The 72,089-nt window shown below is 38.2% G+C and overlaps 2 protein-coding genes and 1 pseudogene across 3 annotated transcripts; 2 read left to right on the forward strand and 1 right to left on the reverse strand.

The window, feature by feature from the left end:
- The first annotated feature begins 5,346 nt into the window (after positions 1-5,346).
- On the forward strand, positions 5,347-46,284 carry LOC103702624 (annotated as a pseudogene).
- A 1,919-nt stretch (positions 46,285-48,203) lies between these two features.
- On the reverse strand, positions 48,204-52,630 carry LOC103702626. 2 transcript variants are annotated; one of them, XM_008785131.4, is made up of 3 exons: positions 52,061-52,628; positions 49,094-49,371; positions 48,204-48,956 (listed from the first exon to the last, which is right to left on the reverse strand). In XM_008785131.4, exons 1-2 carry the CDS (start codon positions 52,532-52,534, stop codon positions 49,096-49,098), a joined length of 750 nt encoding a protein of 249 aa, XP_008783353.1. In that variant the 5' UTR covers positions 52,535-52,628; the 3' UTR covers positions 48,204-48,956; positions 49,094-49,095. The 2 variants fall into 2 exon arrangements, with proteins under 2 accessions (XP_008783353.1, XP_026658636.1); XM_026802835.1 differs by having other exon boundaries at positions 48,204-49,371; positions 52,061-52,630.
- A 6,808-nt stretch (positions 52,631-59,438) lies between these two features.
- Positions 59,439-66,749, forward strand: LOC103702628 (ubiquitin-like domain-containing CTD phosphatase). The gene is made up of 6 exons (XM_008785133.4): positions 59,439-59,823; positions 63,772-63,916; positions 65,579-65,693; positions 65,769-65,832; positions 65,965-66,130; positions 66,219-66,749. The coding sequence occupies exons 1-6, from the start codon at positions 59,531-59,533 to the stop codon at positions 66,462-66,464; spliced, it is 1,029 nt and encodes a 342-aa protein (XP_008783355.1). The 5' UTR covers positions 59,439-59,530; the 3' UTR covers positions 66,465-66,749.
- Positions 66,750-72,089: the final 5,340 nt, after the last annotated feature.

A 72,089-nucleotide genomic window follows, 5' to 3' on the forward strand; every position in this document is an offset into this window, starting at 1 on the left:
GTTGCTTTTGTATACTTAAATTCTGAGGGGGAAGAAAGCTATACTTGGGCATTAGAGAGATTGCGCAGTGTCATAGCTGATGATGTTTTGCCTGAGTTGATTGTTACAGATAGAGACTTGGCTTTGATGAATGCAATTCATAGAGTATTTCCTACTGCTAGACATTTATTATGTAGATGGCATATTAGTAGGAATGTTTTGGCCAAGTGCAAAAAATTTTTCGAATTGAAGGTGAAATGGGATAAATTTATTATGAGTTGGAATGTACTAGTGCTGTCCTCCACGGAAGACGAGTATAATGATCGCTGGAGTGCACTGCAGAGAGAGTTCGGTACCTATCCAGATGCACTACAGTATGTGTCAGATACTTGGCTGAGCAAATACAAGGAAAGATTTGTTGCGGCGTGGACTGATACATGCAGGCACTACGGAAATGTGACGACAAATAGGTATCACAAATAAAGACTCATTTAATTTTAATTTGCCTCAATTCTTATATCTAACTTTCATTTGTTTACTAGGGTCGAGAGTGCACATGCAAAGCTCAAAAAGCAGCTTGGATCAAGCCAAGGAAGTTTCGAGTCATCTTGGACTAGAATACATGGATTGATTGAGTTGCAGCACAGCTCCGTTAAAGCCTCATTGGAGAAGAGTTTATTGGTAGTGCAGCACAACTTCAAGCCAGCTGAATTCAAAGAGTTGCGAGGTTTCATATCTATAAGTGCGTTAAATCATGTCCTCGCCCAATCGAAACGAGCCAATTCAGTTGGATTTGATGATTCAAATTGTGGGTGCGCTATTCGACGCACACATGGTATACCATGTGCTCACCAGATTGCGCGGTACAGGGTGGAAGGTCGGCCCATTCCTCTTGACTGCATAGATCCTCATTGGAGGAAACTTGATATTCTGCCTACCCCCCCCCCCGTGCAGCCAATTCAGTTGAGTTGTGATGCAGAGTTAGATTTGATTGCGCTACGATTCAAGAAGTTAGATGGGGCTTCTCAATTGCAGATGATCAAGAAGTTACGAGAGATTGCAAGTCCAGATAGTACACCTCTTTTAGAGCCTGCAAAACGGAAGACCGGTTCACGTGGGCGCGCTTCACTGAAGGTTGATACGTCTACTCGACGTGACCCGTCTGCGTTTGAGTTGGTTCTATCTGGACAGGATAGTTATTCACCTGGTGTTGAGAAAGTTACCATCCGCAATCCATCTACTCAGATTCAAAAGAGACGGCCCAAGCAAAAGGTAAGTACCAAATATTTATTTCCTTACAATAGGTATCACAACGTCTACGGGACGGTCCGTGCCGTGCCGGTATGTCATGTGCCGATACGGGACATGTCGGGACGTGCCGTGCCGAGATGTGCCGATACGGGACATGTCGGGACGTGCCGTGCCGAGATGTGCCGATACGGGATGTGCCGTGCCGAGATGTGCCGATACGGGATGTGCCGTGCCGAGATGTGCCGATACGGGACATGTTCTGCCATTGTTACATATTTTCTATCATTTGATATTATTTGCAGGTTTTTCGTACTAGAGCCCAGTCACATACGCCCATTATCTATATTGATGCTATTCCTTCTGCCTTGAGACCATACATCCAGCATATCAAGGATGTAAAAGCTGATGGGAATTGCGGATTTAGGGCAATAGCTGACTTACTGGGATTTGGAGAAGATGACTGGGTGCGTGTTAGGAAGGATTTATTGCAAGAGTTGCAATGTCATTCGGACCACTATCGCACATTATATGGTGTGGAAGGGACGATTGCTGAGATCACTCATGCATTATCATATTATGATGATTGTCCACCATATGACAGATGGATGACTATGCCGGACATGGGTCATCTTATAGCATCCTGCTATAATGTTGTCCTATACCATCTCTCGTTGCAACAATGTCTGACCTTCCTACCTCTCCGTTCTGTGCCAGTACCTCTTCTATCCCGCAAAGATATCGCTATCGGATTCGTAAATGGAAATCATTTTGTTGAGGTACTACGTTCACAACACTTGCGAATATTTAATTTTGCTTATTTAATTTTGCTTATTTATAATTTTGTAGCTATTAATATTTTCTTATTTCTAATTTTGAAGGTGTTCTTGTTGCCGGGACATCCCGTTCCGCCAGTAGCGACCAACTGGCGAAAATATCATCTTCCTTGTGCTACCGGATGGGAAAATTCATATGAAGCACGGATTCAACAGTTCAAAGAGAGCATCTCACCTAATGTTATAATTAGCGAGACAGTAGAGTTAGATTGATTATTTATATATGTACAATTTTTGAAAGTTGTAAATTTTTTTGGCCTCTTAGAGTCATGTACTGTGAAACTCCATCATCAATATAAATCAAAAAATATCTGTCTTCGCATTGTTAGATTGATTGTTATGTGCACTGTTATATTTGTGTAAAATAGAACGGGCCAGGCTTTACAAAGATTACACGTAAATGTACCAAAAATATATATTTTTCATTAATATCAAAGGCTTTACAAAGATTACAAAGGCTCCATCATCAATCCCTATGATGCCATCGTCGACGCGTGTACTGCTGTACGTCCGAATGAGAGGGTCCTGGATCCGAATGAGAGGGTGCTGTACTCGGGCCAGGCTCATCACCCAGAAGTACCTGATGCATCTGAGAAATAGCATCATATAGGTGCCCGGCACCTAGTGACGTAGCCTCTGAGGGACCCATCCGTACAATGTCGGTACTGATACCGAGTGCAGCTGCATTACGCCGCCGGTGCATGTCAGCATCATCATGACCTCCCCTAGCTCCAGAATGAGTACTCGAGCGCAGATGAGGAGGCTGAACTGCAACGTGCGTGATACGGAGATACCACTCCATGTATCCCGGTACGCTGTCTGATGGCCGGGTAACTGGGTGGCTCCTGCTCGCCTGGCTCAGCACGTGGTCCTCCCACCGCTCCCAAAGCTGATCCATATAGGAGTAATGTATCCGGTACGAGCCTGCTGTGGAACCTCTGTTGGCTCGCGTAGGGGCTAGTGGCGCTCGAGGGATGGTCTGAATACGACCAAACTGTCTAAGAACCCTTTCTGGATGATAGGGTTCTACGATATCAAGGCACTTGATGGAGCCACTAAAAAATGCGACGGGTATATATGGGCGATCTCCCCGAAGCCGATGATGGGGATCCCAAATAACCTGTAAAACAAAAGGTCCATTTCAGTTTAATACTATATCGCATATTAAAAGTACTGACAAACACAAGCAAATGGTAATATGATACGTACCTCATCGATGCTCAAAAGGTCCAATGACTCACGTAGAACCACTAAATGGTCCATCGTGGTACGGGATGGAGTACCGGGCATCCAGCGGTGCACGCGGGGACTGGCATCAGTATACTCGAGCGACGGGTGAGGACTGAGTGCTGGAAAATGCTCATAAATCCATGCCTGCAGAAGCGTCATATAACCACTGATCTGTCTCACTGATGACCTCGACGCAATCCCCAACTGCCGATACAAATATGCTAAGGCAGCTGTACCCCAGGCATATGTGCTCACCCTATCCAGATCCCGCAGTAAACACAGATACGCTATAGGCACCCTGGTCCCACTCTTATCAGCAAAGAGTGTGCAGCCTAACAAAAATAACAAATAGGCTCGTGCTGCACACTCTATCCTCTGCTGCCTGTCTCTATCAGATACAGAGTGAAACTGAGTCCTCAGCCACTCCATCCTCACAGACTGACCGCGCGATGACAGTACCTCCTGACGCGCGTCTCCAGCTGACACCCCCAACAACTCCACAAGTAGCTCCTCAGCATCCCGATCACTCATCCTCTCAGGAGAAACTGATACTGAGGAACCTGCGACAGGAATCCCTAAAATGGCGGATACATCATCCAACGTGATAGTGATCTCGCCAAATGGTATATGGAAGGTGTTCGTCTCGGGCTGCCATCTCTCTACGAAGCCCGAAATCAGAATCTTATCGATGAATCGATAAGAGCACTGTACTAACTCTACGAGGCCCGACTGCCTCAATAGTGCTCTGAACCTGGTATTTGGTTGGTTTGAAGACCACCACTTCCATTCACCAACCTTGGCAGTATGGTTCATGCACTTTAGTGGAGCTCGTTCCTGTAATATAAATGTATAATTACTACTACTTTATAAAACATCAATAAACAAAATATAATGCTATAACAAATAAACAATACCTGTTGCCTCCAGATGGAAGCTGCTATATGCGTCCTGAAACTGATCAGGACGGACTCATCCTCTGGACCTCCTGGACATGGTCCAACGGACTCATCGTCTTCGCCCCTAGCGGGCATATCATCATGCTCTGACTCAGGAGAGTCCGATGGCATATGAGCAGGCTCGGGAGAAGCAATCCTAGCACGACGTCTCCTAGCTGACGCCGTAGGTCTAACTCTGGCGGGACGGGGATCCATGTCTGAAAATATAGAAATTCAATGTTAGGCTATATCAAAGAAAATAATTCAATTGCATACATAAATGTTCGGCACAAAATTCAGCACGGCACGCGATTTGGCACCAGAAGCCTTCTGTTCGGCTGCACAGTGCCGAACAGAAGGCTTCTGTTCGGCTGCACAGAGCCGAACAGAAGGCTTCTGTTCGGCTGCTCAGAGCCGGACAGAACCATTCTGTTCGGCACCGTGCAGCCGAACAGAAGGCTTCTGTTCGGCACCGTGCAGCCGAACAGAAGGCTTCTGTTCGGCACCGTGCAGCCGAACAGAAGGCTTCTGTTCGGTTGAGTGTTGCCGAACAGAGGGCTTCTGTTCGGCACTGTTCAGCCGAACAGAAGGGTTCTGTTCGGCGATCCAGTGCCGAACGGAGCACTGGAGGCGGGGGGGCGGGGAGCTACCTCGACGTGGTCGTGGAGGCGCCGGCGAGGTGCTCGTTGCTCGGGAGATGGCCGGGGAGGTGGTTCCGGGAGAATGCCGGCGACGAGAGGGAGAAGGGGAGAATGCCGGCGACGAGAGGGAGAAGGGGGAACGGGGGGTTTTGGGCGAGGGAGAAGGGGGAGACGGAGGGGGTTTGGCCGCCGGCGAGGTGCTTGAGGTGCTTGAGGCGAAGTTTTTTGGGCGGAAGGGAGAAGCCGGCTGGAGTGGAGTTTTGGAGGGGAAGAGCGGGGTTTGGGGGGGGGGGGTTGGGGGGTGTAGAGAGCAATTTAGGTGAGGGGGTGGGGAGGGTGAAGGGTAATTTAGGATTTTTTAATTTTTTAGGGGTGTCCTTAGCAAATGGGGGGGTGTAGAGAGTATTTAATTTTTTTTTAATTTTTGGGGGGTGTCCTGAGCAATCGGGGGGGTGTATTTAGAACTACCCGAATCCCACCTATCCTGTCTCGTGACCCAACTCCAGGAGCTACTCCTCTCCCACACTGTCCTCGTCGTTCTTTAGTCTTCTCCTCTTCCTCCTTCCTAAATTCCTCTGCCTGCCACCGAAACCACCATGTAGTTCTCTCTCTCTCTCCTTCTACCCTTGTCTCGATGCAATGTTCCAATAAAACGCTAGATTTCTCTCTCCACTTTCAATTCTTGAATTGTTGTTTCCTTCGGGAGCCCGAGCGGTAGAGAACGGATCTCGTCTCCCGTTTTTCTTGATTTGATTTCAATTATAATTTCGTCTTTACATGTAAGTAAAACTCTCCAGTTCTTTTACTTTGATGCTGTTCTTTCTTTCGTTTTCTCTTGAATTTCTGATCGAATTTTTTGGTCTTTCAATTCTAGAATTGTTGTGTTCCTTCGGGAGACCGAGCGGTAGAGGGCGGATCTCGTCTCCCCGTTTTTCTTGATTTGATTTCAATTATAATTTCCTCTTCACACGTAAGTAAAAATCTCCAGTTCTTTTACTTTGATGCTGTTCTTTCTTTCGTTTTCTCTTGAATTTCTGATCGAATTGTTTGGTCTTCGATACGTTTAATTAAAAGAGGGGTCGGTTTCTGGAAATGAGGTCGGCGATCTTCTTGGATTTCTTCGGTTTCTTGAATTTCTTGCATTTCTTTGATTTCTTGAACTCGTGTGAGGAAATGAGGTTGGTAGGTGGCATGGTTTAATGTGGCGTTTATTACAAGCAAGAAGGTGGTTGGGGACTGATACCTCTGAGAGTTTTCTTAAGATTCATCACATGGCGTGTATTACAACCAAGAAGGTGGTTGGGGACTGATACCTCTGAGATTTTTTTAAGATTCATCTTGGTAGGGTAACTATCTGACTGATACATCCGTATGAAATGTATCCCTTTGATTCCTACTCAGAATCTAGTAATCTAGACAGAAAAACTGTTTCACGGTCTTCATTTGTCGCTGGAGTATGTAACTGTGCAAGTATATTTTGCAATTTTGAATAGTTCCTTAGTTCTATATAAGTCCCAAGATTTTTTCGGCGAATAACTGATGTGGAACTAAACACACACTTGTATGGGTCCTCACATACTCCCCCCGTTTGTTTAAGATTCAGCATCCTTGTCAGGCTAAGGATCTAAATCTATCCAAATCTAATCACAAACACCACGATCGGCCCATGGTCAACCTCATTGAGCCCATGCTGTGGCGTCTTCTAGTCCACATGGGCCATAGGCTGGGTCTGCTCTGATACCATTTGCAACAACCTAGGACTTCACCCAAAATGGCTAGCCGAAATGTATTTTTTGAGTTCCTCAGTCTTGTATAAGTATCCAAGATCTTTCAAGCAAATAATCGATTTGGGACTAAACACACGTTCGCATGGGTCCTCACAATATCCATGCGCAATTGTTTTTAGCTTATCTTTTTTTGTTGCCTTGCCACTTGTCTGCATCAATATAGTTATCCTTCCTATGCTTTTATTACATTTCTGAACCCTCCTCATGAACCCTTGGGGTGGTGTTGGTGCTAAATTTTCATGTCTATGTTTTTCAAAAACTATGTCATGAAATTTCCTTCTTGCAGATCTGTTCGTATCTTACATTATTAACAGTTGTGGGCTACCATGTTCTTATCAGATGATACTAAACATAAGACTAGATTTCTTCTGGGAAAGAGGCAAACACCTGTTAACTTGGCAGAAGGACATTTAATTTAAATACCTTTATGGATCAAAGCTTGAGATATAGTGTTGTCATAAATCAGAAATAGACTTTAAGTAAAGAAAGACAGAGGGAATAAGGAGTAACACTAAGTAAAGGAGCTGCAGTTGTTGTCAGCAGGGTATGTGGCACTCCACAAGTTGAGTAGTGCTGAGCCATATGGAGATGTTTTAAGTAATACGATTCTGGGATCAGGTTCTGATCCTCTGACCCACAGATCTTGCACAAATTAAAAATGATATGTGAAGAAGACTGTCAATTGTGTATGAATTTGTGTAGAACATGTGAAGTATCATAAACAATCAGTGGGCGATCAGGATAGAATGATGCGCAAGAATCTAGACTAAAAAGAAAGCATGAGATATTCATCGGTTATGTGGATTTGTACAGAGGATGGTAGATGACAAGTTCTTAGGATAAAAACGTCTATGATTTATGATGGGTTGCTCTAGAGTCTAGGCTCTAGAGTTCAGTGTTCACAGCAAAATGTAATAACAAAGGCTATGGATATGATGAAGGCAGAAGCATTGGACATATTAAGGAGATTCTAAAGAATGTTTTGTGAAGCTGCTATTGGTATTTTCTACAACTGTATTGCTAGCTTAGTAATGGTAGAAATGCATCTTAATGTTGCTAGACGGGCTTTATGTCATTGAACAGCATGTTGATAAAGGCCATTTTTTTTTCTATTAGTTATTTTTTAAAATACTTAAATTGAACAGAGTAAACAAGATGTTAAACACATTATGAGATAAGCAACAAAGATTTTCTTTAAGTGTTAAAGAAGCATAATCTTAGTTAAGAATTCTAATTAGACCTTGGTACTCAGAGTCTTCCACTTGCGATAGTGCACCGACTTCCATATTTGGCCAAAAGCACAAGGGATAAGTAAAGCTGCAACAACAAAAAACACATGCTATAAATGAGTATGACACATGCATGTGTATGCAATTCAAATCTTTAAACAGGAAAAATGTAAGAGATATTGTAATAGATATCTGATATGAACTCCAAATCTGCCCCTAATTTGCCATTGGATCTGGTTATGACAACGTTGATGGGCCAAATTCTGAAGGGAAAAACTTACTAGAATACTGACTAATGTGGGTAATAGAATGATTATGGTTTCTTTTTGAAAAGAAATGTCTAGACAGGACAAGGCTTTTTTGGCCCCCATTTAGATGTGTGAAGGGCTTCCTAGACCAAGGTTAAAAATATGAGCACTACTACTGATCATGTGTCAATGATGACCGCTCAGTTCACTCAGGATGAGGCTATTTGGGATTGGTGCCAAACACAGTGGGGTCGGTGGTGTCGTTGGGGGGCCCACTTGTGCATAGCCAATAATCGGCTTCCATATCCCCTATTGAACTGAGTGGTGATCAACAGTGGGTTATCTATTTGGTAATGCTTCCTATATCGATTAAATGCTGCTCCCTTGCGGTATTGGGTACTGTATGATAGTGATTAAGTTATATTAGTTGGTGCTGGCATGGCAGCCAACACATTCTTTTTCTCTCTTTTGTACCACTGCAAAGGATGTCCAAAGTACACTTCTTCACCGATCCATTTTAGTATGGTTGGTATAGGCTGGTACAAACTGGTACCTATATCGTTGCCCTAAACCCATGAACGTTCTAAATTAAAATAATGATGAAAGAAGTTCCTTGGAGAAGGGTGCTCAGTTACATCGCTTCACTCCCTGATAATGAAAGGGCTGGTACATGCAGCTTCAACTAAATCTTGCCATTCAAATGGAAATCTCTACACTCTCTGTCTTAGGCAAGTTCCCTTTCTCTAGTCTTTTTCTTAGTTTAACTATCTTGAACTAAAATCAATGAGGGATATAGCCACAGATCAGTGGGATACAACCATAGATCAGAGCAGGTTTTCATCATGCACACAAGGTTGCATCTATATACACATCCTTTTTGCTTAAAATGTGGGCGTACATGTATTCTGGTTTAATCAACAGGTTGATGCATGTTCATGTGGATTTGAATAGCCATGTGTATCAGGAGAAGCTTATCAAATATTGGTTAACTTGAGTAATATATGATTTATCTTATGGAAGCTTGGAGATAATGCCATATTTAGCGGGTGATACTTTATCATTTAGCCTCAGTATCATAAAGTGTGATAAACATGTTAGATTAGAGTAGACCATTTTGGATTAGCCCATTTTGGAGGAGCCCATAATTTAGAGGCCTAGACAAATAGTATTTATTTGCAATTAATAATTAGTGGTTGTTAAGATGTAATTATATGTTCATAAATGTGGAATATATCTTTTAGAGTTTCTAGGCATATTGATTACGGTTCATGCATGTGTCTCTTATTTGTGAAAATAATTACTGTTTGTCTTTTAGAAAGTTATGACGTATTAGTTACAGAATAGAAAGTGTCATGTGTTATTTATATAAAGTAATGTCGTAAAGAATGAAGAATTGGATTGTTTGAGTTATTTCTATTTGAATTTAGTGTCAGATTCCCGTTGATATCTCTACTTGCTTCTCCTCTATCCTAATCTCTTCCCCCTCTTTTGTTTAACCCCCTAATATTTCCGGTGTCATAGTGATTCTGATATTATGTATTAATATTATTTTCTTCATTTTTTTCTTGATATACCCTTTGCTAAATTATATTATGTTTTGTGATTTGTTAGGAGTGATCTACATGACCATAGGGATATATATCTCATTTTTCTGTTTTTTTTTTCCATCTCTGCTGCTGTAGGGCCAAACATGGGTGTGGCTCTTTGGTGGTCTCTTTCTTCTTCATATTTGCAGCAGTTGGATGCTAGGAGCAAATTTCATCACTAATTGATTTTATCGTTAGGGTTGTTTCATTTTCAAATTATGCCTTCGCTACAATTGTTGCAGTTAACCGAGCATGGCCGCAAACTTTTGGCTGCAAGGAGGTACATGAAATGGCTCTGTTCTGTTTTTGCTTGTTTTGTACCTCCATGTATAGATGCTTAATGCTACTATGTTAAATCAGTACAATGGACTGTAGGATTACAGATATGGTTCAACACATGACTATAAGCTTTAGTTAACTTATTTCTATTGATTAGAATTTAAAATGCTAAGACCTCTCTTTGTGTTTGGCTACGACTGGCACATACTTGACAAGTGGGCTTGATTTTAATGCAACTGTACTTATATATTCTTGCTACAAGAGTTAGCATGCTGACTCTGGGATTTTGGATCATAATAACCTGTGTTAGTTTAAAACCGTTAATGTGTTACTAAAAGTTCCCTCGATGGGTTAGTGAAGTACGAAGCTATTTATACTCCAATCTACTTGGTCTCCACTCTCCAGTGTTTGTTAGAAACTATTGCCTGTGATTGCCCATTAATTTATGCATCAGTTGAACTAGCAAAGACTGGAAGGACCAACCTTCTCCCATCGTTTTTATTGTGAACTACAAACATAGGATTTTCTCCAACAAATCCGCTGTGCATCTCAAAATTCATTGACAAATTCATGATCCAATTCAAAGTTCTTAAGGTCTGGTGTTAAGGCAGGTCCATGGGACTTGGTGATGAAATTTTTTACAGAGGTTCATTCAATCTTTCTCCTTGATTTTTGATCTCATTTCCTCACCATTTTCAAATACTATCACTCTGCACTTATTGGACAATCAAGTGGCTATGATCAATATTATGCTAACAAATGCAATGGTATGATGTCATGAAGACAGTGGAAGAGAAAATAAATAGAAGGAAAATTTTAGTTTTTACCATGATGAAGTTATAACTGAGTTTACTCAAACCCATTATGTTTGAGCCCAGCTAAATTAAATCTTTTTGAGACTGACCTATCTGCTCTAGTCTGACCATATGTAACCAAGCTAAATTAATTAAACCCATTTTAGCTTGGACCTTGACATGAGCTGGTAATAAGTTTAGGTTTGTTTCTGTAGCTGATTTGGGTAAACCAGTGACTAGCCTTATTTTGTTTCACGCAACAAGTGCAACAGGACTCGGCTACTGCGCACACACACACATATATTGATAGCTGATTTACATTCTGACTTATTTGGCCTTATGTACATAGTTTTCTGTACATGTTGATGTATGCTTAAATGAATTATATTTTAAACATGCGAAAACAATGAATTTAGGGCATCTAGGGCATGCATTAATTTTATCTATATTATTGTGCTGTTTTGGTTGAAATAAATGCTTTGTAAGTTCTTCAAGACCATGGCTATAAAGACCACTATTAAGTTCTTCATCTATGGTGATGAGACAAAGCATCCCATGCATTAGAGTGTTCACAAGATCAAAATCATGCCTCCTAACCTTGTGCTGACGAGCCAAAGGTAATCATGTAGTTAATACATTAGGGAGTTCAATTCAAAGAAGGTTGAATTATTTTCTCTCTTTATGGTGTCTAATTTTCTGCCACTGGTTATTAGTTGTGCGTGTCCCCAAAGGGAAGTTATCATGATAAAGAAAATGTACGATGGGGCGGAAGGATGGATTTGCTGTATGATAAGGAACTTGATCCTTGCCAATCAACGGCCATGGGTCTTCTTAAAATCATGAACCACTCATTGGTTTCATTGAAAAGTTTTACTTGCTAATGTGGAGGCTTTGTTACATTTTGGGTTGCTCTTGGTTATAGTTCTGCTTTATAGCAATAAAGATTATGTAATGTATAGTTGTTATTATGTCTTGCATCTATGCTCCTCGGTGTCATGTTAGAGACTACATCTTGTATCCCTAACTTAAATAGTTCTAATTTATTAATATGGAAAGATAAATTTATCTTCACACAGGATGCATGGCTTTAGATTTGGTGCTTTGTGAGGTCAAACCAGCTGTTCCCACAGATTCATATATGTTAGAGTGAAGGCTAAGTATGAGCGATGGAAACAATCTCTTCAATTAAGCATACTACTCATACAAATCCACATTTCTTGGAATATTAAGAATTTTATCCCTGATAACCCAACTACCAGGGTTTTCCTAAACATTGGAAGAACTCTTTGTCAACTTGGATAAAGCTTTAGCCAACAACCTGATGTTGGGCTCTCATTGATGAAATATTATGGAAGTAGTGGTGTGGTTGAGCACGTCATTAAGATGAAAGATGTAACTTGCCCAACTCAAGTCTCTTGAGATTGACTTGTCAGAAGCAGTTTTTGTCCAATTTGTTCTCAATTATTTGCTAAAAGAGTATGGACCTTCCAAGATTCATTGCAACACACAAAAGGAAAAAGTACTCAATGGACCAACTCTTGACGTTGCATGTTTAGGAGGAGAGGTTAACATGTGAGAATCTAGAAAGCATCCACCTAGTATCTCATAAAACAAATAAACTGCCAATCAAGGTCATCAATCTCGATACCTAGTACCGTATCAGAATCTCACCAATCTCGGTACCGATGCGTACCGGCCCGTACCGACCGGTACCGACCCATACCGACTTGGTACCGGCCCGTACCGAACCGGTACCGGCCCGAACCTACCAGTCCGTACTGGCTCCAATTTTTTTTGGTTTTTAGCCCAATGGGTACAGTACCGGTTCGGCTCGGTTTGGTTCGGCACCGTACCAGTACCGATGCCCACCGGTACGTCGGTACAGTCGGTACTGCGTACCTTGGGCACACCCATACCGAAACAATCCTTTAATAATTTTTCTTACTTTTTATTTCGATACGCCTTAGTATAGGTCGGTATGCCTTGGTACAGGACAGTATAGCTCGGTATGGGACGGTATGGGGCTTGTACTGACCCAAATTTGGATTTCGTATCGGCTTCCATCCGGTACACCAATGTCCTTGGACTCGGCGCTTATTATAAACTACTGTATGTGATTATGCATTCACACTTGAGATGAACTAGTCTCCTCTTCTTGCATTTATTGTCAACTGTGAATGTAGGATTTTCTTCACCAAATATTCTGTGTATCTCAAAATTTTCTTATGAATTCCCAACCTAAAATTCTTAAAAAGAAAGGATCAATAACTTAAATTGTTGTTAGAATATGTGTCACCGATCTCCATTTTTAAGCAAATGTCACAACTCACGGCACTTGTTATTCGATATTGTGAATTTATATTCTACTCCATTTTGTGTCATGGAAAGCTTGGTAGATTGGTAAGGAGATTAGTAATATGTCATAATCTTACATATTGTTAGAATTTAGCTATCTGTCTAATCTAATCTGGGTGTGTACATATCTCTGTTTGTCTGCCTGTCTCCCTGTCTATCTGTTTGTGCATATCTTTTTTTCTCTCTTTGTCAATGTATACATTAACAGCTATAATTCTATATATATCTTCATATGTTTCAAAGCACCTGAGAGGATGATTTGATGGCCCCTACATCCTTTTAATACACTCAATATTGTTAACAGCAAGCAGTTTGACTATGTTTTGATCTTTTTGTTGCAAAGAAAATTATTGAGACTAAGATATGGTATTTTGCCAACAGGAGAACACTTGCAGTTGTCACTGGTGTCCTCATGGCTGGTGGAACTGTTGCGTATGTACAACTACGTCTGAGGAGCAGGTCCATGAGGTCAGATTCCTCTGTTAGTAACCCAGCATCTGGTGATAGTAAAGAGAACTTAATTCAAGATGGTGTAAATGTGAATTCAATTAAGAGAGCAACATTGAAAAGAGGGGGACTAAGGTCTCTACATGTTCTATCTGCAATCCTGCTCTCACAAATGGGTCCAATGGGCATGCGGAATCTTCTAGCTTTAGTAGTTACAGCGGTAAGCCTCTTTTTTCTCTTCTTACCTTTCCTCTTTTACATACATGATTCATCTTTTTTTAAAAATTTTCTTGGAAATGTTCACTTGGCCATACTTCTTTTGGCATATGGCTTAATTAATTTCACATGCTTGTAGTGATGGTTATAAACTTATAATTATGTTATGCTAGTAATATGAAAAAAATAGTATGTAGAACCATATCTGTAGTTATAAAAGAAGGCATTCTAATCTGGTTTTTATCCAAAATGTATCTTAGGGACTGTTGACTTGCTTCCGTTATCTTTGGAGAGTGGCAAGTAGCTAGGGATGGTTTTAAGGAATTTGTGCACATGGTGTGAAGTTGGTGTGCATGCACCATTGGATGAAACAACAAGAATGTGGAACTTGTTTATTTTGTTTTCCTCCTAAATATGGTCTGCTTTCTTATCAAGAGGTGGGTAGGGAATTAGGGACTTACATGTTACCAAGAAATTCTTTTATTTAGGTTATTATTTTTGCCAGTAATATCCATTGAATGTAACAATGCTAGTGTTGCTAATCATCTTCTTGTTCACTGTAGAGTTTTCTATTTTTGATTTGGAGCTAGGTTCGTCAGTCCACTATCGGAGATTGTATCGGCCGGCTACCGGTTTAGTACGGTATTGAAAGTACCATACTGAGCCGAGGTGTACTAGAGATGAAGGATTGAGAGAAGAGGAGGGGAGAGAGGGAGAAAACCCTAACCCTAACCCTAGAAGGAGGAGAACCAAGAATGGGAAGAGAAGACGGAGGGGAGAAAGAGGGAGAGGGAGAGGGAGAGGGAAAGAGGGAAAGGGGAGAGAGGGAGAAGGAGAGGGAGGGAGAATGAGAGAGGCATACAGGGCATTGGCATTGATTGATGGCAATGATGTTAGCATGGGGTACTGGTGGAGCCTCCGATGACGGCTTGGAGGGGCTTTGGAGCTCCGGTTCATAGCGGAAGGAGGGGGGGGGGGGGGAGAATGAAGCCACGAAGGGGTCGAGGCACCTTGGGGGTTTTGAAGGCCGAACCGTCCCAACTAGCCGAGCTATCTTGGTTCTTGGCCAGTTCAGTATGGTCCAAACCATCCAGTTCGGGACGCTTTGGGGAACCCTGATTTGGAGCCACTTAAATTTGTTGAATCTGTTGGGGTTTATCCAAAAAATCAAGGGTTCTTAGTAGCGAACCAGTTGTTCTTGTAAGATTCTCTAGATCATCTATACTTTGGAAGTAACTTTAATAAATTGAAGAGAAACAAAAAGTAGGCATTGTATGATGTTATTGCCATTTTGCCAGGATCTGTTGTATTACCATCTGTGCGCTTAATTCTCTTGGGTGACTTAACTTGAATGTGGATATTCTTACTTCTGTATTTATGCAACACCTAGATTACCGTAAGCTGGATGTTACAATCAAATATAATATTTATTGCAGGTTTTGCGAACTGCCTTAAGCAACAGATTGGCAAAAGTGCAGGGTTTCTTATTTCGAGCTGCTTTTCTTCGGCGCCTACCATCTTTTTTTCGCCTGATATTTGAAAATCTGCTCTTATGTTTTCTCCAGTCCGGTTTGTTTTCTACTTCAAAGTACCTAACAGGTGTTTTAGGCCTGCAGTTTAGAGAAATCCTAACAGACCTCATACATGCTGATTATTTTGAGGTAAATGCCGCTGAAATACACAGCTTGCTTGTTCTTATTTGATCACTAAGGTTGATGCAATTCTTGTTTTTTTCTTTAATTTAAGCACTTGTTTTTTTCTAGTTTGATTTAGAATTATCAAATCCAATATATCTTGAGTTCCTTAGATTCATGGATAAGATTTCATTTAGAAGTTTCTGCTGAATAATTTCTTTTACCATATAACTACATCTAGTTGCGAGTATTTGGCAGTCAGATGGACAGCAAATATTCCTGATCTGTCTTATAAAGTTGGAACCCACAATTTGTACAAGGGAACAGATTATGAAAATCATAAATTAAAGCAGCACATGAGTTGAGGGCTAAGACCTGAAAAGCAATTCTAAATGTTGGTGTCTGATGAGTTCCACCCATTGACTGGAAATGATGGTGAAGAGGGAACGATATTAGTTGCACAGAGACTGACTGGAATTCCAACAGGACTCAGTGGAGGGTACAATATTTTTTTATGGTACCCTTGGATCCAAGTGGCAGGAGTGAAACTGCAGAATGGACTAGTTTCAATGTCATAATCAAGGAATCTTGCTTCTTGGAGACTATAGATGCTGCAAGATTTGTCTAAAATGGCAAGTTTATGATCATGCTGCTTCTTGACGTCTCAATGAACATAACTGGATACATGTGGTGCTTACAAATAGTATATCTTAGTTTGCACTGAGATGTGTTGTATTACAAATTGTCAAACATTTAACCAAAAAGAGTACACAATCAACTAACTATTGATGATTTCTGAGTTTATGGTTAATTCTTAAAATTGGGCCAAGGAGATCCTTGGTACAGTTAGTTAGAGAAACTGGGCTTTACTTACACAATTACAAAAAGTAGGCTTTTGGGTGTAGCAAAATGGGTGGAAAGAAAATATAAGGGAAAAGTGGAAAAATTGAAAGAAAAATATGATGTATCATATTGTTCAAAGCAGGGTCCGTTGTACCGACCGTACCGGTGGGTGCTTCCGAACCGGTACCACTGGTTCGGCTTGGTTTACACATCCAAAAGTCCCAAAAAATTTGAAACCGGTACGGGCCGGTATGGTCGGCCGATACCGACCGATACGGGCCGGTACTGACCAGTACCGATTTTTAACGCCGAACCGGATTGGTCAGAGCCCGTACCGAAACCAGTACCGATTTTTAACACCGAACTGGACTGGTCAGAGCCGGTATCGGTTCGGTACGGGCTGAATCGGCCGGTACGGGCCGATTTAGCATTCTTTGGTTCAAATTTCAAAGTAAGGTATGTTGTCTCGGTACTGGGCCTGTACTGGTGCTACACTATCACTTTGTCAGCATGGTATGGTTTGGGACCGGTTCGGTGTCTGAGTGTCGGTATGCCTCTCGTACCATATACGGGTACCGAACTAGTACGGTATGGTATACCCCGTACTGTCCAGTTCGGTATGGTACGGTGAACTTAGGATCAAAGGAATTTATTGGGTGCAAAGTTTAAGAATAGAGAAAATTTAAGAAATATCAAGGGGTTTCCATTCTCATTGTTGAGGAACAACGCCAAGAAAAGAAAAGGCAGAAGCTATTACAAAAAAAGTATATATGAAACATAAATCCTTATCAGCTTTAAATCATTACATGCATTCCAGAATTTGATCCGATAATTTCAGGGGAAAAATTTAAATATAACTCTTTTGTCAAATGTATATATATATGTACATTTGTCCTGAAGATTATGCATCACTGCTGCTGGATTTGTTTTTCTCTATGCAGTCAAATGATAAACTCAGTAAAACTGTTCATCACTATACGTAAAATCTTTCTTCATTTGCATTCATGATCGCCCAAAAATTATTTTTGCTGTTGAATATGCTAACTATTTCCTCTTTTTAAGATCTTATAGGTTTATTTACTATCAAATTGACCCAAATATTTTCAGTAATAGATAGGTCTCTAAGGTCAGTAAACAAAGAGTACCTGTACTTTGTGAATAAGTTCATTATATGGTCTAATGTTGTGTCTTCTTGAAGGCATGCCAAATTGAATAGAGTCAAACTTGTTTCACACATGTACCAGAAGATTTTCCATGAACCATGGCTTCAGATGAAATCCATTTGCATTTTGCCCAAAAGTTCCACAAATAGATGTAGCCACTGTACATATACTACCAGCAAAGAATTCTTCGGTTTTGCTTATTTATGATTTCCATATGCTGCCTGTTTTATGATATCCTGATTTTAGCTTCCTTCTATTAAGATATATTCGATTGTTTTCCACCAGTTGGTGTTTGCTTCCTTAATTGGGTTGAAACATGATATAATGCTGAAGTTTAGATCTTATTCATCTTGACAATGTTGGTTCTTCCAGCTGCTGTACAGAATCAAATCTACAATGTGCTTTCACACCCATGAACTGGCACATGGTCACCGCTGTTTTTTTGATGGTTGAGATTTGAGAATAGCCATTTCTATCTTTTGAACACTACTTGAAGTGATGCAGCAATGAATTTCTGCTCAGTCTTATATACAGCTTACAAAATCCAAGCACAAGGAAATTGACTTTCCTATATTTGCTTGAGTTTATAGTTATGCCTTTTAGCTAACTACTGGATCCCAAAAGCTTAAGCTGTCGGGGAAAGGGTCAACAATGTATATGAAGCCTTAACCTCCTGCCTGCACTCCCCTTCCCCTCCGCCTGAGTTTCTCTTGGGGGTGTTCTTCCAGCTTGTCTCATGTGTGGCATGGGCCTAAGCATAAAGGAGTTAAGAATGATTCAGGATAACAACTGGAGTCAAGTCAATACATGGTTAAAGATGACATACTTGTGAATTTAAAAAAAAAAAAACTGACTTGGAGAGCCAATAACCTCCAGCGCTGATACCATTTTAACCGATCATTGAACCCCAAAAGCTTAAGCTGTCAAGGAGGAGGTCAACAATCAGAGCTAACAATGGCTATCCTACAATGTGTATCATGGACCTTAAATGTCTTATATCAAGAAACACACTTCAACAAAAAAACAAGAATGATACAGATAATGAGACCTCATATTATAAATTTGTGGATATTGAATTCAAAGCGAGGGTCATTCTAAATTTCACGCCTTATTATTACCATGGATTTAAGAGAACTCTGTGCCAATATGTGCTGTACTAACATGGAACTAGAATCCTGCACTCACGAGCAATGGTACCTTTTTTATGTTGTTAAAATTGACAAGGCACGAGATTCATGTGTCAGCATTATCATGCCACATCACATGCTGTGCTGGCTCATGGGTACAGATACCATTTCTGTATTCTTGTTTATTATTGGCTGGTTGTTCTTCTTTAGTTTCCATAGCTTTGTGAACTCTAAACAATGAAAAGAAATGTCCTGTCCTTCTGGATTTTAGCTTTTCATCAGGTTTTTCAGTATTTATGATATCAATCTTTCTAGATTTTTATGTTTGTCGATAAGAAGAAAAGTGTCCACAGGTTTGTTGCATTAGCATTATTGTTTAAGGAGTTTTCGTTCTTAGGGATTTGTTTGTTCTTTGCAATGCTATATATAGGTACTGATTTAGGCATTGCCAAAGGTTTCACCATTGCATTTTTTGGAGGAAGGTAGATTTTGTTTTGTTTTGTTTGTTGCTGCATGAATTTGGGGGCCTTTGTGTGACTTTCTTTGATGGGGCTTTCATATTAAAATCAATGGGCTTCAGTCATGCCATCCAAAATTGCTTGAGTTTGGAGCATTCTTATGACTGATGTTCCTTCTATATGCCAAGTGTGCAAGCAATTCAAGAGGGGTCAAATTTTGGTCCTTTTTTTTTAAAATGTGAAAAGAGATATTTAAGCATGTAAAGTAGACGCTTAAGAGGATTTTACTTTTATTTCAAGAACGTTAATCCTTTTTTAAAAATTTACTCTTTCTTGACCCCTTTTGCCTGAGTTGTTGCAGATGTTATTGCATGGGTGGGGGATTCTTTTGAGTTTTGATGCTTAAGAGAATTTCAATTTTATGTCCAGAAGTTTAATCCTTTTTTTCTTTTAGTTTACTCTTTCTTGACCCCCTTTACCTGACTTATTGAAGAGTTTATTGCATGGATGGGGAGTCTTTGTGATTGTAGTTTCTTGCATGTCACATTAGTGGGCGTCTCAGTTGCGGGTGGTCATGTTAATGGTTTTTCTTCACTCTTAAGACAATGATGCATTGATAATAAGATTTCAGAAGAAACTGTTCATCTGTTTTAGGCATTTTGATTGCTGAGATATTTTGGTTTGTTGTTGTGCTCTTGGTGCTGGCTATTGGCCACCTCAAATTTCAGGGTACCAGACAGGCTCATTTCTTTGCTTTTATACTTGAGCATATTTATGAATCAGTGAAGAACCTGAATTTTACTTTTAAAAAAATGTACTTAAAATCATGTTCTCAAGTGCCATCTATTCTGGTTCATGTCAATTTGCACGTACCTTATGGGGCCATTATTTGCACTTCGTATGGGTAAGTATAGCATCTATTTAACTCTTTTTTTTATTTTTTTAACTTAGCTATGATTAAACAAGTAATACGCAGAATTGCCAATCCAAATATGAAATTCAGTCACTTCTGTCTTCAATGGTTAAATGCTGGAATGTGATATGTAACTGGAGCTTTTTTCTTTTAAAACACCAGTTCAACGTTTTTCAGCTTATCTATTTTATGCCATTTAAACTCTTGGAATCATATTCTATCAATAAAATTAACATGCATGTCCTTTTTGTCAATCCTTTTTTATGTACTCTATTAAATGTTACTTTCATCATCTTGCGACAGAAGTGACTTCTCTTTTGGAAGGAATTAGGTTATACGGCATTTATATATTACATTTTGCACTTAATGTATGATAAACACCAATCCTTCATCACTTCTGTAATGGCTTGCATATGAGACTGTGCGAGCAGAGGTTGTTTGAGTAGAGGAACTTTTGGTTTGCTCATCTATCACTAGATATCCACTATAACTTCACATTCTTCTGTTGTTATATATAACATGGCTGATTGTCTTTGAATTATGTTTCTTATATTATTCATTTAGCTGCAACTTATGTTGGATGGTGATATTATGTGTTATCTAACTATTTAGCTCAAAAGCATGACTGATTCATCCATCTTTTGGATACAGAATATGGTGTACTACAAAATATCACATGTTGACGGTCGAATAACCAATCCAGAACAGCGGATTGTTAGTGATATACCAAGGTTCTGTTCAGAACTGAGTGACCTTATACAGGATGATCTCACTGCAGTTACTGATGGCGTGCTATATACTTATCGCCTTTGTTCTTATGCAAGTCCAAAATATGTGTTTTGGATGCTGGTAACCAATTTATTTTTTTGTCTTCTTGTAGTAGATGATAAGTTTTTTGGCTATAAGCCTGTACATTGTTGCAAGCTATATTTTCCCGCATCATAATATATTACTGTACTACTTGGATAACAACCTTTTGCTTTACAGGCGTACGTGGTTGGAGCAGGGGCTATGATTAGAAATTTCTCTCCTTCATTTGGGAAGTTAATGTCCAAAGAGCAACAACTGGAAGGGGATTTTCGACACCTTCACTCACGGTTAAGAACCCATGCTGAAAGTGTAGCATTTTATGGGGGAGAGAAAAGGGAAGCATCCCACATTCAGCTGCAGTTTGAGGGTCTTATTAGGCACTTGAACCTTGTTCTTCATGACACTTGGTGGTTTGGAATGATTCAAGACCTCCTCTTGAAATACCTTGGTGCTACGGTAGCAGTTGTCCTAATTATTGAGCCTTTTTTCGCTGGCAATCTTCGATCTGATGCGTCAATGTTAGGAAGAGCAGAAATGTTGAGTAATCTGCGTTATCATACAAGTGTTATAATATCTCTGTTCCAGTCTCTTGCGAGTCTTTCTACCAGTTTTCGACGGCTGAATCGTCTCAGGTTATTTCTCAATCCATTATATTAGACCTAGGAAAAGAAATAATTGTTCCTCGTACAATGGGGCACCATTTGTTTCATTTTGGTTCTTTTTTTTTTTTAACTTTTTTGCTAATTGATTACTTGAGTGAATAATGATATGTTTTCAAGACAATGATGGGTGTATGGTGGTGGTATTAATATCCATATGTTTTTGGTGTCGAGGAGGCTGGATAGTTGTGAGGTCTGGTCAGATCTGCCCTCCTTCCGCTCCTTTCTCCTCTCTCTCTCTCCCCTCCCCTCTCCTCCTTTCTCTTTTCCTTAATCTATCTGCTCGTACGGTCCCCTCATGACTAAGCCAAGGAGTGGAGTTTGGCCCCACACTGCTCTCTTTCTCTTCTTTATTTCAAAATCAAACGGTCCAGTTTGGTTATGCATGGTACTAGCCAGTCCCGACCAGTTTTGGCTAGGATAAGCAGGACCATGGAATGCCGTACCGGCCGGTACGTACCGGTCCAGTCCTAGACCGGTACCGGAACCACAAGAAAACCGGCATCTCCGATTTTCTTGTGCGAACCGGCCGGATTTTTTTTTTTTTTTATGAACCACAGCGCGAGGCGCTGTGGTTTTGGCTCGCGGTACCGGGCCGGTACTGTACCGATACCGGCCGGTACGTACCGGTCCGGCCCGCCACCGGTACGCCGACCGGTACCGGTACGGCGGACCTTGAGCAGGACAACTGGGCATATTAATGGAAAGGTGTTTTGCAGGTGTCTCTGTTCCCAGTTTCCTGTTGGAATGACATCGTACTAATGGTACTGTCCTGTTTTAGCATGACCTAAATCCTTTGGCCAAATTAAGCTTAACTGTCTATATAATAAGGGAGCCTTGTGTCCACCAAATGAGTCAAGAACTTAACAAAAGGGAGAGCTGGACTCCGATCTGGCCTATTCTTTGGAAAAGACTGCCTTTTGGCTGTCAGATGAGCCAAAGGGCTCATTGATAAAGGAGAATGGGTACTAATCTGGCCAATTCTTTCAGAGGACTACAATACCATTGGATGAACCAGATGGTCATCCTGCATAAGGAAAGCATGTTGAATCCAATACATTCATTTAGGAATAAGCAACTTAGTGCTGTTAGATGGGTTGCATCATGACCAGAGGATTGGCACTCCAATCCTTTTTTGGAGTAAATTGTGTGACCCCAACAGAATTAAGCAAAATATTGCATGAACATTAGCACCTGGACTGACTTTTGTATTTCATATGAGGAAAGGTAGAAGAGCAGGCCATTTTATGTAAACTTAAACACTGAACTGCAAATATGTCCAGGTGGTTCAACTAGTAATAGGTTTTGAGGTTCAATTCACTAAAACAGAGTTTAAATGATGGCAAATCCTTCGGTATTTGTTCTATCCAAGAAGTTTTAAAGGTCATGTAGAAGCAGTATGGTTGCCTACTTTTGCTGAAATTATGAGAAGGAAACCTATTGCAACTTAAAATTGTGTCATGTCTTGCGGATATGATCTTTAGCAAATTGTGAATTCTGCAACTCCAGAAATTATTGTCTTGTACTCAAGATTTAGTTGTACCTGTGGCAATGGAAGATAATCTTTGCTGCATAGGTCACAGATTTGTGTGCTGGTCTTACTGTACTATAATTATTTGAGTGTAGCATGGCCTTGATTCTCTATTAGATAACATTTATAGGAGTACCTAGAGCAAATTTTGGCTAAGAAGAACAACTGAAACTGCACCTTTTTATTGCTTTGGTTGTAAAGACCTAATTTTGATGGCTTCTATGTGGTCTTTGATATTTACTTCAATAATATATCTGAGAAAGGTCTCTTCTCCAGATTATCTTATTCCTCTTCTTAAACAACATATTCCTTCAATTTCGGTAAACAAAATTATTCATCAGGTTTTTTATTTTTTTAGAGGGTTATTGAATTTTTGTCACTCTCTTCAAGAAAAGTAATGCCATTGATGTCCTTTCCAGCAAACTATGGAAACCTGATACCATTTATTAGATGTTGACAGACTCCCAACATATCATCCTTTCTTATACGTTATACGTGCCATGCATAGCCTTTTTTCTCAACCAAGAGAACTCCAGCCAGCATTTCTTTAAATGAAAAAATTACCTTCCAAATCCAACTGAATGATGCCATTGATGTTCTTGCCAGCATGCTGGAAAACCTGATACCATTTATTACACGTCAGACAGAGTCCTCACTTATCTTCCTTTCTGATATGTTATGTTGGTCATGTACAGCCATCATTCTCAACCAAGAGGGCTCCAGCCAACATTTCCTTTAGTGAAAAATCGGCCTCCAAGTCCGGTCGCTTGCTCCTGTGCCTTCTGATAAGATGTTTTGTACAATTCATATCTGGAGCAATCATTTAAGGGTTCTTCTATGTTAGTGTAATGACAGCATCTCAAGTTTATGCTTTGTATGACACTTGTTAACCATTGTTTCCTCTGGAATCCTCATAGTAGGAAGGACATATCATACTTCCATTCTTTGCTTTGCCTTTCATCTTATTATTAGAATTTCATCTTTTAGTATACTCCCTTGATCGTTTAAACATCTCTCCCATTCTTTTCCTGAAATCAACCATTTTATCCCAATGTTCCTAGCAATATCTTTTCTTTTCTTTTTTCTCTGTATATGTATATGTTTGCCATTCATGTTTATGTACACATCTGCATCTATTCAGACGTGTGTTGGTGAGGGTGTGCACATATATGAAAGATTGCTTGCAATCCTCCGATCTCAACACCAGGTAGCAGAATGGACTTAATGAACTGTAAAGTCATTATATTTCTGATACAGACCTTAACACTGCTGTATCTTTTATTTTCATTCTACAGTTTTCTGGGTTTAAATGTCAGATTTAAGGCATTGTATCAATTTAATTTGCTCATTGTTCGATGATGGGTTCTAGTCGGGTATTTCATTCACATTTTGTATAATCTTAGATTACTCTTTTGTATACATTGAGCCACTTGCTTTCCTTGTGCATGACTTGTTCTGAGCATCTAATTACTGTTTAATAGCATGTGGTAGGCTTGTTAGGTCATGCTGAACTACCTTTCAAAAGTTCCCCAATATCCGGAGTTTTATTTATAGTTATCCCTTATACTTATCGAACACTATTTTGTTTTCTTTTCTATTACAGTGGTTATGCTGACCGGATTCACGAACTAGTGTTCATATCAAGAGAGCTGTCTAGTCATGTCACATCTTCAGTTCAAAAAAAATGCTAGTAGTAATTATATTACTGAAGCAAGTTACATTGAATTTGCAGGGGTCAAGGTACTTCAATTTCACTAGGAATTTTACATATTTACTTGAAATTATGCTTTGTAATCTACCTTTGATACTAAAATCAAGTGTTTCCAGGTAATTACACCAAGAGGAAATGTATTGGTGGACAATTTGTGTCTTAAGGTAGAATCAGGTTCAAATCTTCTTATCACAGGTACTCTGCCAATTACTTACTATCTTCTGTCATGATGTATGATCAAGGATTTCTAAAACTAAAGTTTGCCACAGCGAGTTTTCACTTCACAACCAATCTGATTGTTTAAATTTTTCTTGCATATGTTTTATACGGCTGAGCAATATATGATGAATAAAAGAATTTTGGTTTTGTTATCCTCTGTCACATCATCTTCAAGTGTTTGTATTTGCTGTTTAGTAATTTAAGGTTCATGTTTCGAGTGTTATTGATGATTCAGAAGATTTACACAGAAATGACATTGTTAAAATCTAGTGTAGAATAGACCAGTGCTTAGAAGATTATAACTCGTACAAAATAAAAATGCTTGTGGAGTCTGTTAGGTTGGAAGAAGTTTCTGAGATTGCTGGATAATAAAAACTAAACAGTTCTCCATCTTTGCTGCTTGACATATAAATTGTACAGATGCATAGAGTTACTATCACGCAAGTTGAGTTTCTTGAAACTTCTTTGCCTATATTTTAGTTGGCACTAGGCAGTTTTCGCTTTATTGTTTTGTGACTTTTGTCCTTGTCAGATTAGAGCGTCAGACCCAATTCTAATCATATGCCCACTTTATCTCTAGTTTCAACTATCAGAGCCTAATTCACCTTTTTTTCTCTTTCTCCGTAGTTGGATCTATGCCTCTTGAAATCTGATAACACCTTTCACACATATATTTTATTTATTTATTTATTATTAAGTGCATTTCACTCGTTGAGCCTGTGCTAACAAATTTCTAATGAGGACCTGTCTTTCAAATTCAGATCATATAATTGATGAAGTCAATTGTACTAATGGAGTGTTTTAACTTTTAACAGTATATTTTCATATGATTTTGTAAATTTTCTTCTTTTTCTCATTGTTCAATTGATTCTCTCCTTTGCTACAAAAGAAAAGGATGAATTATTTGTCAGTGTATACTGATAAGTTTCACATTATGTACTGCTATTTTCAAATTATATGTGTAAATATTCCTGTATATGCCTCTAAGTTCAGACAAGTTACTTTCTTGGTTGGCTTCATACTCAAAAATATCTAGTCTGGATAGCGACTTGAATGTTTAGAAGATAAGCTTATGGTATTCCGCACAGAATAGAGATTAGACAAAGGTAATGAAGTAGATTACAATCAAGCAATGAGCAGAATGCCTTCACTCTATCTCCTTCCCTTTTTCCGGAATAAGTTGAATTACCAGAATGCCTTCTATTGCTTAATAAAAAGAAAAAGGAACCATTTAGCATAATAACCAACAGGAATTGGTCTAGCTGGTTGGTACCCTCTACTTTTGGGTTGAGGCCCCAAGTTGAAAGTTCAAACCCAGGTGGTGGCATGTTACCAATCATTCTCAAAGAGGAACAACCTGGCATTCTTTATTTCGACAAAAAAAAAGGATTAGAATTTTTGTTTATTTAAAAGACTTACCAAATTCTGGTGGTAGTTGTGCACTCCTATCACTTTCAATTGCATCTGCAATCCTAATTAATTTCCTTTCCCTCTACAATATCAGGTGTATCTGACATGGGCTATCAGATGTAAGTAAATGCATATCTTATATTTTTATTAATGCTTATTTTTTCCTTCTATTTCCTTTTCAGGTCCAAATGGAAGTGGAAAAAGTTCCTTGTTTCGGGTTCTTGGAGGACTTTGGCCACTGGTTTCTGGCTACATTGTAAAACCTGGATTGGATCCGATCTGAATAAGGGAGATCTTTTATGTGCCACAACGACGCATATACAGCTGTTGGAACGCTTCATGACCAGTTGATTTATCCTCTTACAGCAAATCAGCTGACTGAACCACTTACCCTTCATGGAATGGTTGAGCTGTTGAAAAATGTAATAGCATTTGCATTGCGAACTTATCCATATAATAGAGTAGATTGTTTATTGATTGAGAGAAACTAAGTGAACCACTGTTCAATTGGCAGGTTGACCTCGAATATTTGCTTGATCGTTATCCCTTAGAAAAGGAAATAAACTGGGGTGATGAACTTTCCCTTGGTGAGCAACAGAGGCTAGGAATGGCCAGACTGTTCTATCATAAGCCAAATTTGCTATTCTTGATGAATGTACTAGTGCTGTCACAACGACATGGAGGAAAGATTCTGTGCTAAGGTTCGAGAAATGGGGACATCATGTATTACTATTTCACATCGACCTGCATTAGTTGTATTTCATGATATAATTCTATCTTTGGATGGGGAAGGAGGGTGGAATGTTCATGTCAAAAGGTTACTATTCATAATTTGTTGTTTTTTTTCTTTTGTTTCTGTATAGAATTTCCACACATTGCAAACTCTTCTTTCTGGTAATGCAGGGATGATTCTTCTGTTCCTACTGAAATAGGTTCCAATTTGTCAAAATCATCTGAGACTGATCGTCATAGTGATGCACTAGCTGTTCTGAGAGCTTTGCTACTACTGGAGAGGTAATATATTTTATTATTTCTTGGCACCTTACATATAAAATGTGCTGAAACTTTGCTGTTCTCATTGGTATTTTTTTATGGCATATCATTGGAAGAAGAATGCATTCTTGAAAGCCAGAGTGCATTCTTATTCAACAGAGCTGATAGCATCATCTCCTGAGTTAGATGACAACATTCCATTGCCCCCTGTTCCACAATTGAAAAAATGCTTCAAGAACATTGCCTTTAAGAGTTGCAATGATGTTTAAAATATTGTAATCATCTTCTACCTGAAGAGTTTTATCTTACTGAAGCTTTTTTGTATTTTTGTAGTATTGCTAATCGCTAGTAGCTTTAGTGTAACATCAGGAGTTAAGAAAACTGGATGCTATTGCAAAAAGGTTCTTTTGAAACATATAATTCACTGTTAGTTGGAGATGAGTTTAGAGTTTGGTCATTATCTGTTTGTGATTTCCTTTTTGGCTGCTTTTTTCTAGGTCCCAACACTTCTTGATAGACAAGGTGCGCAATTTTTTGCGGTTGCTCTACTTGTTGTCTCTAGGACATGGATCACAGACCGTATAGCTACTCTAAATGGTAGGATTAATTTCTCATCATGAATTTGTCATGTGAAAGACTAAGCGAATTCTTAAGATGCATCTACTGTATCTTACAGGAACTAGTGTTAAGTATGTATTGGAGCAAGATAAGGCTGCTTTATTCGATTAACTGGCATGAGTGTTCTTCAGAGTGCTGCATCTTCTATTGTTGCACCTACACTAAGGTATATACTAACCAGCCAATGAAGAGAATTAGTTGGAATATTTATGAGATAACATTTTTTTTTTATGAATATTTAGTTGGAATATATTATCTTTTATTTTTTTTTTGATCTACACTAAGGTATATACTTTTTTTCCTATTCAACCAATTTGCAGCTCTATTGCTTATGCAATTAATATAAAGTATAAACAGTTTTGATTTGGCTTCCACATATTAGCTCATTCCCATTGCTTTATATTATTAAGCCTGATATGTTGCTGACACTTTCCTTATCAGTCTAATCTTTTGGGTTCAATTGGTTAGTTAACGTGGTACCGGAGCTCAGGTTTGCTCATGGTCCACTGGTTAGAATGACCTCCAATCTAGTCTTCATATGCATGATCTAATCTACACATGAGGAGAGTGTTAAGCTTGATATACATTGTTGACTCTTTCCCTATGAACCTAAGCTTTTAGGGTTAATCGGTTAACATGTGTGAATTTCTGACTTCTAAGAGCATAGGATTGGCCAATGCTATGTGGCAATATGTACATATTGGTATTGTGAGCTGTTTGGTAAGGGCGCCGACAGTTGAGCTTTTCCTAATTGAAGTCAGGCTTATGCCCTAACAGTTGGTCTTTGATTAAACTTTTTCCTTAAGATTATCTTGGCTTGGATATGCCTCTAACCAACTGATACTTAACTTCTTAGGTACATATTCATATTTCAGAACATGGTCTGTTGTGCCGGTACCTGGGCACTCGACCGGTTGCCTGGCAGCACGGGTCGGTATATGGTCTGCAGATGTTGTGTCGGGCCTGTACCGACACAATAGAGGAGGCAGGGGAGAGGGCAAATGAGAGAGAGAAGGGGGAGAGAGGGAGGGAGGCCGTCGGAGGCCGGCGCCTGGGCAGCAAGCGGAGGCCTGGCTATTCTCCTGTTTCATTCGAAACAGAGGTCCGACCGCTAAAAAGTTTCCACGATTTTTAAGCGAAGTGCCGACCTCTGCCGGCCTCCCTCCCTCTCCTCCCGCTCGCCTCTTTTTCTCTCTTTCTTTCTTCTCCCCCTCCGGCAACGGGTTTTATTTCCGTTGCCGGAACTGTCCCCGGTCTGCCGCTGGGACGTCTCGGTACGATTAGAGTCGCCCGGTTCGGGACGGTTCTGCCGACCTTGTTTCAGATGCTCAGGAAAAAAAAATCCATACATAATACCTGGCCATATATATTGTGCTTGTCTATGGTTTCATGATCTAGTTGTAACAATGTATTAGTAATATAATTTCTCAATCTTTGCTAGGGCTTCTTATACTAATTGAGTCACTTCTAAGGCTCAGATTTAGCAAGCAAATCCAAATCTATGCTATATCTTGCCTAACAATAAGTCAAAGAAGCTTGCTTATTGAAACCCTTATTTAACAAGTGATCGAAAATAGGCTTTCAGTATCTATTATGCAAGGTGTCCTAAGGTTTCAAAATTAGTTTATAAAAATTATACATCAAGTGGATATGAGGGCATTTGTGGTTTAGGCAGACCATTGGATAAATGCATTTAGGGAAGATGTTTTATTGCTACCTTCTATTCAGAAGAGATATTGCAGTTGAAGCCTTCATTGGTCCATGCTTATTGGATGTACATGGCCTTCTGGTATAAATTTTAAGAACAAACATTTTCTATAAGATGCCTTATGTGTTTGACTCCTTTGTCCACGTTTACTTACTGCAACTTCATATTTGAGTTGCCTTTATGTCCGCTTATTTACTAGCACAATCATGTCACTTTATTTTGTGTATAATGTTTTTTGTTTGTGTAAACTGATACTGACATAGAACCTGACATTTCTGTTCAAGTGTATGGACACATCAGTTTATGAGCTTATCTGAAGTTGCCTTGTGGATTCCTTATGTTCATCACACAATTAGACATAATTCTTGTTAAGTACATCTTTGGCCCTAAACAAGTAGAAATCAACCTCTCCTCAAAATATTAGTGGCAGAGGCAGATCATATGGTTTTATTCAGAATCTTCTGGTTATTAGAAATAATATTCTTCTATCAACGGGTTTAAATAACTGGTACCCATGATCCTCTTGCTTGGTTTCTGTCCCAGAAGGATATAGTGGCCAGGATGCCCCATACGGACACTTGGGATCCGTCTGGCCTTCTCGGTAACCTACCAATTTTTTTTCTTGTTTCTTTTTAATTTTTCAACTGTTTTAACCTTTTTATTTAAAATGAAATTTAATGAATTTTGATATGTTTTAACTGGCCTTAAACATGTTTATGAGTTAGTAGTGGTGTATCTGGTGTCAATACTGATATCAACACCTGTGGATTTGAATAATATTTAAAATATAAATATGCATTGAAAAAATAGCGTGTTTTAGGGTGATGAACACCCTTTAACATATATTTCATATCATATAGACATTTTTTATTTTTTGGATAAATTAGTGGCAGAAAAGGAGTGCAACTTAATGCATGAGGTGATGTCGAGGAAGCCAGATCATAGTGAAGGGAGGTTGGATTTGCCCTCCTTCCTCTCCTTTCTACTCTTCTCCCTCTCTCCATCTCTATCATCCCTGACCCCCCTCTTTCTTTGTTTCTGCCCGCACATGTCCACCTTCACAACCATCCTACCTTCGTATTGCTTACTGTTAAGAGCGGTATGGTATTGGCAGTTCCTGAAGTGCTCATGACAATTTGAACCTTCTTGGCAAGGTTGAATTTGGTTTATTATAGATATAACTGTCAAGTTGGACAACTTTGTTCAGGTTTGGGACTCTCTCGCAATAAAAATGTCCTGATTCATTGTCCAATTTTATTCAATGTTAGATCTGGTTCAAGCTGGGGTCTACCCGACTCACTTCCACATTACAGATAGGAGTCCCCTATGTAATTCTTGAGTTCATCTGACTATTTTTTCTTTGAAACAAGTTATTTTAAGAGGGGCCTTACAGGTGGCATGGTTTTACATAGAATAATATGAACTTAAATACAGGAACATGAGGCCGTATAAACCATAAACTATGAAGTCACAATCAACATTTTCTTAAAGCTATTTAAACTTTTTAAAATAATAACTTAATATACCAACCATCATGCCATGAGAAAGTACATGCCATTCTCAATGACATGTCAGTTCCTTCACAAAACCAGAGGAAAAGTCATGCCTTTACTTTGCTTCCATAATAAAAATGGCCATCTGTGGAATAATCCATAATTTGATGTGGCTGAAACAATGAGATTTCGAGAATTCGACAGTGAGGAAACGACGTAAAAAATTTCCTAATTTGGTTCGAGTCTTGGCTTGCATTGCTCTATCATGTCTCTGTACCTTCCTAGAGTATCTTTCACAGATAAAATACAAACTTAAAAGTGTGGTTCTTTGTTGATAAGCTTCTGCATTCTCTGTCTATTATCTAATTTTTATTTCTGTGGTATTAGCATGTCCTGTTGTCATATGTAAGTTAATATGTCAATTATTTTAGTTGGTTGTCTTAAATATGTATTTTATTTAGTGTAACAGATTTTAGACATAACTCATTACATTTCTTCAGGAAAATTGTTTGAATTTTTGATTATAACCTGCTCGGCGTACTTTGTTTCAACATGCTGCATACCTTCATAACATGTGTATTCCATGTGGTTCTTCTATACAATACTATGATAACTACCATTCTACCAACATTTCTAACCTTCCAAGACTATTTTGTTAAATTTTTGTCATCAACTATTATTGTTTTCCAAGTAAATGTTTTTCACACTATGTTCAGAAGGTATCCTGCTTCCCACCAATTCAATGCCTTGTAGATGTTTTTTCAAGAATATCAGTTGCACTGTAATATTAAGCTCTTTTTATTTCAGAGCTGAAATTATATGCATTTTCAGGTACCTGACAGGAAAGCTTGCTCTTGATGGCGAATCCGCTTGACTCAACATCTTTTGAAGAGCTATTTGAATAGAAATTGCTTTTTACAAGGTAACCACTTTTCAAATTGAAGACTTCCTGAGTTCAAATTTATTGTTACGCTTGGCTTCATGCTAGGTACTTATTGCCAGATCATGGACGTATGACTGATTCTCAGTATGTACCTTATTGGCAGTGTTTTTTTCCCTTTCCATTCATCAAATGGGTAATGTATTTATAATTCTAAACAAGGATTTAGATCCCTGTCAATACTGTCCATCCTGGAATGGAGTAGTGACTGAGTCCTGGAGGCCTGGAACAGATCTGGGACCCCCAAAACCATAAGAAGCAGGCTGTACTAGTCCTGTCCTTGGTACAAACCAGTAATCAAGCAGGAAAGGAAGCAAGACCAGCCCAGTTAACTCAGGGCCAGAAAAGATGCGGCCAAAAGAACCTAGCCAGCTTTTTTTATATTGTCACATGTCCAAGGGGAGAGGAGGAAGAGGAAGAAAGAAAGTGAGGAAGAAACTCAGATTTGACACAACACATAAACCCATCATGTGTTCAAAAGCCTCAGCTGTCCAAAAACAAAGATATAAAGAACCTAAAAATTATTAAAAAGCATTAAACGAATGAAAATGAAAAAAATAAAGAAAAAATATTTTTTTCAGGCCCCAGTAGGGTAGTAGGATGCCATGGCATACTCAGTGTAAGTGGGCATCCTGGATACCAATATACCATATTGACCCAGGCCCAACTGGTATAGGGATGGGTCCGGGTGTTAAAACCTTGGTTCTGGGTTTATTCCACGAAGAAATGTTTGAAATAAGCTGAGGTTAAATAGTTGGGAAAAGGCTCGATGTCTATGCTCGTGGTACAAAATTTTTGAATATCATAGGCCTCTTGTTAGTTCATGCCAAAGCTGGTCTTCTTTCTGGAAAAACCATCAGGTTCTTTAAGAAATTATTGGTTTTAGACAAAATTAAATCTTGAATATTTTTAAGTGAAAGTGATCAAAGCAAAATGAAACCATCAGAAACTGCCAACTTGCCTCACATACTATTTTGGGCCAGTTTAGGATGTGGGACAAAATGCTCTGGATACCAAGCTAATCTTTTTGGGCTTTGGAACTGAATTAAAATGAAGAAATTGTTTGTGTTTTCCATATTATTGATAATCAATATTAATTTTATTAGTCTGCAAGTAAAATTTTGTTTCATGAATTAACCATGTCACTTTAACTGATGCAGTTTCTGCAGATTCTCTTTACTTACAAGTTCAACTGATATGGTTGATCTTATTTTTTCTGATGTTAACTCCATTATCTTCCAGGTATTCCATGTATCATATAAAGCTATTGATGCAGACCAGAGGATAACACATGACGTGGAAAAGTTGACTGCTGATCTCTCAGGACTTGTCACTGGAATGGTGAAACCTTCTGTTGACATTCTTTTGGTAAGTCTTTGCTAGTTTGATCAATGCTTCTCAACTTTCTTTTTCATGGTTCTTGATCTGGTTGAACCTTGATCTAGAAGTTGACTCATGCATATTATTTACTGGACCATCTTTTCTTTCTTATTGTGATTCGTGGAAATGTTGTTGTGATGCCTCAGGTTCACTTGGAGAATGAAGTTGTTGACTGGCCGCAGGGGAGTTGCTATATTGTATGCCTATATGTTGCTGGGATGGGTTTTCTGAGAACTGTTGCCCCTGAATTTGGTGATCTAGCAAGTCAGGAACAACAGCTTGAGGGAACCTTAGGTAAGATGATGCATAAAATTGCTATATGCATCTTGCAAAACTACTAGGCCTCTGTGCTTCATTTTTGGGCTTTTTATTTCCACTTATTGAGAAACTAGCACGGCCATGCATCTACCTAGGTTCATGCACTCAAGACTTCGTACACATGCTGAATCTGTTGCCTTCTTTGGTGGTGGTTCACGGGGAAAAAGCTGTAAGATTTTTGCTTGCCTTTGGTCATCTATTTACTTATTTGATACCAATATTTCATATTATGGTATATTGCTATTTATTTTTTTATCATGTGCATGTGTGCCAAATCCTCGATCATTTTAATTGTCTATTAGGAATCATTGTATTAACAAGATCCTATATAGAACACCTAGCACTGAAGTACTGAATTGCCAATTTAGCTGAGACACCCCTTTATGATCAGACTGCCAAGATGTCCTGATTATGCTTTATAGCTGATTTATTCCAAGGGGTTCATGTTCTTCTTGTAATGTAACCCATCTTTGATCCTACTTTTGATTAGCAAAACCAACATTTTGCATCATCATCCTCCTTGGCCTCCTTGGCAGCTGCGAGTTAAAAGTATGTGCACATCATCGACATTTTTCTTTCTTTCTTTTTTTGTTGTTACGTTGAATCAATACCGATTGTTATGGCTTGATAGCACACTGTGGATTTGCTCCTTACAACTTAAGCTTTTGGGGTGAACTAGTTGGTTAACGCACAATCAGAGCTAAGGTAGCTAGATATTGTCCATTCAAGTCCTCTCTAAGTCAATTATTTATTTAGCCCACCTGTTGCCATCTCGATTCCTTGCTTTTCGACTCATTCTGAATTGTCACAATGACTTGTCTCATCTTTTGTCTCATTTCTCCCTCTATGTACGTGGTTCAGGCTGCATGTGGGAGGGTTGTTAGGTCCTAATTACATTGTTGAGTGTTGACCCATTCCTTAAAAACTTGAGATTCTGGATCAAGTAACTAGTTAACATTTAGGACTTAGAGAAGTTGCAAAAAAATGCCATGACATTTATTAAGAATAAATTTTAGTTGATGTACATAGGGCATACGCAATGGAGCCATTTTTTAGTAATATTTCTGTTACATACATACATATATACATACATACATATATATATATATATATATATATACATATATACATATATATACATATATATACATATATATACATATATATACATATATACATATATATACATATATACATATATATACATATATACATATATATACATATATACATATATATACATATATACATATATATACATATATACATATATATACATATATACATATATATACATATATACATATATATACATATATACATATATATACATATATATATATATATTCTGAATACAGCATTTCACTTATTTAGCTTGAATTTCTGTTTCGTAGTTTTCTACAGTTACATATATTATTATGATCCAGAATTATTATTTTCAGTGCTTTGATGATGTTTTATATTACTAACAGATGGTTGATTCAAGATTCCGGGAGTTGATTAATCATTCTAAGATCTTATTGTGGAAAAAGTGGCTATATGGTGCACTGGATGACTTCATCACAAAACAACTTCCACATAATGTGACATGGGGACTAAGTTTATTATATGCAATGGAGCACAAAGGAGATCTTGCTTCAACATCTACACAAGGTTGGACTAGATAAGCTACATCAATGTTTAATATTTATTGGTTGTTTCCAAATCATTTCCTGATTTTAACAGCTTCTAGAATTATTTCAGGGGAGTTGGCACATGCATTGCGCTTTCTTAGCTTCTGTAGTGTCACAAAGCTTTCTGGCATTTGGTGACATTCTTGAGTTGCATAAAAAATTTCTTGAACTTTCTGGTGGCATAAATCGGATTTTTGAACTAGATGAGCTACTTGATGCCACTCAAAGTGGTAAGTTCATTGATTTTTCAATAATTGAACATTCCCCTTATGGGTGTTTGGGATCATTCCTTTGACCTGATATGTTTGCTGTTGCTTTTATATCATCCATAAGTCATTCATGACTGACATTAGAGTGTTTTGGCTGACATACATTATGGTCAAATATTTAGGTTGGGCAAATCCATTAGTTTATCTGTCTCCTAAAGTCTTTTCATGCTCTTTGACCATAAAATCAACAATCACAATTATGGAAACTAACCTGTTCCGGATAGGTAGTGTATTAGTGTGTCTTCTTCCTTGCCCACCATACCTTCAAGGAGACGGACCATGAGAGGTCATCTTCCATAATGCCTTGGTGCTCATGGCATCTCGGTGTCATGGAAGCCGCTCACAAGCTATTTGATGAAATGCCTAAGAGGAACAGGATCTTGTGGAATGCTTGAATTCCTATTTGGTGGTTTCCAAACAAAATAATTTGAGATGCAATAATTACGGTTACATGGAGCCAAACAATTAAAATGCAGCTGCATGCTACAATTGTTGCGATTCCACTCGCATAAAACCTACTCGACCTTGGTCTGATAAGCTCCTAGCCCTAGCAACTTTAAAATATCCTAGAAGTATCCAGATCTCATTTTTAATTATAAAAAGTTCAGGATACTTAAATTTCCATACTATATATTTCAGGGAACTATCTGTTGCATATCGCTATTTAATGCATATTAGATACATCCGTGACTACTGTTATGGAAAATACATGCTTCCTAGTTAATAAAGAAATGTGATATAAACTTATATCTGTTCGTAATGAATAACTTAGCAAGGTCCATAAAACCAGTACCGGGAATCGGACTAATATGTTACCAGTTTGTACAATATGGTACGGCAGACACCCTATACTGACATAGGCTCCCAACAGTTTCTTCTCACTCCTAGTAATGGAACAGCTTGAAACCGGGGCAGTACGGGTTGGTAGTGGATGGCACAAGGCAGTTTTGTTTGGTTTAGATTGGTACAGACCGATTCAATTCATATACTGAACAAACCTTGGTACCTTACTGATGGGCTTGCTTTCATAGTATTTTTATAGCTTCAGGATCTAAGGATTACACTTGTGCCATCTTTGTGTGCCCTACACCGTGTGAGGTTCATCCTTATGCTCCTAGCTGGAGCATACCATAAACATGCGCTATGATATCATTACAAATAAAGTGCTAGGAGAGAAGATAGAGATCCACAAAACTTGTTGTTGAATCAACCCATCTGAAATTGCAAGAAGAAAAATTGTGAGGCTGAATAAAAGGTTGTTTTAGTAGGATGTGATCTTCCATTCTTATTCTTTAACTTGGGTTACTTGTAAGATTTTCCTGAACGTCATGCAATAAATGCTTCAAAACCTTAATAAAAGGGACTGAAGGAATGGATGCTTCAAGTTGGTGGTCGGTTAAGATATCATATGCAAATAGTCTTACCCTTCAAACTTCGCTTTCTTTGTCGGTTAAGATATCATATGCAAATAGCCTTACACTTCAAACTTTGCTTTCTGTTGCTTTCTTCAAATTTTCTTTTTAATCACTATTTTATCAGCAGCTTATGTGATTATCTGCTTTGATCTTTTCACAGTCAAGAATACCTGGTCTCTGCTCATATGTATGCTTTGCTTAGTGTGCTTATGTTGGAGTTTCATTGTGGAAATTTGTCATCTAATGTTGTTTTTCTTGATACTAGTTTACTATTTGATTCTTGAAAACAAATGTTAGGCTCTTTTGTTAACCCATGGAAACTGTCAATTGTTGAACATGCAGAGGTTCTTACATCAGATGCTTCTGCATCTACTAAAATAGATGATATTCCTACTCAAGATACCATATCTTTCTCTAAGGTTGATATTATCACCCCCGGACAGAAACTGCTGGCTAGAAAGCTGACATATGAAGTTGCACCAAGGGAAAGCCTCCTTGTAACTGGTAAGGAAAATTTTTCAGTTTAATCCTATTCATGTTCTTGATAATCTTTCTCATAATTTTTTTTCCCTTTTTGAAGGACCTAATGGTAGCGGGAAGAGTTCCATATTCAGAGTGTTGCGAGGTTTATGGCCCATTGTGTCTGGAAGACTTATCAATCCCTGCCAGTGTATCAATGAGGAATTGGTATCAGAATGTGGTTTATTTTATGTCCCCCAGCGGCCATATGCCTGCCTGGGGACCCTGAGGGATCAGATTATCTACCCTCTTTCTTGTGAGGAAGCAGAGCAGAGGATGATCTCACTGTTTGGAGCAGGTGAGTTACCAAATCAATTATCTTATTTATATTTCTTACTTTTCTTTAAAATAATTGAATGTATTTCTTTTCTACTGAATTTTGAACCCTCTAACTTACTATTGACATCGCAAATCTGTAAAGTTTCATCCTATCAACAGGGAAAGAAACCGTAACCATAACAATCAAGCTTTTTTCAACTATTTGGGGTTGGCTCTATGGACCCTCATCTTCCAAGTGTTCTTATTTAGCATTACCGCTGACCATAAACATTCATGAGCATCAAATTTGGATCTTTTTCATATCTTGACATGATATTCACTACAGGCTGTCAACATAACAATCAACCCTGCCGCCTTTTCATCTGAGCTTTGGACTGGTGTTATCTGTAAGGAAGAAACAACATGCATGCATACGTACATATTCTTTAGTAACCAAACTGCGTGGAGACTATTAATGGCTTCCAGTCTATGAACACGTCTTTTTGTTTTCTCACGTTTTACACCTGGGGATTGTTAAGCTATCTTTTAACTTCCTTGCCCCTTCACCAAAATTTGAGCCCCATCTAATGAAAACCTCATATATTTACTACTTACCCCTACATATCATATTATCGCCTCACTTTGTCTTTGACTGTCCAAACTCCTAAACTTCCTGTAATCAGCTAATCTTTAATGCTAACTTTATTTAGCATACATCCACATGAATTTAATCTAGTATATGCTATACTAAATGCTGCATAATGAAGAATCAAAATGTTATGGGCATTATATATCTTACCAAATTTTACTTTAGGAATCCTCTTAGTTTAGATATATGTTTTGTTGTTGATAGAAAGATATTTACAAAATATAAATAAATTTTCACAATGTAGTAAGATTTCTGCGACATTATCTAAAACATTGTTTAAGGAAGCAGTAGGGACTAGGAAGAAAAGATGGATCTGGCTGGTAATGTTTGCCTTGATTTATCATACTATATAAGCACGAATTATAATGTTTGGTCCTATGAATTGGTTGACATGGGTGCAATTGTGGCAATATGACAATGGTATAAGAGTCAATTTATGGTAGGACTCAAATAAATTCAAGTTTGGCATTATGACAAACAGGTATCAAGACAAAAATGTCTGAATTCTTAATACTATGAAGAGATATAATCTATAAATGTAAATGCATGTTTATGTATGACAATTAAATCTGTATGCTTTTAGGTGCAATTCAAGGTTCGCTGTACCGGTCGGTACCGGTCCGGTACCGAGCGTACCGTACCCGTACCGATGGGTACCGGTATCGGTACACCAATGTCGGTACGGTCGGTACCGAGCGTACGGTACCGTACCGACACTCGGTACGCCTATACTAATGCGGCACCGGTACGGGGTTCGGTACCGGTACGGCGAACCTTGGGTGCATGTCTATATATGGTTTGTTGCCAGATTGATTGTTGCCAGATTGATGTTTACGTACAGCAAATAAATTTAAAACTAGTTCTCCATATCATCTTAGAGGAGAAGTGTTATTTAAACTTGAAACTTATCTATGATTAGATAATATGATTATCTAATAACTCCAAACCTCCAAAAATAAGTCCACATCAAAACTAACATCATGATCATAATCATGATCATCAGAAGCATCACTTCACAAGCACCACTTGGAACTGATTTAACTATGACTATTATGTCTCAATGATGTTTATATACAGACATGGAACACATCAGACAAGTTTTCGATACGGTGCCATCATCAAAGATATTGATTAATACACTACTACACAGGGATAGGTACAGAATGTTAATGAAATCCATTTGGTTCCAAGAAGTTGGAAGACAATTTCATTATGGAATGATAAGAACTTGTGCATGAATAAACATAGAATAAATATAATGAAGAAGCTATGTCCATAACTTGTGGATCGGTTATATGAGTATAAATATTTCTTCAGCATCTATTTATACTCCACGTTAGATACTTGTATTTCTAATTAAAGCCATAACCTTTTTTCATTGTAAGCATGCATGCATTTATCATAACAACAAACATCAGTCTGCCTTGTTCAGAGCTACTTTTTTTTCCCATGTATGTCATCCAACGTCTGCTAGTCTTCATCTTCTTTCCTTACCCTTCCCCATAACTTAAATCTCTTTTACTTTTTTCCAGTTATATCGCCAAAATTTTGAATTTGAACACTTTCTTGTTTAAAAATAGAATTTCATCACTTAATTATTGATTTCCTAAACTTGTAAAGTTTAGTACCTGTTTCGAACTATGACATTGCCTTGTTTAATTATTGAAACCCACCTCCATTTCCAGTTCCAATCCCGAATAAGAAAGGTGGAGGCGAGGTCTGCCGTACCGGTACTGTCCTGAACCGATACCGGATCAACGTGGAATTCGGTATCGGAAGCTTATCGTTGGAGAACCGGTAGGGACCGGTACGGGCCGGTACGGTACTGGTATGGAACCGGTACGGGCCGGTATGGGACCGGTATCATACCGGTCCAAGCTGCCACCGGTACGCCGACTGGTACTGGTACGGCGGACCTTGGGTGGAGGATTGTCATTACGTTGACAGCCAGTTGTAAAAATATGTAAACAACTATGAAATGAATCCAATTTTGATGTCCATGTGAAATACTAGAATGTCCCCTATTCTATGCAATGGGCCACAACCTGACCCGATTGTGGTGAGAAGTGGGCACAGGTTGGCTAGATAATTGCTTGTAAGCAATGTGCTACAGCATAATCTGGTTGTAGCGACCAATGAGCAAGAGTTGGTTAAGTCGTCTTGCAAGCGACATGCTACAATGTTACCTAGTTGTAGTGATAAATGAGCAAGGCTTATTCAGGATTTGGGAGTCTTCTAGCAGTAACCTAGTATAGTGGTTGCTAGATAGAGTATTAAAGAGACAAAAGGAATTATATCATGCAAGGACAAATTAGATTTTCTACTTGGAATGTTAGTGCGTTAAATGGAAAAAGTAGATAATTAGTGGCTATGATGACATGTAGAAGAATCAATATTTTTAATTATAAAAAAAAACTAATAAGATTGAGGATGGGTATAAACTATTATATAGGTAAGGATGATAATAGAGTAGAAATAGGAGTGGATAAGGGCATGGCAAAAAATTGTACATGTAAATAAGATAAGTAATAGATTAATAGCTATTAATATTACTTTTAGATGAGGAGATTATTAATGTAATTAGTTCTTATCATCACAAGTAGGCTTAGGGGAGAGGGTTAACCAACAATTTGGGAAGAAATGGATGGATTAATGCAAATTATTCCTGAAGGAGAAAGGATGATTAGAGGTGGTGATCTAAATAGGCATGTCAGGAAGAATAATATAGGATATGAAAGAGTGCATGGCAAATTTGATTCTAGAGTTAAAAATTTAATGCATGATCTAGTTCTTGAAACTATAATAGCTTATGATTTAACAATTGCAAATACGTATTTTAAGGAGAGAGATGAGCATTTTGTAACCTTTAAGAGCAGACTAAATTTACGACAAATAGATTACTTTTTAATTAAGAGAAGACAAAAATCAACATGTAAGGATTGTAAGGTGATACTAGGAGGGAGTTTACTACTAGTTTTAAATGTGTATACTAAGTGCAAGAAGAAAGGAAAAGAAATTAGTAAATATCCAAACATAAGGTGACGAAATTTAAAAGAGGAAAATTTTATAGCTTTCATGAATACATTGATATGTTATATTATATAATATCAAATTTTGTTATATTATTATGCTATAGTATACAATATTATATTCTATATTATAATAATATTATAATACATTACAATAATATTATACTATATCATATATTATATATTAATATGTATTATATTTATTATGCTCTGTTGTATAATACTATGCAATATCTTTTATGGTCATTTTGTCATACCAAAAGTATTTTTTCAGTTTGTTTACCAAACAAATATTAAAGTTCCATAGTATTTTAGAAATGTAGTTACCAAACAGCAAATAGCTTTTTATAAAAGCTCTACTTCAAAAAGCTGTACTTCTAAAAGCTCTACTGCCAACAGCTCTGCCAAACGGGGCCTGAATCATTAAAGGAGAGAAACTAGAATTCAAGAACTGAGCCATACAAAATATCGGACAAAAAGACTAATTGTATTAAGAGGGCAGCTAAAGATATTTTAGGAGAGACAAAAAAAAATATACACATAAAGAAACTTAGGTAATTAAAACAAAAATGATTTGCTTTAAAGAATGTCAAAAATAAAAGATATTGAAAATTTCATAAAATATAAGGGAGCTATAAAAGATGCAAAAGGGGTAGTAAATAAGGCTAAATATGTAGCATGTGATAATTTATATGATAGATTGAGGTCAAAATAAGGTGATAAAGAAATTTATAAAATAGCTAAAGATAAAGAAAAAACTAGAGATATTGATCTAGGTAGATATATCAAAGGTAAGGATAATAGGATATCAGTGAAAGATGACAGAAATTAAACAAAAATGGAGGCATTATTTTGAAAAATTGTTAAATGTGGATTCTACTAAAAAAATCTTTATTGAAATTATACAATCTGGGAGAAGTCAAGGTTCTATTTGTATAATTCATAAAAACGAAGTGGAGATAGCTTTGAAAAGAATGCCAAATGGTAAGATATTAGGACTAGATGAAATATCTATTGAGGTTCGAAAAATTATGGGAGATATTAAATTAAATTGGTTTACTAACTTATTTAACGAAATTATGAAAATTAATAAAATGCTAGATGACTAGAGAAGTATTTAGTATTTGTCGATAAGAATAAATATGATGTATCAAACTGTCCTAATTGTCATGGAATTAAGTTTATAAGTCACTCTGCGAGATTGTGGGAAAGGGTAATTGAACAAAGATTGACAAAAATGAAAATTATTTCAGATAACTAATTTGGATTTGTGCTTGAAAGATCAATAATGGATGCTATCTTTACATAGATATTTGTAGAAAAATATAGAGAAAAGGGAAATTGTATATATGGTCTTTATTGACTTGAGAAAGCTTATGATAGGATACCAAGAAAAGTGATTTGGAGGGTTGTAAGAATGAAATGTTTTTTAAGTGGTACATTGAAATAATTGAGGATATGTATGTTGGGGCATTAACAAGTGTTAGGAGTTGCTTTGGTACAAGTATTTTTCTAGTCACAATAGGCTTACATCACAGATCAGCAATAAGCCTATGCCTATTTATTTTAATTATGGATGAACTGCAATGTACTGAGGTGTATGGATGATATAGTAATTGATTGATGAAAAGAAAATAATATTAAATACTAAATTAGAATTATGGAAGAAAACTTTAGAGGATAAGGGTTTAAAAATTAGCAGAACGAAGATAGAATATAATGAATGCAAATTTAATGATAATGGAATTGAAGACATAATATCAACTAAGATTGATTGACAAAAGATACAACAAAGTAACCAATCTCTTTATTCAGGATTTATTATACAAAATAATGGGGAGATAGATGAAGATATATGTAATAGACCTGGTTGGATGAAGTGGACAGGTGCATTTAGAATGTTATGTGATGGGTAAATACCTTGGAGACTTAAGCAAGATATTTATATAACAATACCAAAACCTACAATGTTGTATGGCTCAAAGTGTTAGGCAATAAAAAAAGTACATGAAAACAAATAAAGTATGGGAGAAATGAGAATGTTAAAATAGATGTGTGGTAAAACTAGGAAGGATGATTAAGAAATGAATTTATTAGAGGAGCTGTAGGAGTTGCACAAATTAAGGACAAAGTGATGGAAAACCAATTGTGATGGTCCGGACATGGATGGAGAAAAGAAGGTTGTGAGAAAAGAAGAGGAAGATCTAAATTAACATGGATGGAGGTTGCAAGGCAGAATATGGGGAAACTTGGGATATATCAGAGGCAACCCTAGATAGGAAAACTTGGTGAATAAGGATCCATAAAACTAACCCCAAATAGCTGGGAAAAGGCTTAGATTTTTGTTGTGACATTACCTTACCACAATCAACCTTATCATTCTTGTCTCTGAAAATTCATCTTTTGTTTGGACCCCTTTAGAGGAAAAAGTGAATCTCATATCTCTATCCATAGTGTGTTCACGATGTTTTATCATTCTGAGTCTCAGGTAGTGATGATAAAAGTTGTCTGAAGTCTGAACACTGGCCTCCTCTTCAGCCACTCCACCCAACTCTTATAAGTGTTTATGACTTCATCTTTTTTGAATGAAAGGACACAAAATAGTCTAGATTCTTGGAAGTTTGCTTTTAGATGTAATTGAGGCATCATTTTCCTTTGCATTCCTACTAAAATTGCATTGTTTTAATTTTTCTGAATTTAAGTCTCTTATAGACCCAATGTTTCCTTCATCATTCAAGTGTAGAATTCACCCCTTTTTGTGTATTTTGTGTGTGCGCGTCTATATATTCAAAACCTAGTGATTTTAAATCTTCCCATGTTTTAAAATGTGTAGATTATAATGTGTAAAGTTGATTTTCAATTTATGTACCCTATCATGTATTTTACCACAAAAGTGCAGTTGATATCATTTATTTTTGTACCAACTTGATGATTAGGTTAGAGTCCACGAGAACACATGAATTTCTAGTCTCTAGGTTTTTTTTATACTCTAGATCATGTTCAATGGTTTTGATCTTGAATTTGGATGTCCTATCTTTCATTTTGAAGGACCATCTAAACTATCCTCTCTAGAGTATATTAGCATTACTCATTTATATATTTGTATGTGTGTAACGTGGTTGTGCATGTGTAGCATCTGCATATTGCACAAAGCAAGGGAATGTACTTTGATCTGGTATTTTATTTCATATCTATTCTTACTGTCAAATCTCAAATTTTCTTATTGCCCTTCATTCTTCTAGTTCAGTGTTCAACCAACTTTTATTTTCCTACATAGTTTCAGATTTAGCATCTGAACGTGGCATGCAGCAAGGGGACTTACTTGGATCTAGTATTTTATTTCATATCTATTCTCACTGTCAATCACAAATTTTCTCATTATCCTTCATTTTTCCACTTCAGTATTCGACCAATTTTCATTTTTCGATGTAGTTTCAGATTCATTTTGTCATTGATTTATTTCGCCTTGTTATGGAAAGAATTTCAAGGAACTCATGATGCATAGGTGACAACTCTAATGCCGCTCGTCTTCTGGATGCTCGCTTGAGGTCTATTCTAGAAAATATTCGTCTAGTTTATCTTCTTGAAAGAGAGGAGCAAGGTTGGGATGCTAGTCCAAACTGGGAGGACATTCTCTCTCTTGGAGAACAACAACGACTTGGCATGGTGAGATAAGGAAACCTCGTTCTAATTATCTTAGTCCATTCTTTTTAATGTTGTAATCCTGTTCCTAATACGGCAGTGTTCTGATGGCTTCCAGGCACGCCTGTTCTTTCACCACCCTAAATTTGGCATCCTAGATGAGTGCACGAAGTATGTGTTCCAATGAACTCTTGTGTTACTCTGTTGTTGAGAGATCTGGATTAATATTGCTTAAGGGTCTTGTACTTTTTTCTTATCACAGTGCAACCAGTGTTGATGTTGAAGAACACTTGTACAGACTTGCAAGGGAAATGGGTATTACAGTCATTACATCCTCCCAAGTAAGCACAGAATACATCTATATCTACTCCCTTTTACAGAGCTCTGTCACATTTCCTCGACCATTTGTTTTGATTGAACACATCTCACATTTTCAGCGGCCTGCCTTGATACCATTTCATGCGATGGAGTTGCGACTTATCGATGGTGAAGGCAAATGGAAGTTGTGCTCAATAAATCAATTACCAAGCTCAAATCATCCTCCACCATTTACATCATAGTTGTGATTATTTCTCTCATTGGCTACAATTACAGTCAGTTTTGCAACAAACAATATGCTAAAGACATTGGCGCATTATGCCACTGGTATCTTGTACAATAATTTTGGACCTCGCCGAGAGATTGGAGAAGTGCAGTTGACGCAGGTAGCCACTTTAGTCTTGCGGGTCCTCAAGGTGGGGAAGAGGACCGAACGAAATCCAGGGAATTTTTTCTTTTCCAGGGTGACAGATGGCAAGGATTGTTAGGTTTAGAATTGTAACACAAAAGGCAATGGCAGAAAACTGAGGAGCATGCTCTGTAATTTCAATAGAAAGTAAAGGATGCTTTCTGAAAGTGTATACAAAGAAAATTTGTTGTACATACATGCAAGCTGCATACATGGAAAACCAGTATCTCATGCAATGAATTTTTATTTTTTGTTTAAATTTGTGTTGAATAACAAGGGTTGCAACACTATCTATTGTAGGCTATGATATGAATTCCCAGGCTCCTTGAATTTTGGATATGAAAGTTTCCTAATTGAAATTGATATCTGGAAATTTTTTTATTCTAAGTAGTTGGATTTCTTCGGAGCCTGCTGCTTATATTTTGTCAGTTCTCTTATACTGAAGGTGAAAAATTGGCATCATCTGCTTCTGATGTACTATGGAGCAGTGTATCTGCTGTCCATCATCTCTATATGGTCGGAGGTGGTTATTTTTCATACCAAAGTTTCAGGATGTGATAATATTAGTCGGGGTGGCTGCTACGCGTCAGATCAAAAAAATTTCAATCCAAACTCGATCCTGTTTATTAAATAGGCCAAAAATCCAAAATAAAATTGACCATTTTATTAATTAAATAATCTTATCCAATTTGCATCTGTTTATTAAATAGATTTAATCAGGTTAATTATATCTTTAATTAGTTAAATGAGTTTTAATAGGTTAAAGGGTTGGATCAGGATCCAATCCAATTATTAAACTGGCAAAATGGCTCAAACATGTTAGAACGTGACCTTTTTAATAATTGGATCTAAGCAGATTGACTCATTTATGATCCGATTTCATTTATACCAGACCTGAGCCTACTTAAAGTGGGTTGGCTGTGGCTCTAGTTGGTGGGTTGGGTCTTAAATTGCTACCCTTGAGCAACTTTTGGGACATATGGGATGAAGAAGATTAAAATTTAAAACGTACAAGCAAAGAAAAATCAAAGTTATTTCTGCACTAGCTCAAGGTCTTGGTCTAGGCCCTTCTGGGACATATGGCTCTCTAAGGGGTGTGAAGTTGGGCTCAAATTATTGGGCGAAGATTTAGGCTGGTGAAAGTTGCAGATAAAACCCTAAACTATCTCCAAGCACTATAACAAATGGACCATGAACTTTGAAAGTAGCAGCTTTGACGATAACTATATTTCCTGAGCTCCGCAAGCAAATGGGAAATTTCACATGCTCGATTATATTTCCAGTTAACCCATTAACCAATTCAACCACTACCTTTGAATAATTTAATCCATAATCCAGAGTTATACTGTTAGAACCCTTGTACAGGTGTTTGGTCTCACATTGGTCATGTGTTACGAGGTCTAAGGTGCTTAAGCAAGACTAAGGACCCTGATCAATTACCTTTTGGATAGCCTTTTTTTATTGTTGAAGTTCTGGATCATTACAAATAGTATCAGCATCAACCTAGCTCACCTCCCATGTGGCTAGCACATATTGTGGCATTGGGCTCTATTGGGTTGATCATGAGCTAGTGCAATTTTCTTTTGTTTGTTTTTTTTTTCCTTAAATCTTGAAGGTGGTAAAGGAAATAAACAATGCCTGTCCAAGGGTCCATCTCTCTCTAACATCCCATGCCTAGCTACATTAACAGGATGTCTTTCCAATGCATAAGGCCTTGCTAAGCTTCCTATTAATGGCTTTGTTGGGCGGCAACACAGGCCTTAGATCTCTCTCTCGTAGGATCACCTGCAGTGCAGCTCTCCTCATGAGCATGCCAACTAATGGAAACTATTGACTTATACGATCTTGCGGATTTCCAAGTGCTCAGGCTCTCTAAAATGGAGATCAAAGAGTTCCCTGTCAAAATCTTGATACGACCTTGGCTAAGGCAACAGGGTTAGCTGGGTGCTCAACACATGAGAAGATTTCATTGGAACAGAATATAACAGCTCTCTGAGGAGCTCACAACTTTGATCAATGCAGTCATTATGCTGGTGGCAACCTTGGCAACAATGAAATCATCAAACAGCTTAAAGATGGTAGTAAACAATGAATTCATAAGCAGCCTAGAGATGGCAGCAGAAGAGTTCATCTATGTATTATGTGATTCCTGGTTCTTCTGCACCTTCTCTCCCCCAGCTATGGAACTACTGACAGAAAAATATTTCGATCAATTTTATGTTTGTATTTGTCCCTGCCAAATGTAATGCAATGAAAGCATAAACACTCAAACTAGAACCAGTAGTAAAGAAGCAAATTTACTAGCAATATATAGCACACTGGATCAAAAAGTACAACAGGTGTTGGGGAGACCGGACTCGTAAGGTCAGTAGAACTTGATAAACATGCAAAACCAACTTAGCCTATAAACTAAAGCCATTGGGTTTTTAGGTTCAATCATCTATACCAATCGTTCTTCCACCTACTATTTATGTTATGTGGGAGTAAACTTCAAAAGTTGGTCTATACACAAACTCTTTTGCATGGGATGGAAGCAGAGGTGTATAGGATTTTCTGGAACAACTTCTTCACTGCATAAACTGTGTCATGCAAAGTTAGCTTTCAACGTAGTTCTATGTTTGCCACAGCATCAAAGAAAACAATACCATTCAATTCACCAAATCACATGACGGTTTATTGCTCCACCATAATAAGGCTGCTCCAAGACCATGGCTTTCAATGGCTTTACACTCAATCGTGGATCCGAAGCCGTTCACTGGAAATTTTATGTACAAAATTATTCCAAAACCTTAATTGTTTTTCAGAAGTTCGGATCTCCAGTTATTCTTTAAGAAGGTTTACCCAATCAGCCTTACGTTCCTAGGTATGTATGTTATTGCATATATTCCATGACACTGTTGCAAGTATAGACATGCTGATTAAGTCTTTGAAATCTTGCAGTATTCGAATGCTTTTGAATGCTTTTGCTGTCATAACCAACCGGAATCAACTGAATGAATTATTGAGTTCCAACTTTACTGGATGCCCTGGAGAGATGCTGCAAGGAAACAGCAATAGTTGTAAGAGAATTTCTCACTCGCTCTCTGGTTATCCTTTTTTTCTTTTCCTGATGCCGCTCTCTCTTTTTATCTACAGTATAAAAATAATATGGTTAATGTATGCTATATAATTAACCTTCACGTAGAGGAAGTGATGGAGATTCTCGCATTCAGATCAGCGATGCATTCACTTGGAAGTCCAAGAAAGGAGTTCATGAGAATGTCATTGATTGGATTGACCAAGGCCACACCAACCAGCCTGCACCTTCCTTCTCCATTTATTCTCTCCCCCCTCCCAGCCCTTAATTTTCCTGTGGACTCCTCTGATGTTAGTGTTGTCTCCACCATTAATGGAGGAGCTTTGTAAATGCTTCCAACTGAGAACCAGAATTTTGCTCTGAACTGCAGATCAGCCTGCAAATAATACCAATGTCCTCTTTCAGCATAGCAAGTTCTAACCAGTACATCATAGTTGTTGTTGGAAGACAAACTTGATTTTCACTTGAAGATAATTGGCATTAGAGCTAAAAGTTGTTTAGCAAGATGCCCAGGATTTTAAGCTTTAATGATACAAGTAACCAACAAGCTCTGTATGTAGCTTGTGTTTGCAGAAGCTTCCTCAGACAATCCACCACAACAGCCTAGATGATTTTTCTAGTGTAAGGACTTACTTAAGGCTTGTATACTTGCAGAGCTAGCATGTCAAAGTCCATATGATGTCTCATATGAGTAAGGTCATGTTTGGGGGAGCTGTTGGAAGTAGAGCTGTTAGAAGTAGAGCTGTTGGAAGTAGAGCTTTTATAAAAATCTGTTTGCTGTTTGGTAACTACATTTTTAAAGTGCTGTGGCACTTTAACATTTGTTTGGTAAACAAACTGAGAAAGTACTTTTGTATGACAAAATGACCATAAAGGACATTACTAGTATTATACAATAGTGCATAATAAAATATAATATATATTAATATATAAATATATAATATAGTATAATATTAATGTAATGTAACATAATATTATTATAATATAGTACTATAACATTGTATACTATAGAATAATAATTTAAAATAATATTAAATTAGTTAACATAACATAATATTATATTATATTATATTTATAGTATAATACAATAATAAATGTATAAAATATTATAATTATTAGTATAAACTAATTTTTTACTCTTTTGATGACCATTTATTTCTCTAACAAATTTTCTAACTAGGTGAAAAAATTGGTTAAATAATTACTAATATTTTTATTTATTATTTTATTTCATTGAAATATATTTATTAATTATTTTATTTATTTATTTATTCGTTCATTTATATACATATTTATTTTTTTTCTTTTTTTCCTTTTTCTTTCCTTTTTCTTTTTTTTCTTCTCTTTTTTTTCTTTCCTTTTCTTCTTTTTTTTTTTCCTTTTCTTTTTTCTTCTCTTCTTCTCCTTTCTTCCTCTCTTTCCTTCTTCTCCTTTCTTCTTCTCCCGTGAAGCCGGCGGCGCCGGAAGGGGGGCCGGGCCGCGGCGGCCGCGGGAGGGGGGCCGGGATGGTGGGCCGCGGCGGCCGCAGGAGGAGGGGGGCTCGGGAGGGGGCCGGGACAGCGGGCCCCGACGGCCGCGGGGGGAGGGGGGCTCGGGAGGGGGCCGGGACGGCGGGCCCCGACGACCGCGGGGGGAGGGGGGCTCGGGAGGGGGCCGGGACGGCATGCCGCGGCGACCGCGGGGGAGGGGGGCTCGGGAGGGGGCCGGGACGGCGGGCCCCGACGACCGCGGGGGGAGGGGGGCCGGGACGGCGTGCCGCGGTGACCGCGGGGGAGGAGAGGCTCGGAGGGGGCCGGGACGGCGTGCCGCGGCGACCGCGGGGGAGGGGGGGCCTCGGGAGGGGGCCGCGACGGCGGGCCGGCCGGGAGGCAGCGGCCATGGCGGCCCCTTCCTCCCCTTCCTTTTTTTTTTGGCTGTGTGGTGGGTCGCAGCGGCGGGGGGCTCGGGTGGGGGCTGGGGGACGCGGCCACGGGTGGCCGGCGTGGTGGCTGCCTCCCAAAAAAAAAAAAGAAAAGAGGAGGGCCGGCGGCATTGAGGAGAAGGAGATAGAGAGGGAGAGAGAGAGAGAGGGGGGGGATGGTGAGAGAGAAAGTGGTGGTGAGATTGAGATTTTTTGGAGGAAAAAGAAACTTTTAAATGGGGGTATTTTGGTCAAAAATACAGCTTCCCGACAAAGCTGAAAACAGCGTTTTCGGAAAGCTCCAAAATTGAGCTTCTGCCAAAAAGCTGTTTTCAGCTTCCCGCAAAAGCTGAAACAGCTTTTTAGAAATTTTACCAAACACACTTTTTTCCCTAAAAGTACTTTTGGAGGGCCAGAAAGTGCTTTTTGGCCCTCCAAAAGCTCCCCCAAACAGGGCCTAAGAAATATAGACATGAGGTCTTTGAATGGTCCAAGAAGAGAAAGCAAAGGATGGGAGAAGTATGAAGGACTAAACTTTGGACTGGAAATAGGAAACGCTGTGAACCCTGCATGGCCAAAATTGTTCTGAGAACAATGGTTAGCATGCTACCAATCATCCCAAAGAAATCATGCAAAAATCTCCTATCAAATACTTGGATAAAACCTCTCATCAGCTAGTTATTTTTCATCACACAACCTCTCCCAGTGAGAGGAAGGGGTGCGCACCCCTCGGGCGTATCGCCCAGTTTGCACGATGCCCAGCCTTTTGGGGTATCAAAAACCTTTGCATAACATGAGATCTAAGAATCAGTGATCTTTTCGATCCCTCTTCTCCCTTCTTATGCCTCTTCTACTGGGCCAAATGCTGTTCTTCCTCCTGTTGCACCCATTCTAAATATCCTCAAAAATATACATACTACTGTTCTCAGGGCATTCTTACAATGTCGTTTTCCTTTTCCTTTCCGGTAACCTTCTTCTATATGCTATATCTTCTTAGCCTCCAACTCCACATTATAGCTGGCTTTATTTACACGTCATGTTCTTTTCGTTTGGAGAAGCAATCATTGAAAGAATACATCCACAACAATTACAACTATCTATAGATGTTAAGAGAACTAATACTCAACAAAACACGCATATAAACAAGCAGTATGTCATTACTAACCTTTCCACTCTCTTTGCTGATGGTTCCCTGGAAAGACTCTGGAACAATGTCTATCTTAAGAAACGGCGGCAATGGCAAGCCAAGGAACTTTGTCGTCGCACCGGTAAGCGGTGGGATATACAGTGTTCCTACATCGAAAGTGACCGATATCGTATCATCATCATTGCGAGCCTCGTCCTCCTTTCTCCCGATCGCTGTACCAATACCTCCTTTCGCATTGTATTCAAAATCTGGATACCAGGAGATGCCCAGCTTGCAGCCTTCAAGAGTTTCAAACCTGACGTCCCATACGTTAGAACCGTGTTCAACTTTGTCGAGAGATTCTTGCCTGCTTGGACTGGTGTAAGAAGAGGAGGGAACTGAGTGCGGTCTGCACTTAAATCTGAGAGAGTTTGATGATGTATTGAAGCTGGGTGAATTGGTTGGAAGTCTGTGGGGGATTGGAAGACTTGGAGAGTTGATCTTGGAACTCATTTGGGAATCTGAGGGAAGAGCTCGAGCTTCCTGACTATGGTATTGCGGAATTAGTTCGAAAGAAGTGATAAGAAGAATGATGAATTTGAGGCTGGAGCTGGTTGGTCTCATGATAGCCTTATCTTGTCCGGCTGCCTGAAAGACCAAAACAACCATCCTATTTGGACCGAGCCCAACTGAAGTTGGTACTGTATATTCGGAGGTGGTGAGGTCGCTTCCTCATGGTGCCTCTCCATGGCTGTCTCCAGCATAGAATACGGGTAAAAACAAATTAAGTAATATCGGTTCGAATTTATTTTCGTATTGAAATTTATCTGGATATTGGTAGAAATTTGAGCATCCAGCTAATATTCATATCCGTCAAAGAAAATTGGATATGACATGGATAGACAACTATCTAATCAATATCTGAATATCCAATTCTATTTGTAACTCTATTTAATTTTATATAGTATTCATAAATTTTTAAGAAAAATATATAACTACATTAATATGCTATTAACTTAATTTACTATCCACTTAATAATATTTTTGAATTTATGATCAAAAAGTTTAATTATTGATTTATATCCGTATTTATATTCATACTTGTGGTATCTAATTTTTATCCGGATTCGTTTAAAATAAATATAGATATAAATTTTTGCTTCTAACTAATATTCAAATATGTACCTATATTCATCAAATAAAATAAATATGGATATAGCTATATTAATACCCAATCCATATCCGATCCAGTTTCAACTCTATCGTGGAACAAAGTTAAGAGAAGAACAGCCAATGCTATCACACCAAAGAGTTTCCTTAAGAAAACATGCCTTCCATGCATTTTAATTATATTGTAAATTATAGAATGAGAGATGAATATATCGCAAAAGACTGCATCTACCCTAAATGTTGATCAAAATATCATTGGATTTAATTAATAAAATTTACTAGGAAGCAAAGGATATAAAAAGAACATGCAAAGCTAAAATGTAGGCTTAATTTAATTAAACTTTTAACAAAAAGGATCCATTTTAACAAAAAAGGAAAAACTCAAATATTTGTAAGAGAAGACACACATGCACGATTTTTCTTTAAAACCAAGGAAGACACGACTGAGGTAGGATAAATGTCAGGAACGGGAGATCTAATACTAATACATAATCATCTTTTGGTCCTACTATAATTCCAAAAGTGATAATCATGCATGGCTTCGTGGGTTCAAGGGGGGGTCGACATCGGAGGAGGAAGCGACGGAGGCAGGCTTACTCTTATGCATCCAAAGTTTAAACCAATTGGTCCTTAATCCCATCGCTGCGCAGAACATCTTAAGCTCTCCGTCGTCCTCCCCTCGTACTCGCCACCCTAATCTTTCCGCGAAGGACCTCATCTCTGCCTTTTGTCCCTCGCTAAGCTTCAACTGCTTTACCCTCCTGGGGCGAACCAGGCGGGGGCGGTGGTTGCGGTGGAGTTTGGTTTCGAGAGAGCGGAGAAGCAGGCAAGACTGCCGTAATCGGCATTGGTTGCTGCGTCCGTCCTCTGGATTGGCCAGCGACGGCGCCGAGCGGAAGGGAGACTGCTCCATCTACAAGGGTGGTGAGAGGGGAGTAGTACTTCTCGCAGTGGAAGCAACGATGGCAACCGCAAGCAACGCACTCGTCGTCGTCTCTTTCGCTGGGCATGAATTCTTGGCAGCCATCGTAGTTGAAGCCCCCACGTACCGCTGCATGGTTCTTCCAGCACTTGCCGTACCCCTTCATCTTTTACTAAATATATCTTTCTCGTCGAAGCTTGAGGTGGATTGAGAGGAGTAGGCTGTCTTTATAGGCAACACAAGTTACACAACGCAAGATTCTCACGTTAGATATCGTGGGTATCCAAAGGGTGATCTCAAAAGCAATACGGTGAAAATAAATACGAATTTCTTTGTCAAGGAATCTTCGATAAATCCGTGGGCTCAAACCATTTTGTTCTTCCAACGGCTCCAATGCCGCCCATGGAGTGTCAAGGAAGGAATGGTTTGCTGAATGGAGATTGGAGGACACCTGTTGTGACGGGAGGGAGGGGGAGAAATCTATTTATGACACAATTAAATACTTTTTATTCTCAAGCATCCAATACCAGCTGTTTGTAACCAAATTTCATACATATTACTCAGTGCAAATGATATTTGGTAGGATTTTTCATATGGATACCTCTACAAATTTAAATTTGCATAAATACTTTCAAAATTTATATTTATTTTTGTATTTTTATAAAATACTGTTTTTCATAAATGCTCCTAATATAACGGTTCTTCTAACACCGTTAATAAAAACCAAATTTACTTTAATTAAAAATAAATAAAATTTTGAAATTACTTTTTATCTCCATCGCGATATTTTTTTTTTGCATGTCTATTCATTAAGAATATTTTAGTCATTTTAATTTGAAATTGTCAATTTTTTAACAATGTTAGATGGCGTGGGTACATATGCAAAGCTAAAGATTAAAAAAAAAATAATTAGAATAGCAAAACAAGTGTTTTACGATAGTATACATACAAATATCAATTTTGGAAGGATATTCATGTAAAATTTGATATTTAGGAGAATATTCATGCAAAAAATCCTATTTTGTAACTTGTTTGCCTTGACAAAATTAAAGAAGATATCATATAGGAGGTGCAGATTAACCCCTGCTACTCTCAAAATTGTAAAAAAATAAAAATATTTTTTCTAAAATAAAGGATGGGGGACAAAGAAACTTCCTCCCACTATTCTGCAATTTCAAATTACTTGCTATTGCTCCATGAAAAATCTAAGTTTATGAGAGATGGAATTTTTTGTGGAGGTTTTTCTCATAATTAGTAGCAATTTACATGAGCTGCCATGAACGTGCATCTATTTTGGAAAAGTAGGAGTTATAGAAGAATGCATAAAATTTATAATTAAGATAAATTTAGGACTAAAATTGCATTCATGATCAGTATCAGTTTTCAAAATATATGTTTTCTGCGATCACAAGAATTTGTGCAAGCTTGTCTTTGAACCGTCATGAAGTGAAAGTTCCATTGCAAGCTACACAATAGCCAATAACAGAGGATGCATGGCAGCCGATGCAGAGTTTAAGACTTAGAGATCATCTATCCTACCGCATTAAGGGAGAGTCCATTACTATCCTGAGCTGGGAGAATGCCCGAACTCCTTTTTTTTTTTTTTTTTTGGTGCAAGAGAGGGAGGGGGAGGAGGTCAACACCTTCACAATACTCCCCATAATTCCTCCCACTCTCCTACTTCTGGTTTTAATGAAGAGATTACATTGAACAGGAGCAGCTAGAGTGCTCTCCTATTGCGCCATCTATCGAGCAGGGAGAAGAAAATTATATAGGGATGGAGGTCAACCTAGGTACTAAAACATAGGGCATTCATGTTATGCATCAAGTTTTGGAGAAGAAAATTATATAGGAAACAAAGTATGGAATCAAATTTGATACTATATAAAAAGTCGAAAGTTTTGAATTAATAAATATTGGCAAATCTCATATTCAATGCATACATCAGAAAACCAATAAACATAGCTTACGCATAGAAAGTCTAAACCAGTTTTGCTTTTGCTCCCGTCACTATAGATCTTACGCTCCTTCTCGTCTTGCACTCAAGCATGTCATTCTAATTTTTCATGAAAAAAGCTCATTTGCTCTTTTTCCTGATCTTCATTTGCCTCTCCCTCCTCCTATCAAGCTTATCTGGCGAGGCACCCATGACCACTCTACCTCGAGCACTACCTGTTGCTACCCCTCCAACACCATTGAAGGTGATGATGATGGTGGCATCATCATATCTGTTCTATCATTGGTGGCTTGGAGGATGAACAGAGCAAAGCGTCGACTTTAATGAGAGCCGTGAGTTTTTAGATTTAGACAGACTACTGTTGTAGATGTTAATGGCCCCAGTACCACCACAAAATGGCTGGAAGTTCATCCAGATTTCAAATTGGCCATTAGTATTACTAAGCAAGATAGAAACACCACTAACAATGGTGACGGTGGAAGTAACAATTACTATAGAAAAAATAGGTTTTTCCGACTCTAATGTGCCAACGCTAGAAATAAGTGTCGGTAATTTAGTCACCGTGCCAAAATTTACCGACGTCTTTTACTAGCATCGGTATATTACAACGCTTAAAAGCGTTGGAAGTAGAATAATTTTTTTCTAAATGGATCTCTCGATGCTTTTTGGTAAGCATCGTCGGAAATAAAACTAAGACGATGCTTATAAGCGTCGTCCAAAGCTAATATTAAGACGACGCTTATAAGTGTCATCGGGTTCCCTAAATCCTCACCCTATCACCCGACCTAGCATCCCTATCATCCCTATTTCAGCCTCTTTTCCTCTTCGGTGCCCAAATCGACCGACCGACCCGCCAAGCTCCACCTCCGCCCGTTCGCGCAGGTCTCTTTCTCCTCCTCTCCCTCTCCCGCACCTCCTTCTTCTTTGCCAACTTCCTTCTCCTTCTCCTCCTTCTTGCTGCCCATACTCATCGCTAATCTGCGGTGTTCTTCGAAGATCCGGCCAACCACCCTTCTCCAATTGACTGCCTCCTTCATTGCAGATCTCAGCCGGCCTTACTCTACACTGGTAAGTTTCTATATTCAGAATATCCCCCTTCTGAGTTGTTACTTGAATTTTGGCTTAAAATTTTAGAAAACCTAGAGTTTTTTTAAATTTTGTTGTGAATATTTTTCTTATATTTATTCATATAGAAAGCATATTCTTTTATTTGTAATCTTCTTCAAATGGATAATTTATTCTGAAATTTTGTTGCCAAGAGATTTTTGCTTACATGAAACATGAAATTTTGAAAACATATTTTTTGGAAAACGATCTTTCTCTCTCTCTCTCCCACTATAGAGTAAGTTTGCCCATGATAGGATACCATAGGGCCTTCCCAAGGTTGCATAAATCGATCGCTCAATTGGAGTGACATGCATGACATAAGGCACCACTTGTCTTGGGGTAGGTCTTGAAACTAATGCTCAGGCTCTTAGAAGCAAAGCCAAAAGTTTTCATCTACAGTTCCTCTTTCAGACATAGCAATTTTATCATCAGATCATGTTATAGAGTTGTGAAGATTGTGGGATTGAGAATGATGAGGTCGGAGGGTATCCCCTCGAATCCCAAAGCTCAGTCTCTATCGGGCTCACACAATGGAGGCGACTGCTTCTCCTCAGAAGTATTGTCCGCTTTGAAGGGGATTTCATAGTCTTTTTCCGACGTACGGTTTTGCCCTGCAAAAGGCGCCTTTGAAGAGAAAGAGTTAGCTCCCCTCCATTTAAGAAACAGACCTCTCCGCTATCTAGTCGATGTGGGATTAAGTTCGAACCCTTTATTTCTCCAACATAGCCTCCCCAACGAAGGGGTCTGTGCCGGGGTTAAGAGCTCTCAATGAAAGCACCGGTAATGAGGTCGGAGGGTATCCCCCTCCATTTAAGGAACAGATCTCTCCACTATCTAGTCGATGTAGGACTAAGTTCGGACTCTTTATTCCCACAATAAATAATATTTGGCAACTTCTTTAAATCCACAAATATAAAAATGAGGAGGCCCTCTTGGTGGGATTTGAATGGTCAACCATGGGATCTTCCGAGCCCAACTTGTCTGAGAACATATAAATATATGGCCTATTAAGCTTGTTTGACGCATTTGCATCCCTACTTTCAGTGATTATTTTTGGGCGAAAGTTTGAGATCAGTTTAAGATGGGTAAGGGTTAAATTGGATGCCAATTATTATTTCCCATTTGCATCCATAGTTAGACATGCAAATCTAAATATTCGGATACCATTTGCATTGATTTGTCATTCGAGTTCTCAACTAAGGTGCAAGCTACATCATTTTAAACAGCTCGATACTTGCTATCAATTTGGCATCTTGACCAAAGATACGAGTTACAACAGCATGGCAATAAAAATTGTAGCTCCATGCGGCACCAAGTGTATCCCACAGCAGTTTAAACATTGAATACTTATTAGCATCAAACAAGTGCAATAGACAAAAGAGCTTAAGATTTCTGTTTTTATGATAGTATAGATCTTAGATACCATCTAGATCCCTCCTCCATCGAGTGCCACCTTCTTCGATTTAGATGCCGCCTCTACCCCCTCATCGGTCGGGGAGAGGTTGAGAGTGTAGCGCACGATGGTGGTGGTAGACCAGGTGGTGCTGGACAACCAGTGGTGGTTGTTCAGATGCAAGTGGTAGCAACCTCAAGTTGCCATGGGCAGAGATCATGAGAAGGCGGAAGGGATGAGAAAGGGGTAAATACTTACTTTTCAAAAAGGTAGAAGAAATTCACTTTTTACTTTTTTTTTCGTCAACAATAAAAGTTGTTAAAAAATAGAAACAGTGAAATGAAACATGTGATTCCATGTCTCTGTTTCTTTAAAAAAAAAAAATAGTACCAAGCCGAGCCTAAACTATTCACATTATAAAGAAGAAAATATTGTGAAAAATTAAGGGAATGCAGTTTGATGAATATATGGCTTTATCTAATCACTTCAAACTACATTTTTCATGACCATCACACTTTCAATATGTGAGTGTAAATTGGTATATTCTTAAACCATTCCAAGTTCGACAATAAACATTATAGTTGGGATTGTAATTAGAATTGCAATGGCTACTTTTAAGTTGTAAAAGAATTAAGTTGATTCTATAAAATTAGATCTGGACCAAACCAGCTAACATTTTTTTTTTTAAGTAAAAATCTGCTACTATGTCAGCTAGCTGATACAACAATGAAAGCATAATGGATGCTTTGTTTTATTTTCTTTCTGTTGATGTGGCTGGCTGTACTTAAAAAAAAAAAAAAAAAAACCACCAAGGGCATAACAGTCTTTTACTGAGCTGCGTTTCGGTTCTACTTAACGCTGCGTCTTGGTGGGATTTGTCTCGCCTACCGCAGGACCGATACTTCGTGGAGAAATCTAAGAAGAAACCCGAGGGAGAGCGGAAGCGAGAGAGGGCGCGCGATGGAATCCTCGTCCACGCTGGCTTCAGAGGCGGCGCCGCCTGCGACGGCGGAAGTGGAGGACGGTGTGGAGGAGATGACGCTGACGGTGCGGTGGAACGGGAAGGAGTACACCGTGCGGGTGTGCGGTGACGACAGCGTGGCGGAGCTGAAGCGCCGGATCTGCGAGGTTACCACCGTTCTACCCAAGCGCCAGAAGCTCCTCTACCCCAAGCTCGCCGCCAAGCTCAACGACGACTCCGTCCTCCTCTCCCAGCTCAACCTCAAGCCCTCAGTCAAGATGACCATGATCGGGTCTGTCCCTCCCTAAACCCTAATCTTTTTCCCAATTAAAACCCTTTTGTGTTTTCTATGCTATTCTTTTCTCCCACTTGTCTCTGTCTATTTCCGGTCGCGCCCAATCGTATCGTTGATGGTTTTGTGTTGTTTTTTCTCACAATCTAGTTGGTGATGTTGAAGAAGAAGGGTGCTTGAGAATAGTATGCATTAAGAAAAGCTAATGGAGTATATAAAAATTCGATTTTTTTGATGTTTTAAGCCTTGATGTTCTACCATGATATTAATCTTGGTATTTGTTTAATATTTTGATTGGTTTGAGAGGCGCTATGAGGAAAGGGGCTACAAGGATTAGCAAATCAAATCTTGGACTTTGTTATGCCCTCGTTTTCTTTTCTTTTTTTTCATGAGTGTTTTGATGCCTGCCAAAGTCCAACAAATCTCTGTAACAAAAAAAAGGTCCAATAATTATCACGTAGTACCAGAAAAAGAAGCAATTATGGCATCTGATTCCTTGCCTTCTCCAATCCATCTACAAAATGGTGAAAGGCTTCGTTTATGAATGAAGATGGAAGGCTTTTCCTGAAGAGGGATTTAAAGGATTTGCCCAATTCCTTCACATAGGTAGTCTGTTATCTGTCACTTGATAAGACAATGAGACATTACGCTTCTATTTTATTGTCTATCGCAGAGCTACCATGAATTGTCCCTCTTCCTGAAGTTGATGACATGCTCCTTTTCTAATGCCACCCCAATACTAAGAGAAAAGTTTGATTTATTAAAAATCTTTAACTTCAGAATCATTATGTAAGCTCATACTGAAGATCATACCTAGATAAGCAGGACTTCATTAAGTATCATGACTTCCCATGTGTACAATCTCTTATGTTCTCCAATTAAGGACCGATAAGTATGGGAAGATCAGATAATCCTCTTCAGTCTTCATATTCTCTGAATCTCTTAGAATGCTGGTTGAAAGATCACGTTTGCTTTTGTCTTATTAAAAGCTTATAAAAATGTTTCCTTGCTAGCGATAGTGAAAATAAAAAAGGTTTTGCTAATCAAGCATCAAAGGTATCAATCGATATAACGTACCTTACCAGAGTGTCACTCTATAAATTACACCTGACCTTAAAGAAAAATTTTCCCCCCTCTAAATTGATTCAATATTTTTAAAGCCCTTTGAGGTGCAGGTGGGGATTAGTCTTGGAGTAGCATTCTAAACTGAACTTGATCAAGGCACAGGTTTGGAAAAGCAATCAATTTTCAGTATAGATTGGGTTAGATTGGTTCTAATCATGCACAAGATGGATCTGTTAGGTTGATTAATTTGGTTTCTAACTTAGATAACTCGTACCCAGCCTACGACAGGCTAGGTTGATTAAGTTGGTTTTAGCTTAGAAAACAAATTAGTATTTTATTATATCATATGAACATTTAGTAAGCTGTTTGACCAACTAAAAAATATTTAATGAGTATAAAAGGTGTGGTGTTAGCTACATCAAAGTATAAGCTTATGTTCTTGTTCATTCAATGTTAATCAACTTTGTATTAGCTAATATCTAGAAAAGTTACAACTTGTCATTGAAGAGGGCATGTTCTGGATTGAGTCAAATATTCTCAACCCATTCTAGCCATATCCACTTTTGTGGATTGGCTCAAATTTTCATTCATCAAATTCTGATATATCCATGCTCAACCTTTGACAACATGAGATTCCAATATTGGATCTGATCTAATAATTTTTGTTTTAGCCTTTTCAGGCATAGGCTGGTTGGCTAATTTATGGTTTGATTCAACCCCTTTTCACCCTAAGCACCCAAAATACAGTAAAATCAACTTCCCAAATTTATGTGAATCTCAATCCAACCTTTGCCTATAGCAATCACTTCTCTCCTATTACACTTTAATCTCTTGAAACATTGCCAAGCCTCCTAGGCCAGTTCAAAGATCCATCGCACCATGCTTGATCATTACGTATTTGAGATCATCAAGAGATGGCTTGAAGTTTTGATGGATATGATTCTTTTCATCATGCTTTGGCTGATTAGTGGAGAACTAATTGGTCTTTCTTTATTTCCTCACATGATTTTTCTTTGGATGAATTTTCTTCAAACTTAGTGTATACAAGGACGAACATTTTGGTTCTTACTCTTTCACTATATATTCCCTCATCCCCATTGCTGTTAGTAATGAGAATTGCGAGTTCCATGTTGAATTGAGAGCTAGTAATAAAAGCACTCTTATATTATGAAATTGCTCCATTCTATTCACTTTGTATTTTATACAGTGTTTTAAAAGGTGGCTATGGTATGCGGGTGGTCAATGAATTGCATAGTGCATATGTGGCATGTGGACTAGATATGTGGCTGTAGATGCAATTTCTTTTTTTAACTACATAAAAATAAATATAATAGAGCTGGACTTAGCTACACTCAAGTGGATCTCCGTTCAAGTCCAGTGAGGTCTATATGAGACAATAGGGTTTCCACGTCGATGATTTGAGTCGTTGGATAAGATCTACTACCTATAAACTACTTATACACTAAAAATTATGTGACTTTAAAAATTATGTGACTTAGAGATCCCTAACCTATGATCAAGTAATCAAAAAATATATAAAATTTATTTTTTTTAGATTGTCCAATTGTTTACCATTTGGTGTATGGGCTAGGAATTTCTAAATCATATGATTTTTGGTATGTAAGCCGTTTAGAGATAGTAAATCACATCCAAGAGCTTGAATCACCGATGTTGGACCCTTATTGTTTAATCTAAACTTGACCAGATCCGAGTGAAGATCCACTCAAGTATAGCCAAGTCTAGCTCAATATAATGTATTAAATTAATAATAATAGTAATATTTTTAGTTGAATAATAATAATATTAATAACAATAACAATTGATACCTAGTGCTTGTTTCTTAGTACCTAATACCTAATAGCAATAATTAGAAAATATTTGATATTAACATTATTAATACCATTATCAGGCCCACCTAAAACTTACATCAAATCTAACTATTAGCTTGAACATATTTCCCTTGCATTGGCCCACATATGTGGCTCCAAAACGCTAAGCAAACTCATTTATATGTAGTTGCATAAAACTATATAGGTCGTTTATGCAACCACTTAATGAGGTGGACTGCCTTTTTGGTCTATATGTGGTATGACCATGTGCAATAACCGCATATGCATATTCGGGTGCATATGTGGCAGTATGCACTTCTCTTTAAGACACTGATTTGCTGTTATCATGTAATCTCAGCTAAAATCGAAACTTGTAGAATATAGTCTGAGCTAATGATTGACAATGAGATAGATGTGCATTTACAAGGTCACATGGGAGTCTAACACTCTTTTTTGTGGGGATACTCTTAATGCCCATAGGGTTGCATTTTCGATGCTAAACAATCCTTGTTCACTTCTGGTGGGCTTCATTGTCAGCCATACCGATTCTTGTAAAATGAGATAGTAAAGAGAGATTTTGCTTAAGGAACAATGTTGACTTTCTTAACCTTATAGAATGCATTGTCCTGTCAACTAAAATCTAAACTTGTAGAATATAGTCTGAGCTAATGATTGACGATGGGATAGATGTGCATCTACAAGGTCACATGGGAGTCTAAACACTCTTTTTTGTGGGGATATCTTAATGCCCATAGGGTTGCATTTTCAATGCTAAACAATCCTTGTTCACTTCTGGTGGGCTTCGTTGTCATCCATACCGATTCTTGTAAAATGAGATAGTAAAGAGAGGTTCTGCTTAAGGAACAATGTTGACTTTCTTAACCTTATAGAATGCATTGTCCTCTCATAAGTTCTTATAATTAAGGCTTTTATTAATCAAAATATGCAACTGCTGATGTTTGGTTATGTCATTGTGTCAACTCTTTTTAAGCTGTTTATGACATATTATGTTGTTGCTCAAAGCATTCACCATTGTGTTAACATCCTTTTCCAGAACTGTTGAAGATGATATTATTATAGACCAAGTAGATTCTCCAGAGATCATTGATGATTTTGAACTTGGCCAAGATGAAGTCATTGACATTAAAGATAAAGATGTAAATAAGCAGAAGTTAAGGCGGCGAATCAATCATTACAAGGTTTGTTCTTAAGACAACTTTTACTAAATGCATTACTGGTTTATTCTTTCCTTCATCACATGCGCTTTCTGTGTGTTCATCCTATTTAGGAGAAATAATTTATAGTCCTAGCCTAGGCACTTGCTAGAGTCGTTAAGACAAGAAGTTATTTGTTCAAAGCAATTCTGTAGTACAATCGAGCTGTATGGCCCTAGACAAGTTAAAACTGCTCAAAGCATCTGAACTTCAAAGTTTGAGAATTTGTGAAGCGGTGTGCTTTCATTAAAGGAGCGTAGTGGTAGTGTAAAGTGTGGGAAGCCAAGGATATATGCTACAAGGGATAGAACATTTCTTTTACTTGAATAGTTGTCCTACTATTTGAACAGATGACTTTTATTTTATCCTGTGCTCTTTATATGGTTTTAATTTCTTCGAGACCATGACTTGGTTTTTTTTTTTTTTTGAAAATCCTTGGTTTTGTTAGGGAAAATGTTGAAAAATAAACTTCAAACTTCCATTACAAAGTTGTCGCTCTTGATATGAACAAATGCTTAATTAAATTTTATAAAGATGACTTGGCATTGTCAATTTAAATAATTTTAAAAATTTGATATGAAAGGGCTTGTATATGCTTTAGAAAGAATTCATATATTTTTCATCCGCTATGAAAGATCATGGTAATTTTGCTTGCATGGTTGGATAAGGCTATATTCATCTGGCTGACAATTGTATATAATGCTTTTATGTAGGGTTAAACTATTTCATTTGTCTAGTACAAAATATATAATATGGGAAAAGCTATTCAATGAACTAAGGCTAAAGCAATTTAACCAAAAAAAATTAACAGAATCAATTAACTATTACCAATTTACCTTACCATCTACAGTCAATTATGTAGTAAGTAAATAATAGCATTAATGGAACATATTGTAAACATCATGTTTTTTCAACTTCTTATCTAATTTTGTTTTGTAAAAAATGCACATGAACAATCTTTTGTAAGTGGCAAGAAAAAATTGAATGCTTTAAGCTCTTGAAGACATCATCACAATCTTTTTATAATTTCCAATTTTATGGTCTAAAGTGCTAAAAATGAACCACTTTTCACTGTAGTCCCTAGATATGCAGATGTCTCCTGGTTGTGACATTCCCAACTATCACCTAGCAGCAGCTAAATTGAAAAACAAAGTAAAGCTGAAATCAGGTTGGATGGTAGTAGGTGTGAAAATATTTAAAAATATGTGGAACTCATTGGGTTCAACATGGCTATGGTCAATGGAATAGTGAAGTTAAAAGGTGGTTTTCAACATTTAAGTTGTTAGCATTGTCTATTTTAATTGAAGAAGTCGGGTGCATGAAAAATCTTTCCACCTTCTATCCACATAACAGTAACATTTACCCTTTTGTTCTACTTTGTTTGCTTCATTCTTGGCACAACAAGTGTTTATCCTTTTTGAATATCACATAGACACGTGCATGCTCACACACAGGATGCATGCGCAGGCACACTCACACACACACGGAGAGATGCTTTTATTTAGGTACTGATTCTGTGGTCAGGCAGCTAGACTGAATCCAGTAACAACTCTGACTAATATTTATATGAGTGCAAAAGAGGAAGAGCTTTCTTTTTTCCTCTTTTTTTCAGTAATACTATACTTCTATGTTTTGTACTTCCATCAGATCAAACTCCTGAACCCATGTCGTGAAGGAAAGAAGCTGCTTGTTTTAGACATTGATTATACTCTTTTTGATCACAAGTCATCAGCTGAAAACCCACTTGAACTCATGCGACCATGTAAGTGCATGGTACCAAATTTCAAATGTTTTTGTTTAACTATTCGGTACGACATGATGCAATTTTCCTGTGCAGATCTTCATGAATTTCTCACTGCTGTCTATGCAGAGTATGATATCATTATATGGTCTGCAACAAGGTGAGATTATATGATGCTCCTTTCTATAAAATTTCAGCAGACTCTTTTTATTGAGTTGTTTTAATTCCTTATGCAGTTTTCTAATAGATACTGTTGTAAGCTGGAAAGACCTTAATTGTCATTTCTTTGCAGTATGAAATGGGTCGAGTTGAAGATGGGGCAGCTTGGGGTTCTGAATAATCCTAACTACAAAATAACTGCTCTTCTAGATCACTTGGCCATGATAACAGTACAGTCTGATTCACATGGGACCTTTGATTGTAAGCCCCTTGGTCTAATATGGGCTCAGTTTCCCGAGGTTCAGTACTAACTATAATCTTGCCAGTACATACTTTGCTTGCTGGAAAAGCAAGATTGACAGGTTTTTTATCTTTTTTTTAATGCAGTTTTACAATTCGAAGAATACTATTATGTTTGATGACCTTCGAAGGAACTTTGTGATGAATCCACAAAATGGCCTGACAATCAGACCTTTCAGGAAAGCCCATATGAATCGTAGCAGCGATCAGGAGCTGGTGAAGCTGACACAGTATTTGCTGGCAATAGCAGATCTTCCTGATATTAGCCAACTTGATCATAGGTACTGGGAATTGTATACAGAAGATAGTACAAAAAGGCGCAGACACAGGTAACATGACTATGAAGAGCAAAAGGAAGAGCAGCTTACTTGATTTACAGTTTTTCATATCTGATATTTTCATGTAATCAAAACTGGGATATATAACTGCATTATGTAATTTATGTTTTGGCAGTGCATTGTTCCATGCTTATTGCATTACTCATTGGGTTCAGGCAATGCCTTTACGGGAAATATTGATGTCATACAATTCAGTTAATTGTCTTGAAGCTCGTACTTTCAAGAGCTAGCTTATGTATTTTAATTTATTAATGCAGGTCCATCGCTCTTTAGTTTCGCTCATCATGAATATTTGATTTTCTTAAACGCGCATAGCACTGCCCCCCCCCCCCCCAAAAAAAAAAAAAGAAAAAGAAAAGAAAAAGAAACGAATAAAAAAATACTAGTTGTTTGTGCCATAATTGGTACTTGGTTGGTTACATGGTTTATGATGATTTGGTAATGAATACGGTTTACGAACAAAAGGCTCCAATATTTTGTAGAAAATAATTGGCTTTGCAACTGCTACTCCATTCATGATATTTGTTGCAATATTTTGTATTTTGTATTTTTATGAATTAGTCAGATTGCTGTGGCAGTTACATCATTATGCCTTGCATAGAATTTAGTCTTGTTTCGCATTGTTCTTTTTAGTTGTTCTCATTATAGTTATCTCAAGAAGTTGTGATTAAAGAAAGACAATTTCCAAGACAGAATGATAATCATGTTACTCAGTTGATATGTTAGATATGTTCTGAGAAGATTCCCAAGCTTCCTTATTGATATAGTGAACCTCAGCTCTATGCTCTAATCTAAGCAGCTAGTTAGCATGTACTCTCTTGTTGCTTTCATGGTTGAAAATTACAAATTAGCAGAAACATCTCACTCTGGTATGAAGAGTGCACTCTATGTGAATCAAAGAATGCCGAACCATCCTGAACCGCTCAGTTCGGTTTGTACCTGCAGGTGGGGGGAGAGGGAGAAGGAAAGAGAGGAAAAGAGAGAGAGGGGGAGGAAGGAAAAGGGAGAGGGAAGGCCGCCGGAGGGCATTAGGGCGGCTTCACTTAAAATTTTTAAAATAAAAAGAGGGCCCCAATGGGCCTCTGTTTCGAACGAGACAGGGTTCAGAGGGTGAAGCCCCTGCTTCGGCCCTTTGGAGCCCCGCGCCCTCCGGAGGTCTCCGACGGCCCTCCTCTCGCTCCCTCTCCTTTCCTACCCTCCTCTCTCTTTTTCTCTCTCCCGTTCTCCCTCTCCCGCTCCCTCATCCTCTCTGCTATGTCGGTATGGGCATACCGAACCATGCCGCCGGTCGACTGGTATGGGCTCTGGTACCGGCACAACAAACCTTGATGTAAATGATAATTCATTTAACCTATTTATGTGCCTATTATTTTTTGTCTGATCCTTTAGTGTTAGATTTATAACTTTTCATCTTGGCCAGCATAAATCCACTTATTTGGAGAGTGGGCCCTATTTATTGTCTTAGATATTATGGGCATTGACTGATTGGTTGTTGACAAGGTGAAAGACACAGCCATTCCATTTGGTTGATTATATGTTCTTATAGAACATTATAAAAATAAATTGATATATTTTAGGGTCATCACTTTAGAAAGGTTACTTGCAATATCATAGCTATGTGAAACGTAACAGATTTATGTGCTGAAGAATTTAGGTATATGTAATGGGCTTGAAGCAGAATATACAGATTTTGAAATAACTAAGTTTATTTAAAATAACATCTGAACAATGGAGAAGCTTTAGGACTTACCCGAATTTTCTTGATAGGATTTAATGAGTCATATAGACACTACAACCATCGAAGCCAGTAATTACTAGGAAAAGCTCAAATGTGATGTGGCTAAAAGGGAACACAAGTGTATCCCGGGCAAAAACAAACTCGAAAGCTCATAGAAACCACCATGAAGGGAGGAGAAAGATATCCTTCTCAAGGAAGATTTGTATCGTTGAATATAAGAAGGCCCCGCTCTTCATGCATGGTTAAGGAATTATGAAGCATAAAAGGGAACAAGTTTCCAACTTTGCACATTAATCACAAATAAGTTTCTAAGAAATTTAAAATATAATAAACTACCAACTACCTAATTAATTCAGGAGAAGTTTGTCAATTGAAGAAAAAAATAAATGAACCATTCAAAATTCAAATTTGGCATGCAAAGAACTTTGAAATCTGCTGGAATTAGGATTCAAAATGTGTCGAGTTGATTTGACTTTTTGGGCTTTTGGTATGGTTAGGCTTATTTGGGCTTCATCCATGGGCACCTCCTGTGTCAGTGGTGCATTGATGTTGATGACCAAGTAACAATTTACTAAGATCTGTCAACTTGTCAACTTTTATATTAAGATTGAGGGTGAATATGTGGCCCTTGAGCATATTATCTTGAACTTGATTTATGACAGGCATGTTTTTAGGTGAAGATCACTTGTAATGAGATGTCTCAGGTTGATGAGCTTGTGGTAGCAGCAAGGACCAGTGAGAAGCCAAGAAGCTTGCAGAACACCAATATAGATCTAGTTGAATAATTCCATGTCATGGTGGATTTTTATGATTTGCTAATATTGCAAGCAGCAGGGGGCTACGAAGAATGTTCACAGGGGGCTACGAAAAATGTTCAAAAAGGTTGGAGGAAAAGAGAAGAAATATAATATATATGACTATGACTTGTATAGTGCGAGGTGGCTCTTGCTGCAACAACTGTCATTCTTACAGTCTTAAATAATGATTTCTAGATTTTGGATTTATAGTTGTCTATTCTGTGTATCCCATTAAGGTAGTGCTCTTATCATATATTTGTTCGTTACACCTACCAAGAGAAAGAAGGTGGTCTATAAGACCACCAGGACAGAAACTGTGCAAACTAAGATTGCAAAGGTTTAGAGACTCAGCAGTAGCTATGCTGATGAATGGAGTTGATTGCATTGTATTGCTAGCTGGAATCCTTCTATTGAAATTACAGGATGGCCCTATATACCTCATATGCACAAATACATGCTGACATATCAAACTATCAATCATGATGCAATTCTATCAAAGCTCACGAAGGCTTTGTTAGAAATAAGAGTTTTAGAAGAATGCCACCCCTTGAGGTGCTATTTTCTTCTGGATCCCAGCATTAAGTTGAGTTGAAAATTCTTAAGATTGCCCTAGCCACATCATGGAAGGAATTGAAATATAAAACTCAAGCATAAAGACCCTGCTTGTTTGGGGAATAGGATTATCTTGGAATAGGGAATAAAATAGGATAGCAAATGGAGGAATAAGTTTATTCCACATTTTCTCGGGATATTCTGTACTGATTTGGAGTGATAAGTGAGTGAACAGTTGCTTAAAAATCCCAAAGGTGGCTGTAGGCCAATTTATTTATATTTTGGCATGCAGTAGTTGTGTTTGGTGGGATTGTACGGAATAGATTTTAAAGGTAGGTTACTTCCCCACTTATTCTTTTATATCCAGAAAAAGGACAGAAAATATGAGGACAATGTTGTTGGGTTATTTAAATATATGCATAATAGTTAGGCTCTTAGCATATCTGACTAAGATCACTAAACATTGTTTGCTAGAACAGCATTAGGATACCCTACTCAGTGGGTCTATAACATGCATATTGTGATCTCACGTATATTGAGTGTATATAAAGCAATGGTAAACTGTAGGTAGATGTGTATGAAGGAGTGCAACTAGCATCTTGTTTATTACATTCGAAAAACTATAGTTGTATTCTTTTAACAAGTTGGTCCTTATCTTCAAAGAAAAACAATTTCAGTGAAAGCGTCATTTTCAGGTTCATGCTGGCTAGGAGCTCATATTTAGGTGCTGAATGCACTATCAAGAAGAAATAACCACTGCCTATTTATTAATAAAAATATGTTAAAATATTGATAAATAATGACCTGTCTGAATCAAGGTCCGCAATCTCTATTCATCGGGTGCCGTATCAGTATTTTATCGGGTCAGTTCGGTACAATACAATACGGTACGATACACTTATATACCAAAATAGCTCTCTAACTATTTTTCTCAATTTTATTTCGGTACGTCTTGATAAAGGTTAGTACGTCTTGGTACGGATCCATATGCACCTCGGTATAGGTCAGTACACTTCGGTACAGAACGGTATGTTTTGGTACAGACGGTACGAGGCTTTTTCGACTTGAAGTTAAGTTTCGTACTGATTTTTTTTCGGGTATAGTACGGTATGCTCCAGGGTCTGCTGTGCCGGAACCGGAGCCTGGACTAGTTGCCCGGCGGCACGGAACGGTACGCTCTCGTACCATTCCGCGCCGGCTCCATGCCGACACAGTAGGGGAGGCGAGGGAGAGGGCGAACATGAGAGGAAAAGAGAGAAGGGGGAGAGGGAGGAAGAGAGGGGGTGGTGGAGCCCTGGCGGAAGGCCAGCAGCCCGGGCGAAGGAGGGCTCCAATTTCGGATTTTTTATTTCGTTTGAAACGGGGGTTCGATACGAAACAGGGGTTCGGTACGAAACAGGGGTCTAACTCCTTTTTGATTGTTGCGACTTTTGTCAAAAAAAAATGGGTTGGACTTCTGTTTTGAACGAAACAGGGGATCCGGCTGTGGAGGCCCCCTCCGCGTGGCTCGCCGGCCTCCGCTGGCTAGCCTCCGCTGCCCTTTCTCCCTCTCCCTCTCTCTCTCTCCCCCACTCACTCTCTTTTCCTCTCTCTCCTTCTCCTTCTCCTTCTCCCTCGCCAACGACAGGTTTTGTTTCCGTTGCTGGAGCCATCCTATTCTGTTGCCGGGACGGCTCGGTACGACCCAAACTGCTCAGTTCGGAACGGTTCCGCTGACCCTGGTACGCCCCATATTGGATGGTACAGGGCGGTATGACAGACCATGGTTTGAATAAATTTACATTAAATAACATGCATGTTGTTACCTGTGTAATATTCATTTTACCAACATATTTTATTTTAACTTGAAAATACCCTTCACATCCAAAATTTTCATAAAATTTGGTGCTGAAACTTTGTTCTAGAACTAAAATTGGTGCTAGCAGCCTGTTAGAACTAAATCGATGCTAGCAGCCTGTCAATATGGGAGCTTATTTATGTAGATAAGCAGTCATTGATCCATATTTTCTTTTATTATAAATGCAGGCTTAAGCTATTTGACCATTTTTATACTACACTTGAACATTTAACCATTCCATTCTGTCGTTAAGTTAGCCATGGGCTTGTACCATCATTGTGTTGGACAATTATTATGCTTAATATGTTTGTGATACCAAATTCAGCATTTCTTCAAGCTGCGTAGGGTTTCTTAATTATTCAGGAATTGCAATGAGGTATATGGGGAATTTGGTTGTTCAATATTTTGCCTTGTTAAATTGGAGCTCATGGACTGAATCTAAAATCCTCTTGCACATTACTTAATTTTCTGTTGGTGCTTACTAGCATGCCATGCGACCATGACAACAATTTTGCATTTGGTGGATGTATAAAACCTGTATTATGAAGCCTGGTTTAAGAATTTAGTACCTTAAACTATCAAAATTTTTCTGTTGGTTCTGCTTGAAAGAGTCTGCTAGTGGTGGGTCCTCTTGCCTTTGTGAATGAATATTTTGGCATCCACATGACAGAGAGATTGGCATAAAAATTGGGTGAG

This window comes from Phoenix dactylifera, chromosome 1, assembly GCF_009389715.1.
Source record: "Phoenix dactylifera cultivar Barhee BC4 chromosome 1, palm_55x_up_171113_PBpolish2nd_filt_p, whole genome shotgun sequence".
In the NCBI taxonomy this organism is placed as follows: Eukaryota; Viridiplantae; Streptophyta; class Magnoliopsida; order Arecales; family Arecaceae; genus Phoenix; species Phoenix dactylifera.

Coding starts and splice junctions, on each gene's coding strand:
- LOC103702626 (XM_026802835.1), bottom strand. CDS start 52,534: ATGAGTTCCAAGATCAACTCTCCAAGTCTTCCAATCCCCCACAGACTT. Junction 49,372..52,060: donor TCAGCAAAGAGAGTGGAAAG/GTTAGTAATGAC, acceptor TATTATTTGCAG/GCTGATCTGCAGTTCAGAGC.
- LOC103702628 (XM_008785133.4), top strand. CDS start 59,531: ATGGAATCCTCGTCCACGCTGGCTTCAGAGGCGGCGCCGCCTGCGACG. Junction 63,917..65,578: donor GGCGAATCAATCATTACAAG/GTTTGTTCTTAA, acceptor TACTTCCATCAG/ATCAAACTCCTGAACCCATG. Junction 65,694..65,768: donor ACTTGAACTCATGCGACCAT/GTAAGTGCATGG, acceptor TTTCCTGTGCAG/ATCTTCATGAATTTCTCACT.